Source organism: Perca fluviatilis, chromosome 18, assembly GCF_010015445.1.
Source record: "Perca fluviatilis chromosome 18, GENO_Pfluv_1.0, whole genome shotgun sequence".
Lineage (NCBI taxonomy): Eukaryota > Metazoa > Chordata > Actinopteri > Perciformes > Percidae > Perca > Perca fluviatilis.
In genome coordinates, this window is record NC_053129.1 from 16,583,556 (window position 1) to 16,655,644 (window position 72,089).

Below are 72,089 nucleotides of genomic sequence, written 5' to 3' on the forward strand. Positions count from 1 at the left end.
GAGGGAAAAAGAGGGGGAGACAGAGAGAAAGAAGGGGAGAAAATGATGGCAGGTATAACGCAGAGTGTAATATATAGGCAAGGAGTCATATCCACAGAGGAAACACAATAATGGCTCTGAGCAGTGGGGGACAGAGAAGGGAGTGATAAAAACAGGAGTGGTAGCATGATGATATGAGGTAGAGAGTGAGCACATAGAGACATGCAGCTTTAGCTAAAGTAGCTGGACAGCAGGAATAGGCGGGACACAGAAGCCCCCTCTGCCGCAATCAAGCCTCTGTCACCATCTGGACGCCATTTTAAAACCATCAGCTCAGGCTCCCCATGTAAACAAGGGCACGACCCCAAACATGCTCCCCTCACTAAATGGGCATTTTCTGGCAGCTGCAGACCCAAAAATGGCTGACCTTGTAGGGTGAGGATTGGAGCCAGAATGGCTAACTGACTGTATTACAGAGGAGGGTGTTCTGTTATTCATCACTGCAACATTTGTGACTGTGTACAAAAGATGTTAGGTTGTCATTTATCCAAAATGTGTTAGCAGCAGTGAGTTCAGCGCTCCAACACCCCCAGAATGGCTGACTTTAAGCAAATTGGGATGGTGTGCTGGCTCGAATAAATTTTACATTTGCTCCAATCTGGAGACAAATAGGCAAGATAAAGGGAAGATGTGATGGATTATCAGTACAACTTAATAAATCACAGATTTTTTTTAATGCAGAAGCACGTAGCTACTTATTTGTATGGACATAATAATCATGGAAATTAAGTTAACATTAATTAAAAGTGGAACCTAATCTTAGATTTTTATGCAGCCTGAATCTTAATGTTGGATTCTTTCCATTTAAACAGTAATAACAGTCAGGGCTGCAACTAACAATTAGTTTTTATATGGATTAATCTGATGATGATTTCACGATAATGATGTGGTCCATAAAATGTAAAAAATGGGGGAAAAGTATCATCACAATCACAATTTATCAAAGCCCAAGTTGATGTCATCGAATTGTCTGGTTTTTTTTGTGTTTTTTTTTACTAACAGCTCAAAATCCAGAGATATTTAATGTACAAGAGGACTGGGAAAACTGGCTAATATTCATATTTGAGAAGTTAGAACAAATAACCTAAAAGCTGTTAAAAAGTTGATTAATTTTCACAATCAACTAATTGATTGATTTGACTTATAGCTTCAGCTCCAATGACGGTTAAAAAGGAATTTAGTTTAGTGACATACACTCATCTCACTATGCAAAAATGTAAATTCTTGCTATTACAGGCCAATAAAACAGATCAAACTTTTTCTTTAAAATAAGCATTAGCAATTGTTGCCGTTCCACTAACAGGTTAATTTTAATTGACAATTAGATTAACACAAACAATTAAGGAAACATGGATGGCAGATTATTGAGAATTATGATGTGCTTACATGGGTGAGAAAAAAAAAAAAAAAAAAAAAAAAAAAAAAAAAAAAAAAAAAAAAAAAAAAGGGGGGGGGGAAGAGAGGAGGGGTTTTGGGGGGGGGGGGGGGGGGGGGGGGGGGGGGGAAAAAAAAAAAAAAAAAAAAAAAAAAAAAAAAAAAAAAAAAAAAAAAAAAAAAAAAAAAAAAAAAAAAAAAAAAAAAAAAAAAAAAAAAAAAAAAAAAAAAAAAAAAAAAAAAAAAGAAAAAAAAAAAAAAAAAAAAAATGAAAAAAAAAAAAAAAAAAAACAAAATTATTTTACCCACAAGATAAAAACTATGAGGGAGAAGAACCTGCCACAAACTACACACACACACACACACACACACACACACACACACACACACACACACACACACACACACACACACACACACACACACACACACACACACACACACACACACACACACACACACACAGGATAAGGTGAAATCTATGGACTGACATACATGGCTAAAGACCAGTGTGGGGGAAGGGGTGTGTCGTCAAAAGGTTGATGGTATCTTCGGTTGATCACACATTTTAGCAGTAAATCGTAAAGTGCAACACTTTTCAAAACTTAAAAATAAAAAATCAGTGTTAACAAATTCTACATATTGACTCAAGGTCCACACTACTGTAGATTTTAGCTTTTTTTTAGCTTTTCAACCTAATCACTAATGACAGCTGAAAACTCCATCAGCTGATGAACTGCCACGAGATAAGCTCCGGAAAAAGACTAGTAAGTGGACGTTTTCAAAGTCGAGAATGAACTTGTAACTCAAATACATATTTCATGATAAAATATATATATATATATATATATATATATATATATATATATATATATATATATATATATATATATATATATATATATATATATATATATAAGAAGTCTGAAATAGAATCAGACCTGAAGCATTAAAATAGAGAAGTTGACTATAAAGCTGTGGCACAGGCTTCAACTTTATACATTGAATACAACACTGCCCCCCTCTGGGATAAACCTTTACACTGCAGTATTTATAATGGTACAAAACGGGGAGTAATTGTAACTTGGATTGTAGTTAAATGAGAGTGTTACTTAGGAATTTAGATCCTGTAAATTCATCCAACCATGTACATAAGCTGTCTATTAAAAAAAAAAAAAAAAAAAAAAAATATATATATATATATTACACAATGAAATGCATCCAATTTCTGTGTGTATGCATCCGACAAATAAAAAACATCACCATAACCTAATACAGTTATTGTTCAAATGTCTTGACTCAGGTGAGTTTTGTGACCTTGTTTTACTCGGAATAATGTCACACGATTATATATAATCGCTAATTTTGATGTAACCATTTCCACATATCTAACACTAATATAATAAAAAAATATTGAAGTCATCCATTGGGATAGAGGAGTAAAGGAGAAAGTAAGGAGTAAGAGAAAGGAAATACGAAACCATTGCCAAGAATGTATTTGTTTTTCCTAAGCTTTCACATGTTGTGGTCTTCCTCAGTACATGGTGTTTGCTAAGTTTCAGACTAATTCTGTTTACTGAGTTTACTGTGAAAGATCCATAATGAGAACTCAAGATGCTCTAGAAATAGTTTGTAAGTGGACCTTGAGGGAGGATGTTTTAATGTGACAAAGTAAAGCTGCTTCCAGAGGATACACTTATGCTAAAAGGTTTTTACACCAACATCACCATTCCTTTTTCCCTTCCTAACTTTCTCTCTCTGGTTGTCAGTGTGTTTCCCTTGCTGCTCCTCTTTAAGTGGCTGTGATTGACAGGGGGGCTATATCCATGCAATATCAGCCAGCGCACGTTCCTATTCCCTCCTGGAGCCTTCATCCACCGGCCAAATTAACCTTCCGTGCCAACGGGAGGGGGCCCTGCGTGGGCCAATCAGCAGGTGATTAGGCCGGGGGTGGGAGGGGTGAGGGGTCACCGCGATGGGGCCATCGCAAGCCTGATTGGTTTCAATCAGTAGCCAGCCGCAAGGACAGCTGGGAGCTGAGCCGCAGTGAGCGCTAATCAACGCGTCCCACAGTGAGGCATGAACAGTCACTAACACACACACACACACACACACACACACACACACACAGATTGATGTTGGTGTATACACAGTGACAACACAGACATCACTGTGTGCACACATTCACACAGAGACAAGAAACACACAAATACACACAGCAAGACATGGGAAGCAGAAATGAACAGCCAAGACCACAACAGATAAACAGAAAATCCCATAATGGAAAAGCAGAGGGAAAAGAGAGAGAGAGAGAGAGAGAGAGAGAGAGAGAGAGAGAGAGAGAGAGAGAGAGAGAGAGAGAGAGAGAGAGAGAGAAGCGAGGCAGAGAGACATACTCAGAGCAACCACAGAATCTCACAGTACATTAAATTACTAATTGCATTGGATTCGTTAATTTGACCACTGGCACATCTGATAGGGGCCCGTGACATTGGTTAGCAATAATGCTCTGTCCTACAAACCACAACAACACCTCTTCTATGATGTCTCAAAAGTGGAACAATTCAGATTCTCTCTGCTATGTCTGATGTTATGCTAATTCTTGTTCAAATCTCAGTAAAGCAGAGCATTGACTAATCACTGATCAGATGAGATGAGAGAAGTCACAAAGAGCATATTATAATTCCTCTCCGGTGGGTTGAAAGTGGAGAAGACTGATCTGCTCTGGTTTCTATTTATGACAGTGAGTGTTACTGACTTCTCTGGGTAAGATCATTGAGAGGAATGTCTGAAGAGCTACAGGAGGAGTGTGTTGTACACTGTATTAACATTATGAGACTTGCTTTAGGTGATTTTTCCAAAGCCTTTGGAAATGTAAAATGGTCAGCTTTTTGATGTTTGACCTTTTATGTCACTGTCCCATACAACATGCCACCGTTTTTCTCTTTTCTTTAACCTTCTCTTTTTACCCTACAAGTAAACACAAAAATCAACAGCCCAAAATAAGGAACTGGAGAACAAGGAAGAGAAACATTTTTGAATTGGTTGGCCAGGCCCATGAGTCACGTTTAAATTGTTTACAAAAGATACCAGGGACTCTTCTTTTGAAAACTTAATAGGTAACAGATAATCTGAAACTGAAGTTTTGATTAACTTTTTCCGCCTTCACAAGGTAATTATATCGAAGATGACAAGAGAAAAGAGTAATTTCAAAGAGCTGGCAATGTATTAATCATTTTCAAGGCTAATAACTACCTTTCCCTGACTATGGTTTGTGTGACATGATCTGAACCCCTAGAGAGACACTAGCCTACACTGTATTATCATTATCATCACCATTATTACGTGTGATGCATTGTTATACTAATATAGCCTACTATATTAAGTTTAAAAATGTAAAATGCTGCTTACACAGTAAAGCATCAGTAATAATAAGAATAATATAATTTAACAGTCTGACAGGGTCCATTCTGCCATGTGACCTACTGTAAAGTAGCCTACTTTCAGTTGTGATACGTTTTAGTATAGGCTACAATTTGCTTTTGTAGTAGCCTACTTGTGGTATTGCTATTTTTAATTGAAACATCGTAATACTTCGTTCCGCACTTAAAATATTTTTAACTTAAATATATTGGTCATATGCTACCTCTGTAGGCTACTTGACAAAATAAGCCATTAAATCACATCAAATCAAATTACATAGGCTACAGGACAAGGCAAGCGAATCAAATGATCTTTTGTGCTGGAATTCCGACATTTTTCAATGTTTACTCGCTCTTTATCATATTCCCATCAGTGGACACTCTTTAATTTAGCCTACGCCTAAATCAATCGTAAAAAGAGTAAGAAGTATAGAGGAGAAACAGCAGGATTCCCCTAGGACTGATTACAACCCTGAGCACGAGACAGCCGTCTGATGCTGCAGCGTCTGCGCACACGCGGAACAGGGAGCGGTCATTCGAGTATTTACAGTATAGAAAGAAGTTCCATTCTCGCCGGAATAAAAGACAATCATACAGGTAAGGCAGTCTACATGACACATAGCCTACGCAGGCAAACCGGAAACGCGATTTGTGCCATTTTCAGACAAGTTAATGAGGTTATGTTAGCGGATGTATGATGTTGACATAACGTTAGCCAGCTTGGCACATTTTTGCTTACCTCATTAGCATTAGCAAACTTTTTTAGCTTCCACGTAACTTTTTGTGTAGCTATCTTGTGTACACAAGTTACGTGGAAGCTACCACGTAGCTAACTCTTTGCTTTAGGTGTTCAGTACAACACAATACTCTTTTGTTTGGCTTTAGCTTGAGACTGCTGACATGATAAGTGCCAATAACCGCTAGTGTGTTCAGGCAAACTGTCAACATAATAACAGCTGTTGGGGAAAATATGGGTTTCACTTTGTACTTCGTAGAGAAATGTCTCCAGTCAAACTAAGAGCTGACGGATTACATTGGACTAGTTGTCTGCTGAGCTGTGTTTTTTTCTCACTTTTAACGTCAGGGGTTAAGACAAAAGTCAGCGGTTACAGCATAACTTTACAGTACATTATAACTTTAGCTAAACTGCAGTGCGCCCGCGTGACTCAAAAGAACGAGGTGCACCAGGTGTGGCGCGAGGGCTTTTCTAATGACGAGTGACGAGTGGGATTAACACGGACTCCAGAACTGAAACCTGACAAACCCAAACCTGACACACAACCAGACTGACAATTGGCTTATGTTTGCTTCCGGCCATAACAAAAAAATTATACTGTAGAAAATTAAAAACCACAGTCGTAATTATGATGATACATGTCTTTCAAAATAAAGTAGTATACTGTTGGTTGGACGAAATAAGCAATTTGAAGACGTCACCTGGGCTTTTGGAAACTGTTACCTATATTTGTCAGTATTTTCAGACATTTTATCAACAATTAATCAAAAGAAATATATATAAATATTATATAATCTAATATATTAAATATTTTGATCCCTGTGGGAGCAGCTTTTGCTCTGGGAGGCAGTTTCTTAATATATAGCCTAATACTATATCATCAATCTCCGCAGACAAACTGCTGGTTCCACTACAGTGATGTCTTCTGTGTGGTGGGAGCAGTTGCTGGAAACAAATGGTACCGTCATGGACAACAGAAGCTGCTACAGCTCCAAACAGAGCACCGTTCTCACGGGAATCGGCTTTGGAGGAGTGCCAGTTGTGCTACTGCTCGATTTCTCGGTCTTTCTGGTATGTCTAGTAATCCACTGTGTCTGTCTGGCTGTGATGTGATCAAGTGAGACAAGACTGGAAATCTTTCTGTATCAATATATGTTTTACTTTGTGTCATGAGGTGAAAGCTGATTGGTTCTATTTCCCATGCCACCTACAGGTGTTGCTGATTGTCTTCTCTATTATCAGGAGGATGTTCTGGGACTACGGGCGTCTGGCATTAGTTGCAGATAACGAAGGGTCAGTTCATGATCTCACATACTTCAAATGTCATTGTAGGACAGATTTCAGATGTGAAATACTGACTGTAATAGTGAAATGAATCCATTTTGTCAACTTGTTTCATTCCTTGACAATGAACTTTGTGTGTCAGGTTCACCGAGTCAACACGCCGTCGCTATGGACGCATGTCATCCTTAGTGTCCAGCATGGATGACCTAGAGTATGAATTGGTATGTAAAACAAAATCTTTATCATCAGTTTCAACACCAAAATCAGTATTCATAAAGCATAATAATAGAATAACCAAGATGAGTAATAACTTTATATATCAAACTGGCTTTATCAACACAGCTATTTTAAGCATTCCATTGAATGTACTTTTGTAATAATTTTAAATCAGGCCTAACCATAAAGAACTTAACAAATATTCCTTATTAATATAATTGTCATTGTATGTTGGTGTAATCAAAATATCTCTCTTTCTGTTTAGGGGTGCTGCTCTTGGCTGCCCTACATCCTCAGAATGGAGTGAGTGACTTTTGCTGGACATTGTTTCTACACTTTTGGCTCAGTCAAAACTATGGTTATCATATATACAAGCATGTGTGTGTGTGTGTGTGTGTGTCTGTGTTTCAGTAAGGAAAAAATAAAAGCCAGATGTGGCATGGATGCTGTTCACTACCTGTCCTTCCAGCGTCATCTGATCGCCCTGCTGTTGGTTATAACTGTCACCTCCCTTGCAGTCATACTGCCAGTCAACATGACAGGAGACCTGCTTGGTGCGTTTTGCACTATTCTCTGTCTGTTAATGGCTGAAGATACAGTTAGATTACATATTTTCAAGGTTATTTTATGTACAGATAATGGGTCAGGTGTGTATTTGATGACTGTTTCAAATGTGAATCAACCAATCAAAACTGAGGCGCTGCACAGTCCACTTCATATTGTTGTCCCTAAAGTGTGAACTCTTTGAATTGCTGATTTTGATTAATTGTTTTTGTGACCTCCAGCGTTAGGCTGCTTGTGTTCAAATCTACCTTTCTGGTCATGTTCTTGTCTTTTCTTATTTACATTTATATTGACTGTATATATGTTTCTTTTTTTCAGATAATAATCCACAGAGTTTTGGAAGGACCACTGTTGGGAATCTTTCAACAAAGTAACTACTGTAGAAGTTAAATTGTTTGGATATATAAAATGTCTGTATTGCAAAACAGATTGTGGGTTGCTTATGACAAATTGCTTCTTGGCGTCTACCATTTCTGCTTCTAGAAACGACCTGTTATGGCTGCATACAGTGTTTGCAGTTTTGTACCTGATCCTGACAGTTGTTCTGCTGCGCCGTCACACATCACAAATGAAAGGCATGCGCAGAGAGACGGTGAGTGTCTGACTACTACGCTAGGTAGACAGGTCTGAATGTCTGCAACAAACCTATACATTTCAACTGTTTCCACATTAGTTGTTTTACAGTCTCTATTTACATTGCATTGCACCTGTCTGTGAAAGCCAGATCACAATGTTGAATGATATTAGGTAGAGCTGAGTGTCGCTCACCTACACTGGTACGTGACTGATTTGTCATTCTATCTTTCTGTTTGTAGACCAGAAACACTTTGTTTGTGTGTTCAGTCCCTAAAACAGCAACAGAGGAAGATGTAAAGACCCATTTCACGTAAGTAGACTGAATTGTAAAATTCAATGTTTCCATATTTTGTAAATTCAAATTTTGGTCTTTACACCTTGCTCTTATATTGTATAGAGAGGCGTACCCTTCCTGTCAAGTGTGTGCTGTGACCCTGGGCTATGACGTGGCAAAGCTCATGCACCTTGATAAGGAAAAGTGAGTAATCACAACTAACTAAAAATAAATCATGTTACTAATGCCATCTGTGCCATGGTCTGTAGAGCCGACAACTGTGCACAAGTCCTTGCTGATGATTATCTTTTGGTGTGTGCCACTAATAAATATTTTTCATTTTAACCGTGCATCTAAGAATTTCGTGTCTGCAGCAGCAAACTCACAGAGAGGATTTTCACCTAACTCGGCAGCTCTCGTGAGCTTTGCAGCCTCTTAAAGCTTGTTATCTTAGTTTTATGGACCACAAATGTATGGTTCAGTCTCACTCTAACTGTTTAATATTTAAATAGTTTCAAAGGTTGTATGCATATCTGCATATTAGCTTTATTTTTTCTAATTCAAACCAACTTGTATGCAATTGTTTGTTTTCTTTACCCTCAGGATGCGAGCAGGAAAAAACCTGCGCTACTATGAACATGCCCTAGAGAAAACAGGGACACGTGAGTTGATTAACACCCGTTTGTGTGGTCACCTCTGTTGCTGCTCCCACTCTGAGGTGAGATGGATCAGATGATAAAACAGTTTCATGCATGGTGTCTGACTGCTTTTAGTTGTTATCTTTTTATGTTACAATTTTGGTTAAGAATAGTGAAAGCAAATACTGCACATAGGTGTGTTATGAGTGCAAGGCTTAAAATTGTGTGATAAAATAAGAGGTTTATCGGTTTTATTAATTTAAAGTGGCAGTAAATGAAGTGTGCATGTGTGAACTATTTTACACTAAGATTTAAATGAAGGTAGTTCCAACTAAAGCATTTCCTGTGTGTGTGTGTGTGTGTGTGTGTGTGTGTGTGTGTGTGTGTGTGTGTGTGTGTGTGTGTGTGTGTGTGTGTGTGTGTGTGTGTGTGTGTGTGTGTGTGTGTGTGTGTGTGTGTGTGTGTGTGTGTGTGTGTGTGTGTGTGTGTGTGTGTGTGTTTTCAGGTTGATGCCATAGAGTACTACAGTACTAAAGAAAAAGACCTGCTGGAAGAGGTGAGGAAGCAGACAGAACTTGTGCCACAGCGCCCCCTGGGGATGGCCTTCGTCACCTTGCAGACCGAGGCTATGGCCAAGTAGTGAGTACCAATTTAAAGGTGTCTTTTTCTGTCAGTACTTGCATCTGTATTTATTGTATAGAATATAAGCAGCAGTATTATGTCAGCTGACTGCACTAGGTTTTTTTCTTTTTCTTTGGCCTGATCAGGACCATGATCTTTTGATTTTATTGTCACCACATGACTTTTTAGTGAAATCAGGCCTTTGCGTAGCTGCCACTGTTTAACACTGGTTAATGTGTATCACTAACAACAGTCATTTACTCACTTCAGCATTCTGAGAGACTTCAATGCACTCGAGTGTGGTGGCAAAAGCTGCTGTTGTGGGAGGCTGCCCCAACCTTCATCCAACAGTGGAACTCTGAAAGTAAACAAGTGGAGCGTCAGCTATGCACCCCATCCCAGAAATGTGTATTGGTAAGCTCTGAACCCCTTCACACAGTATGTGCTCCATGCAGATCATATGACTTAGTATTTATAGTACTGGCGCCAATAGGGCTGGGCAATAATTCAATATTCTCATCAACTGACTTAGTCTAATCATATGGTATTATTGTTTAGAAAATTCAAAATGAATGATTTCAACGAAATTCCAATTTAACAAAAAACGTTTTTGAAGTTTTAGTTTTTTTTGTCTGAAGTGAGTCATAACAGTGAACACTCATGAACTGGCGATCATTGTATTGATCGCCAGTTAGATTTTTCTGTTTGTGATCATGCAATATGGCAAAATAGCAAAATTTGATTTAGTTTCCAAAGGAAGAGGAATATAAATCTGTGTGGGAGGAATTTGTGTGTACCCCACGATATGTTTTCTCTACTTTGCACTGCCTCTTTATGTGAATCTGTCGTGTTGCTTCAGTTTCCTATTTACCTCATGCTACAGGGAAAATCTCTCAGTGCGGGGCTTTCACTGGTTCATGCGCTATGTTACGCTCAACTTCTTCCTTTTCGTCCTGCTCACCTTCCTCACGACTCCCACCATCATTATCAACACCATGGATAAGTGGAATGTGACTATGCCCATCTACTATCTCAATGTGAGACACGTGCAGACACACATACTTGTCACAATTCTGCTTTCAAATAAATCCTTCATCACTTGTTTTCTTTTTCACCCTAGAGTCCTGTCATCAGTCAGTTCTTCCCCACTCTCCTGCTGTGGTCCTTTTCTGCGTTGCTGCCTACCATAGTTTACTATTCTACAATAGGAGAGGCACACTGGAGCAGGTATTGAACACACTCACACACAAACACACACACTGGTAGTGCAGGGATTGTTTTTTGTTGGCAGAGGACATGTTTTGATCTAGTGCCATCTGTGTCTCAGGTCCAGTGAGCAGCTGAGCATGATGCGTAAGCTGTACTTCTTCCTGCTCTTCATGGTGCTAATCCTCCCCTCGCTAGGACTCACCAGGTAATTTGCATAACCATCACTTTGAATAAGCAACAATTTGCCCAACATCTAGGTTGATTGTTTCTTTGCAGTAATACTTTAGTTGTAGTTTGCTGTAGCAATCAGATGTACAGTGATAAATTGAGAACTTGAGCATGAACTTGGAAAAATTAGGAGGCACAAGATGTGACTCCATTAACACGTTGTATGTATATACAGTAAAATACCAAATAAAACAGTGAATGTCAATTGGCTGAAAGGGATGCCTCAAAGGTTAATGGATGATGTTTTTGTATAATTGGATTCAGGGAGAACATTGCCTAACATTTTGTTTTTCCCCCATTAGTCTTGCCTTTTTTTTCCGCTGGCTGTTTGATGAACATTTTCTCGCAGATGGGAAACTGAGGTTTGAGTAAGTAATCCCTCTTGTTTTTGCTTCTGCTTTTTTTTTTTCTTCTAATTCTAATCAAAATAATGATAGTAATTACATTATAAAGAAAGACAAATCTGTCAGTTTTACTTTCAACTCGCATCATAACGGTTCAGCTGTATTTAAGTTGCTATTTATAAAACATCCCTTGGTTGCAATGTGTGACCCACTCTTGTTGCAGTCACTCAAGACGACATGTTTTATAATCTAGTTTCTTCTTTTTACAATTTCTTTTAAAGTTTGGTTGTAATTTTAGTTTTTCAAGTTTGTTGAAACTGTTGAAAAATATGAGAGAAACACAAAATAAGAAAATGTTCTTGCATGTTTACAGTTTTTTTCTTTATCAGAGTGGAGTGGATTTTATTAATTCTTGGATTTTATAGTCATCTTTTCTTTCATTTTTTTGGTTTCCATTACACCAGGTGTGTGTTCTTACCTGACCAAGGGGCCTTTTTTGTCAACTATGTGATCACAGCAGCCCTGGTGGGCTCTGGGATGGAGTTGCTGCGGTTGCCAGGATTACTGCTTTACATCATCCGTATGGTGTTTGCTCGCTCTGCTGCTGAAAGGAAATATGTCAAACAGGTTTGTAAAGGCATTGTCCTTTTGAAGGAATGTTACACCTAAAAGTCATTGGTGTGTTTTATATCAATATCTTACATAGCCTGAAACAGAGCACTAGGGAACTAAAATGACCAACTGTGGCTTTTCATTGGCCAGGAGTCCTGCTCATACATTTTTCGAACAATTAAATTGTAAAACTATTTAGTGATTTTCTTCTACACACGTTCTTCTGTATTTAAGGGTCCTTTGTCAACTTTTTTTTTTTTTTTTTATAAAGGGCTACCACTTTTTGGTTGTACTTTCTCCATGAAGGCATGCAGGGAAACTCTTTGGTCAGTTGTTTCAGACTATGCATATGTAAACAAGTGTAAATACGCCTGTAGACAGATGGACACTGTGTAATATATCAAGTGCTCTGGCCAAAGAATGATCAATGCATTTTATGACTATAGAGATTTATACTGTGCTTTACTGTCCTAGAGTCAAGTCAATGAACATTACAGAAGAGAATTATATATATATATATATATATATATATATATATATATATATATATTTTGTTTGTAGTTTGCTTTGTTGTCAGCCTCACCTCAACATTTACAAGTCAACTATTTTTTTTTTTTACTTCTTTTTAAAGAACCAGGCCTATGAGTTTGAATATGGAGCCATGTATGGCTGGTCCCTATGTGTCTTCACTGTAATTATGGCTTACAGCATCATATGTCCTATTATTGTTCCTTTCGGTGAGTAGTTATGCACACAAGCATGCACTCACACACACTCAACATATTGAATCACTTTCAGTATATCATCAGTAGATCTATTTAACATGATCTTGATTGCTTCACACTGTCAGCCTTTGCCAGAGACCTCAGTTTCTCTTACACACGTCTATACATACAACATATTTCCTTTCACTTCCACGGTGGGGTTTTATTGTGTGTGCGTATGCGTGTGTGTGCACGTGCGTGTGTGTGACTTCATCAGGTCTCCTGTACATGATGCTCAAGCACCTGGTGGACAAACACAACCTGTACTTTGCCTACCTGCCTGCTCGCCTAGACCGCCAGGTCCACCTGGGAGCTGTCAATCAAGCTCTGGCCGCGCCCATCATCTGCCTAATATGGCTTTACTTCTTTTCTGTCCTCAGAGCAGGTTAGAAACAAGCATGTGCCAAACCTGGAGAAAGTTAACACAAGTAAAGTGACCTGAGGTTCATTAGTGGCAATTAAGTACCAGTGATGTAAACAAACTAACTATGGATTTAATAATGTGTGTAAATGTAGGTGTTTGCATGTAGCTACATAAGAATCTCTATGCAGCCATTTAATGTGTGTGTGTGTGTGTGTGTGTGTGTGTGTGTGTGTGTGTGTGTGTGTGTGTGTGTGTGTGTGTGTGTGTGTGTGTGTGTGTGTGTGTGTGTGTGTGTGTGTGTGTGTGTGTGTGTGTGTGTGTGTGTGTGTGTGTGTCAGGTTTCTGGAAACCTACATCTCTATTCACACTTGTGGTCCTGTGTATCACCGTCTTCATCTGTGTCAGCTACACCTGCTTTGGCCATTTCAAGTACCTCAGTCCACACAACTATGCGGTGAGCGCTTGCTTTGTGTGGGCACATGCTGTCATTTCTTTGTCATCCTTCCCATTGAGCCTTTATATTGTTTGTATTCTTTTGCAGGTGAAAGAGGAGGATGAGGATAGAGTAGAGGGAGTGGAAGAAAACACCAAGGTACTGTACTTGTTCCATAACAAAGTCCACAGCTTGACTAAAGATCAGATGTATTTAGGGCAGGTCTGATCTTAAGTTAACTTACATTTACAGCTTAGCTGTAATGCTTTTTTGCTGAACTTTTAAGGTCAATGTTTTCATCCTTGCTTTCTGAACAATATGGTAAAGACCTGATTGTTCACAATGAGCTGTTCTTGCAGTGAACTTTGATCCTTATCTAACACATCCTAGTTTCCCTTATTCATTTTCACAAGCTTTTCTCTTTCCATAATCTTCAACATTCTTTTGTATCAACATCATACTTTGGCCAACGCATGCAGTATTACATCATACACATCAGAGAGAAAAAGAATACACAACAATGAATATTGAAAAACACCCTTAAGAGCCCTTTTGTTTGTTTTCAGTACTCATCTCTTTTGTATTGTATAATTACAGGTCTACCTTCCCAGAGTGCTTAATTCCAAATCACCTGCCGTAGCACAACAGGGCTCTAAACATCAGCAGTCTTACGGCTCTACAGAGGGCAGCCCGGTCCACAGCTCCAGCCCGGTGACAGACCGCATGTCAGATGGCTGATTCAGCTTATCTCAACACTGAGTCAAAGCTTTGGAGTCAGGATGCCCACAACTCCTGATCGGAAATCTGCTTCCTTCACAATTATTTCTAGCCTGGTTCACGAAACTCAGATCAAACTGTTAAACTGGGCAGTGCTAATCAGATACCAATCAAGATTCTGTGACATTATTGCCTATTTCCCGCTTAAAATGTTTTTAGAAAAGACATTTTACTGTAATGTTTAGCTGTAATTTGAGAAAGTTTGTGACCAGGCCGCCATTTTTTTGCCTGCTTGAAAACGGACCAAGCACCGCCCCAACTTTCATGTGTCACTCAGCGCTATGTCACACGTTTCGTTGCTCCGATAGGTTGTAGGTCTATCCAATTGCGTCCAGAGGCATTTTGGTCTGCACCCTTATTAACGCCCCTTGGAAATCGAAAATTAACTGAGAGGTTTCATACTAATGCACATTTGTGAATTAGTCTGGCAATGCCAGGCTAAGAAGAAAGGAGAGAAAAATCTCCAGATGGTACTACAGAAGAATGTGCAAAAGATTACAAAGACCTGCACTGTGCCACCCAACACAAGTCCCACTTTCTTACCTTCATTTAAATTGCCTTCTACAGGAAAGAAGGTAAATATGAATGTGCTGAGAAATCTGAATTAGTTACATATGTATAGGTGTATTTTCTGTATGAGACCTCTCAATCACCAAGGTATGTTTAGCCAAAACCTGCCATTTCAAACAAGCCATTATGTTTGTGAAAAAAACAACTTTATAATTTATTCATTGCACATGTTGAAGCTGATTATGCAAGTTTCACCAGAACAAGACAATCAAGCCAAGTCAGCAACACTGATGCCAAAGAGGTGGACAAGCAGAACTTTCTGTTTGTTACTTGTTGTCTAGATTTTGTTCCAGTTTAGATTTCTTCACAGTGCCTTTTTTGATGCCAGATGACAACACCTGCCAAGGGAATAACTTATTGCCTTATGTTCATGATGCACTTTCTGTATCAAGAGAGGCCTGTTTGGTGTTACTAACACAAGAAGTTAATGTTGGCTTTTGTAATATGACAAGAGAACACACATGTATTTCAGTATTGCAGGAGATTTGCACCCACAACTTTTTATTTAAATCACATATGGCAATGGTTAGAGCTATTATTTTCTGTTTTTGTTTCAGATAAGACAATCATGTTGTTCCATTAATGAAGGAACGTTTTAAACAGGTCAACGTTTTTTGTATTTAAGTTACTTTGAAGTTATGTTTTTGCAGCTTTTTTAAATGTGCATTTTAACAAGGAGCTAAATCCTAAAGGCAAATGTGTAACTTTAATAAGAGTGTTGAAGTTTAGCAGATAAAATGTCTTCAGATTGCATGTTAAGAGAAACTCAGACTTTGTAGCTTTGTATTTGGTGATTTAAATGTAAATATGAAACAATCTTACATGCTGTTTTTAAATACAAACGGGAACAACTTTACTGTTATGAGCGTCTCTTGTCATTGGGTGGCACTGTTGAGCTACAGTGCCATAGCTTAACCTCTGAAATATTCATTCAGCTGTGGAAAAAGGACAAATGCACAGTGTTGCATTGAGGATTTCTAACTTATTTTGACATTGGTATGAGCCAGTTTACTGGGCGACAATTCCAGTAGCTCCACCTCCTCACCTGATCTTTCACTATTGTCTGTTCCCTTTCCTTTGGCTTCCTCTTTCCCTGCCCTTTACCCTTTCTCACCACGGTACCTGCCTCAGCTGAGCAAGACCTCTATTGTCATTTGAGGACTTTTAGCAAGCTGTAGTGATTAGCACAGTTGTTAAATATGGTTAATGAGGTGCTAAGCTAACATATATAGGTTATTAGCCGCAGAAAGAAGGGTTTTGACCGTTGGACGAGAATCAGTGTACCTTAATGGAGCCTCACACTAGTTCTTGAAAACTCAGGAACAGTAGCTATTGAAGTGTTCCTTAATAGCTTAACAACAAACGAGTACTTCCTGGCTCAAGTATCTGACACATCCCCTTCCCCGGCTTTATTATTTGCCTATATGTGCACATTTACAGGCCCTACATCTAAATACATAGAAGTCACAATGTACTAAAGACATTCTTAAAACCATCACATTTTAGCTGCTGCTAATAACTTCATATTTAGATACTGGTCACACATTTAAAGATTGTTTATAAAGAGACCTTGACAAATTACATTTAAACTTTTTTCATAGCAATATACATTTTGTACGATCTGAGTGCACAAAGGTTATTGACTCTGCTTTACCACTGTCGGACGAAGATTAAGCATTACAAAACAATCTCACTTGTTCAGTCTTTAGTCTTTCTCAAGGTGTGTGTGTGTTGTGAGCAAGACACTGTTCTTAACAGTGTGCTGAAAGTGATAGGAAAAACTCACAATACAGCCTGATTTTTGATGGAAATCTAATCATCACACAAACCTAAACTGCATGATTTCTATGGAAACAGACTTTGAGACAAATTTGAACAGACATACTGTACCTCAACAAAGTCACATGAGAAAGCTGCACAGGGTCAGGATGCGGGGGCACTAACAACTTGCAGATATCCTCATGCGCGTCCAAAGATGAGCTGGGGAAGAGATGAGTGTTTTATATTAGACACCTGATATATTGTCTGTGGGTTGTGTGTGTATGAAATATGTGTTTAATGCACTTGCTGTTACAGAAGACTATCTACTGTGAGCTCATTGGAACAGGAATAATGTGGATGTTAAGAATGCAGGAGCCTGGGAAGCAGCTCTGTCTACCAGCAGCAGCCAGAACTTGTGTACAGCTTTCCAAAACCCAAATCCAAACTTTGACCCGATGTTAAACACACCACAAATTAACTGGCTCAGCTTCAGCCCACGTGGTTCTGGGCTTCTAGTAATGGGTGTGTGAAAGTCTGATCTTAAGTTTGATCCAATTACATGCAAACTGGGAGCGGTTTGTGGCATCATGTTCAAACATCTCACTCAGATGTTGTCATAGACATAAGAACAATGCTCTACACTCAGACACTTAAAGCGATGCTCCAGTTTAAAAAAAAAACAACTGTCGAAATGCACCAGAGGCTGCATCGTCCTTACCTTCAGTCTCTCGCGTGGTACAAGATCCAAAAATGCTGGATCCTTTCCCATAATGCTTGATAGATTATTTTCTCTCTTTTCCTGTCAAATGACACCAGTCTCTATTGCTGGCTCTTCTGTTAAAAACAAAATGGAGTCCCAAGCCTACTTTGAGATAACCCAGATGACATCATCAGACACATTTGTGTGGTAAATGGTGGTTAATTAAGTATAATATAGGCAATATAAAAATATTAATTATTCATTTATTATCCGAGAATTGTTGAATTGTATGCTTGCCTGTACACAAATTTCACATGTTTGCATATCTTTGTTTTTGATTAAAGAAACAAGGTGTTAATATGTAAGCTTTTTGAGATGCTGGTAGGTGGATTTTATTACCTTCAGATAGAGCCAGGCTAACTGTTTACCCCTGCTTCCAGTATTTGTGCTAAGCTAAGCTAAGAGGTTGCTGGCAGTAGCTTCATATTTAGCACAGACATGAGAGTGATATTAATCTTCTTATCAAACTCTGCGCAAGAAAGCAAATAAGCATATTTTCCATAATGTTGAACTATTCCTTTACAGAGTTCTGACCAAGATGTAAGCAGGAGATTTAACAGTGGAAAAAAATTTACCAAATATTAACGAGACACTTTTTCCTCAAACATATCATTGGCATTTCTGTACTGAAATTTCTTGTTACTTGCTGGCCGACACATACACTGATACAGATATATCTGCAACAAGCTAAAATTGGCCACTATGTAAACCTAGCCAATTTATGTATATGTATATTCGTCTATTCCTAATCCAATCTAAAGTGAAAGTGTGGATACTAGATAGCTTTGGAAAACACAGAGAAGTGAATAAGGGGAGTTTTAAGGAAAGATAATGTTTTGAAATTTGAGGAAAAGAGATAAAACCTATTGATGATAATTACTGGTTTCAAGCGGTTTGTTGGCACCCCAGGTCAATTGAAATATCAGTAATTTAGCCTGTAAGGTATTCCTAGTTTACACAACACGCCCCTTCTCCGGATCAACATATATTTATCCAGTGTTAATCAAAACCCTCTGTGTTTGTGTGTAGGTGTGCAAACCACTGAACTCAGTGCCCTCTATGCATTCCTGGTATTGTTGTCATCTGTGCTTTTGTATACCACAGACACTATTATTTAGTCACTTCACTCCCTTTTTCTCAGTATTCACATAATTCTGCACTCCCAGGCCACTGAACCTAAGAAAGAGTCTGTGTCTGTGTGTGTGTCTGTCTGTGTGTGTGTGTGTGTGTGTGTGTGTGTGTGTGTGTGTGTGTGTGTGTGTGTGTGTGTGTGTGTGTGTGTGTGTGTGTGTGTGTGTGTGTGTGTGTGTGTGTATCAAATAGGAATTAAACCCATTTAGAGTTCTAAGGTTTTGAGGTCAGGTTTCCTTCATGTCACCACTAAGATTGATGGATGTGACCTCTGACTGCTCCGATTTGTATATAAACATAGCACTGGCCAATCAAAGCATCGCGTGGGATGGTGCCAGCCAATAAGAGTGTCTGGCAGCATCGTGCTCTGTGGCACTCCCGTCTTTTGTCCGTCAGGATTAGTGCCGTGGCAACGCTGGTCGCCTGGGAGGTTAGTTTCCCAGAACAGCGGGACCAGGACAGAAACAGGCTGCTTCACTCCAAGTATTACTTCCTTCCCGGCCAATTGGGAAACAGAACTGGAGTGGTGTGTCTGTGTGGGTCACTCTGTGGCTTCCAAGTCCAAAACTTCCACCTAGACTGCCAACTCTAATGAGGTGACATCCTGAGCCACAAGCTCAAAGTGTGTTTGTCTGTGTGAGTGGCTGGGTTGGTGAGGGGCTGTCCTTGTATGTTCTCTTCTGTGTGGGGTACTCTGTATGAAAAGTCACCCCACTCTCCCTCCCTTTTCTGTTGGAGGACTACATTAGCCAGAAGGGCGGAGGGCCTGACAGCTGAAATCACCGCTGCTGATGAAACATGTGACTCCAGACCGAGACCCTTTTGTTTGGACAATTACAGCCAACACACAGAGCTCTGGAAATGCAGTGTGGCATGGGAATAGGCATGCATGGGAATGAATGGACATTAGGAGTTATTAAAACCTGCTTGTGTTCTTTAGAGAAACTGCCTGCGATGGGTTCTTGAAGTTACAACCCTTAAAATGTTCATGAAATTAAACCCCATTTTTGTTACTATTTATGGTCGGCTTTTTCTCTGCAATAGGCATTCAATGTATTTGCATTCTGTGATTACCTTTTTAGACAGTAGTTTTCATTGTTGGTGGCTGAGTCCGCCATTCCAATGCTGAATTGAAATTGCCTTCACACGATCAAGGGATTCAAAGGAAATAATGCATGCTTTACATTAAATTGGCTGGTTGGATGCAGCCGCAGTAGGAAATGTTGGATTTGCATTAGCAGTAACTTTATACAGCTCTGATACAGCATTAGGTGAGTGAGCAGTAAACAGTGAGGTCGATATCGATGAGATAAAATTACAAACAGTAATGCTGGATTGCATGGCTCATTTCCTATGAATCACCTGTCCGTGTGAAGGCACTTTAAAGAGAGGTGATTACAAATTATTTCATGTAATTCTTTATGGTTATACCTTTCAGTGGTGTGGACATGAGGGTTAGAATGAAGAGGGCACTAAAACAGTCATCCAGCATGAATGAATGCACAGCCCTGTTTTTCAGGAACCCAGAAACAAATGAATACAGAGGAAGCCAGTATTGTCAAGCAAGGTGAGGGACCAAAATAGGATCACAAACCACAAGATTAGCCCATCACTGGCAGACTGTCAAAAATCATTTGCTGGACAGTAGCCAATCATGTTTTTCTAAGTGTAACTTAAGCCAGCTTCACACTGCTTATACTGGCTGACACTGCTGGATCTGAGCCAGGATAAACCAAACAACCGATGTTCGTTTGGTGTCTTGCAGGATTTGCTCCATACACTGCTCAGAGGAACCAGTGATTTCAGTGCTCAGGATGCCTGTAGATATAGACCAGGAAGTTACATCACCACAATGAGCAAAGTTTCGATAAGAAGAGATCCATTGGTAAACAAGAAGCTGCAGCAGGTGGAAGATACAAAAAAACCTCTTTGGTCAAATGCTGCACAATCACATTAAATGATTGGTAGACAGCTGATTGATCAGATATGACTGAAATACTCTCACTTTCCAGCTCAAAATCCTTGCATGCCCAAAGGAAGACAGCCTGCCATAAGGGAGTTCATGTCCTGAGGCAGTAAGTTACCTTGAACTATGAACATAGGAGCACTTGACAAATGTACCTCTACAATATGCAATATCTATTTAAACATGTATTTGTAACCTATTCAGGTGAACACTAACATGCTGTGTCTTTTCCCTAAAATGCAGACAAAAACACACAGCATAATGCAAGATGATTTCCGAGCACTATTCACTCCTATTCCAAAGTGCCCTACAGTCACAATAGAGGGATCTAAGCATGCATCCTGCCAGCTGTGCAAAGAGCTTAACTGATTCTGTTTTACAGAAACCAAACTGCCAGACTCTTAAGTCCTCCCATTCCTCTGCATGCTTCCCTGGCCCTGGGCTTTATGGGTGAAAGTGAGAGAGAGGGCTTGAAGCCTGCACAAAGTGCCCACAATCAGCACTCTGGTAACATTCTATACTGTATTGTTGAGTATCTGTCTCATGTGTTTAATATTCCACTTTTGTGGCAGAGCCTTTTCACAGTAGGAGATTGATGATGGCTATGCTTGTATGCATTAACTTGTATCCTCACTGTCACTGTCAATGCTATTAGATAGGCTACACCTGAAATTTCCTGCTGTCCTGAGGTTAAGATTCTGATATTATTAAGTGTTAGGTCAGCGGTAGATACTTTTACTTTAGTTTTACTTTTATAAGTGAAATGAATAGTTTTGTACCAGTAGATTTAGATTTTTTTTATTAGCAGTATAGTGTATGGGATGAGTCAGGAAGCTGCCATCGTTTTCTCATCTAGCAACAAATTAAACTAATTGCAGCCATAATAATATTTATACATAAATGCTCTGTCGGTTTCCCTGGGGACTGCTTCTTTCTGCACGCACTCACTTGAAAAGATGGGGCATGACGTCAGACCTACCAGACTCGCGCGTGGTCTGGTTTGTATATAAACACTACATGCAAACACACCCAAAATGACACGGGTAACAATTTATGTTTTGTTTCGGTTTTAACTGTTATATTCACACACTAAATAAAAAGTTATTTGCAAAAGAAGAAAAAAAGGAACACAAACTGGCGCGTTGCTATGACAACCAGCGCAACAATGGTTGTTGTCATTAGCAACCAAACAAGCGTTTGGACCTGAAGGCTTTGGTTAACTAGCTAGCTGTTAGGTTGGCAAGTAGTTTAATACACCAGCTACGTTACGGTAACTAGCTAATATCTACGCTACAGAGTCGTTTATTAGCTACGTAAACAATGGACTCGAATTCGTTATACTATTCTTTGGAACTCGTTGCCGGTAGCGGAAGTACTTTAAACGTTGAGCAAAGAACCGCACTGCAGACTTCCTTGGTGATCCTGAAGAAAAACTACAAGTTCCATCGAGTCTTGTTTTGGGGCAAAATATTGGGTTTAAAGGAGGATTATTTTATCGCTCAGGGGAGAGGAGAAGATGAACTGCAGGATAAAAAGAATCTCTATAGGTAATATCGCCTCAACTGTGATTGTGTTTCATTATTTGTAGCTACTTTAGGTCTGCCCTCGGCGGTGTAAAATACCTGTTTGTGTGTCCTTTGGTTTGCTATCTCCAGCTTCAACTGCATGGACTGGTTCCTGCTCCCTCCTGCCACCGAATCTATGATGGAGAAAGTGTCCAAAATCAAGAGTCGCTTCATAGGAGACCCCTCATTTGTGTATGAGCACATTGAGATCCGCAGGCAAGGAGAGAGGGATGACGCTACAGAGGAGGTAGTGGTAAGTATGATCAATACTGTATAGTTGTAAATTGAACATAGTGAAAATGTTGAGCTGTCAGATGAAACTTTAGACATAGTTTCATTATTATATTCAGTAGTACTGTATCAGAGCAATGGGCAAGTTTATAAATATAAATCCAGGCATATATAGCTACTGTTATCCAAAGAAAAATATTTTAGTATGCAGTATAACTAAACCTAAAACAAGGATGGATGTGACCAAAATTGATCATACAAAAAAAGATCAACTATCTCTGCAACAAACAAAGTGTTTTTCTTCATGAAGAATTAGTGCAGAAGAGAAATGAATCTCTCCATTTCTGGCTGATATCAACACTATCTACAACACTACAGCCCTCAAATTCCAATTTAGTAACGGACTGTTCTTGGTTTGAGATTAAGGTCAATGAGGAGAGCCGGCTGGCAGTGACAGTTCATCAGATCGATGATGAAGTGTCCGTGGTACCACGTGGAGCCTTCGTCAAGAGTCCACATGGTCTTGTCCAGATGAACCGCAGCTTTGGTGGTAAATATATCACTCCCACATGGTGTGTGTCTGTGTCTCATTGTGGAGCGTTAAAGGTCCCATAACATGGTGCTCTTTGGATGCTTTTATATAGACCTTAGTGGTCCCCTAATACTGTATCTGAAGTCTCTTTCCCGAAATTCAGCCTTGATGCAGAATTACAGCCACTAGAGCCAGTCCCACAATGAGCTTTCCTTAGTATGTGCCATTTATGTGTCTGTAGCTATTGAAGAGGAGAGGGGGTGGCCTTGACCAACTGCCACTTTGCTCGTTTGAAAGCCATGATGTCTCTCTCTCATGGGTGGGCCAAATTCTCTGAGCAGGCAAAGCAGAGAAAGGGGAGGTAACCCTTTCTCTTATGACCTCATAAGGAGCAAGATTCCAGATCGGCCCATCTGAGCTTTCATTTTCTCAAAGGCAGAGCAGGATACCCAGGGCTCGGTTTACACCTATCGCCATTTCTAGCCACTGGGGGACCATAGGCAGGCTGGGGGAACTCATATTAATGTTAAAAAAAATTCATAAAGTGAAATGTTCATGCCATGGGACATTTAACATCCTCTGCGGCATGTGAATGACCCTAAGGCGTTTGATAAAATTTGGTATTTATATTTAAGTGGACGAAACATTTTAGGAAAAACACTTCTCAAAATGACGTGGTTACCTTGCCACCCCTGCTTTGTGAAACATAAAATACATAGGCATGTCTGTGTATATTCTGACATCATTTGACTGTAAAATTGCATCATCTTTGCTGCGATTCATTTGAATTACTTGCCAATGTGCATTGTTCCTCAGGTCTGTCTCACTCAGAAGCAGGGAAGCTTGACAACTTCCTTCACTTCAGCGAAGCAAAGAACCTGAAGAAGAAATCCATCCTGGAAATGGGTGATTTGAACCCAGCCATCGACTTCCTGGATGTACTGAGTGATGACATTCCTAAAGGTGAAACCACAGAGTTCAGTCAAACAGATATATCTTACAAGATTTGTTATTTTATGATCACTGGGCTTTAAGAGGGTTTGTAAAGAAAACTACAGTCGATGAAGCCAGTGCAGGAAAAAGGCCATCCTATGATCTGGACCACAAACACAACTATTTCGAAAATTGGCAAGTGTTGCTGAGGCCTTTGCAATGCCAGTGGTACAACATTAGTTTTTTTTCTCATTGAATGTGTTCCAACTGCCATGCTACATTACAACTAAATGAGGTGTGATTTTAGCACAAATCATTATGGTGATTCAACTAACTGGAAGTCCAAGTAAAAGCTGAATCACTCTAACAGTTGCGCAAGCTTCAACTGAAAAAATATATTCATACAACTTCTGGTGTCAACCTACCTGCCATGATGAAACTGATTTTCTAAGAATGTGTTGGAGGAACCTTTGCATACAGTGGTCTGATAACCAGATGGCTACAGTCATATAGTATTTAAAAATTGCTCTTGGATCTGGATTCAGTGCCCACCCACTGTGTGAGTCTGCCCTCAAGTTTGGAAAGGAAAATTACAGAGAATTTTACTAACATCATAAAAACCAGGACAGAAACCAGTACAAGGGAGGAGGACCATCTAGAACCAAACAGATGTTAAATGATTAATGGGATTGCTCACATCTGTAGGAAATCAAACTAAAACAATGTGAGTATTAATATCAGTGTTTTAGCAAGTTTTAACTAATTTATGACAAATTACTGCTGCCAATTAGTATGGAGAGTTGAGTTTATTTATTTTGCATTTTTCAACATTCAAAAGTGAAGTGCAGTATGACAATGAACTGAGACTTGATTTCTTGAGAATGGTAACTTCCCTGTATTCTGCATTGCCTTTAATTTGTTTTTGTGTAGTTGAAAGCAGGAAATGATTTTGAGTCTTTCAGGTTTGTTAATTCAAATCCTGTTGGGAAGCTCAGACATGTGAGCTGTTGAACAATACTACATATATTGGAAAAATCAAACCAAGAGGCAAAGAATAAGCAAGTAGTTATACTGTGTAAAGAATGTAAATGAAATCCTGTTAAGAAAGTTTTGAGGGGAGTTGCTTACAGTAGATAAATGCACTCCAGGCCATAGTGGACATTGATAAAGTGGATGTACAAGTGTATGCGTGTGAAAAGACAAAAATGTTTAGCACCCATGACCATAACATGCAACAGATGTCTGATTTAAGAGGGCTTCCACATGTGTATATGTTTGTGTGTGTTCTTTGAGTTGATGCGGATGTCAGCAGTGTCATCACTGCAGCAGACATTACACAGCTGTCTCAATGCCACACTCACTGCAGCCGTCACAACGGCAGAGTGCATGCATTTGCTGAAAAGGAGAACGAGTTAACATTTTTTTTAAACGGGACTCTGGGGGAAATGTGGTACGATGTATCTCCACCAAAAGACAGGTGCTTTTCTCTGAGACCCTAAGCTGGGCTCCCTCTCTTTTCCACAACAATCCTGGAAACTGTTCCCACCTCCTGATTTATGGCTTTAGGTTTCTCCTCCTGCAGCAGTAGTTATAACCTGGACACCAAACATGTTTATACTTTTAGCTGAATCATACTAAAGAAGTTCAAAAGGCAAAAAAAAAAATTGATCCAAGTCATCTCCCTTTTGTGTAAAAGCATTAATCACAGGGCTTTTTATGTTTACATAGTAGCCGATGCAGCTATTGTTCTCAATTCCCTGGGTTCATGGTCACACCCAAACATATTGAGAAACAGGTTAAAATAAATATCAAGAGCACAAAGGGTTGGTTTATTGGAGTATCCCTTGGTTGCCTCTAGCATGTGAATAGTATAATCTTCTTGGACCGATTTAAAGGTTACTGAAGCCTCTATTTAAAATTCCGCTCAACATGGCGTGGCAGCCTTCTGCATTTCACATCAATTGTTTACAGCAAGCCTTCGTTTGTGTGTAGGATCGTGGAGTCTTCAGCTTGAATGTGCCAGCAAAGTGTGCGTGCTTCGCAGCCTGTTGTGGCTTGGCCTGAGCTTCTACCATGTGCCAATGACACCTCAGCATGGATACATGTATATCGGTGATGGGATCAAGAATTTGGACCTTCCCTTCATGCTATAAAAAAACAAAAAAAAACAAAAGAGAGACATTTCCTGTTTCAAGCTACAAACTCATGTGTCTCTGTTGTTCACATCAACCCTCAACATGTATTCTATGTAACACATTGCTTTTTGTTAGTCTTATCTTTAAATGAATAAACTAAAAGAGGTACATGCAGTTTGTGTCTACAAGCTTGTTGTTCCATTCAGTTCTCACATAAAAAAGCTATTCCTATACAGTAAACACATGAGAGGCAGAGTAAACACACACAATTTATTTGCACATCTGTGTTGCGGTCCCAGTTGTTGCTCACATTAAGTTGTCAGAGAGTTCACTTCAAGGGCTTTTTTTATAAACCAGCAGAGACAGAATAGATGGTTCTGGGTGGGGCTGAGCATGCCTTATCAAAAGGATGACAGCTTAATAAACAAAAAGGTAGAATAAATACAGATGGATGAAGCTTTTAGGCCTTTTCCCAGGGCAGTATGACAAAATGTAATCCACTTGAAACTCATCGGATAAAAATGCGCCCACCCACTTCTGTCAAGCTGCTGCACTGATTCATCAGGCTTTCTGTCCTTCAGTGTTTTGTGTAAAGGGGCTTGACACCATAACGCAGGTTGTCCTTGAGTACTGGGTGGCCAACAGCCATGCGCTTCTTACACCACTTTAGTCCGGTTTTATATATTGGTTTCACAGAGTCAATGGACCAGCGAGTCAGGTATCTGCACAACAGAAAATCATTGCTAGTTTAATTTGCACTTCGACTGACAATTTGGTAGAGAATGGTGAGAAACACACGTAAGCAGACACGCATGCAAACATTACCTGTTAAGTTGGGGTTTGGGCCTCTTTGGGACATGGCCCTCCGGAAGTTTGGGTTTGTGGTCAGGGAGCAGACCTTGAACACAGAGGAAAACAAAAGTCATATTTACATACTTTATTTAAATTAGTCATCAAAACAGCTAATCATCAGTAAAGCAGGCCCAAAACAAGGGTACAACAGAATAATTTGCTGGATTCTATTGATGCTTAAGACCCAAACTATTCGACTAGGAACTAGCACAGTTAAAGTCATTAGCACTTTTACCAGCAGCATTGTCTGGTTTCTCTTTAAAAATCAACAGTGCAGAAACTATTGTTCAATTAATCAGCATTGAAGTCATTTCTCAAGCAAACATGCCCAACATTTGTTGATTCTCAAATGTGAGGATTGCAGCCCCGAAGAAACAGCATAACGTCAGGCATGCACAACATAGTATGTAAATGCCTTTATTTGCTTATCTACGACACTGTATTTGAAATCTGCAGAAATCTTGCAATCATTTTAAATTAGTAACGTATGGTTCCCAGTGTCAAACAGATAATGAATATGAGGGTAATTTGAGTTTGGACCGGTCAAAGATTTAAACACACAAACAAACAAAAAGGCAGGCATTAACACTGACCTGCTCTGTGAGCCATCTGAACACACATGGCAATCTTACGATGTTCCTCTGGACAGAGACCAGTGATTCTCCTAGGCAACAAGCCTCCATCTGACCTGATGAACTGACTGAGCAACAAGACATCCTGGAGGGAGTCGAACAAAAAAACAAAATGAGAAAGAAAACCAGACACAATAAACAGCTGATACATTTTCCACATTGTCGGGGATTATTTGATCATTACATGCCTGTGGACGGACTTACAGTGTAGTTGTATTTGTGCTGCAGGTTCCATCTGTAGATAGGACACTTGGCTGTGGGGTTTGGAGGCTGTGGTCCTGCTGCAATATTCAGTATTTCTCCCTCAATCTGACAGACAGTTAGCGTAATATTACATTATGGTAGGTTCCTTGTCAGGTTGACTGAATATTTATGTATGCAGTATGAGACACGACTCGCTCTCCCCATATCCTATCTAACGGTTGGTCATAGAGGTGTAGGTCAAAAGTTAGTTGAGTCTCCTAACATTGGACAAAGCCTCTCCTTTGGAAAACACAGCTCTGTGTTACAGTGATGTCATCTTGATCCTCAAATAACACCTTTGAAATGTCAATGTTGAGTCAAATTGTACAACAATATAAGATCACCGCGAGTATATTACTCCAAACTGAAAGGCCCTGCCAACTACTGTAGAAGAAAAAAAACAACCACATACATATCATCAACATCTTTTATTTTTATGATAGATCACTGTTGCATTGTATGTATTGCACAGTGCTCTTTTAATTTGAACATCCATACTATAATAGAGCAGAAGAGTTTTCTGCATCTGGCTTTAAATTTGTTTCTTTATTATATAGCCTGATGTAATATAATAGCGATCAAGGATTTGAGAAATACATTATATAGGTCATGTGTATTTCTGCTCACCACTAGTTCCCAATTCATTCGAATGCCGCAATTAGTACAGTTTGATGCTTGTGTGTTTTGACAGTGCTTTAAACATCAAAACTCTGTGTGCGTATCACAAATAAAAACGGACAAGGGCTTTATCTAACAACCAAAAACATCATCAGTTTCACATTACAGCCTGGTTTTACTTACTGTTGTTGTTTTACCCTCCTGCTTCTCCACCACTGTAACACAGACATTGTACGATGTTAAGACTTTAAACAGTTATATAAATACATTTCTTTGCTTTCTACTGCTTTCCTAATCTTTGATACACAAGTGTGGTCCCAAGTTATAAAAACATGAGTTACAATTAGATTGACAGCCAGTAGAGATCATTCAGCTTGATTCTCCAACTTTAACTATACAGTAATCCTGACTGAAAATGTGGTTAGGTGAAGCTACAGTAAGTACTTTTTACATATTTGTTGAGTTATTAAATGCCACATATAGTCATATTGAAATACTTAAGATAGTCTACATAAACCAACAATTTTAAGGATGTTTAGGGTTAGGAGTAAAAGGAATAAAACGACACACTCTTACTTTTAATGTGTGTATTTCAATGTGACTCTCTTCGCCCTTGTTCATAGCGACACAGATCACAACACACTGAATGAAAAGATGTCAAGGGGAAAGACTGCCTCAATGGACGCATGGCTTTTGGTAACAGCTACTTAACAAAAACTAACCCTTTCCCCATGTGTTGTTGCATTAGCAAGTCAGTATTTCCTTAGAGGTGCGTCTTAATACATCCATGGTTGTATGCAGGTCTTTAAATAAGTGTGCTGATGCATCTAGCTAGCTAATCACTGCGTTAACATGCTAGCTAACGTTAGCTCTTCTAACACTGCTGGACTAAAATCTTCACGTTTGAAGATAAGTCTCACCTTGTCGGATCCCTCTGCTCTGAATGGTTAAAGTCGGTAGCTGGAAAACATTTATCCTCCGTTGAACCTTCACGTTGGTACCAGTGGCACCTAATTTCAAGCCCGCAATTGAGGTCCACACAGACCTCAACATACTGCGAGCTGCCATGTTTAATTCCTGACCTTTACTTTCCTGTCTGGTAATCTCGCGAGAATGAAAACAGCGACACTCACGGTGAAGGCTACTTATTACATCGATGGTGGTGAAGTCCAATAAAAGACAAATTCCAACAGAAACATATCTGTGTCTGACATGTGGTTGTGTTTAATGAACTGGCTTGATAAACAATAGTTGCATGGCCAACAGGAAATTCCATTTCAAAAACAGATAAATATAATAATAGGTTTTATGATCCTTTATCAAGGACAGCACATTATGAGCCTACATTATCTAGCCTAAATCTAATTAATCTACAATAAACCCCAAAACAAATTGCAGCACAATATCAAATAAAATTAAACACAAGGGGGAAAAGCAATGAACATATGGCATGTTGGAAAGTATCTAGCCTATCTAAGACAAGGGAGAAATCCCAGGAAAAGGTGATAGTGACATCTAGATCATAGAGCTTAAAAGCCCAGAGAGAGATCACTGGAAAGCTAGAATGTATTTGTCTATATGGAAGATTTAAACATAACGTGCCAGTGCAGGGGAAAATGAATCCTTCAGTCTTTACGATAAACTGCAGCATGAATCTGTGGATCCTAGAGATACTTTCATCATTGTGTTGCTTGCGTTTAGGTGCTCAGAGTTCATAACAAAGATAGGCCACTGCTCTTACCTCTATTTATACCATCAGATGCTCATCAGATGAAAGTATGAGAGGCACCTAAAGGAGCAGTGTAGGAACATGCCAAGCTTTTGTTGCAGAATCTGGAAGATACAGGCAGATTCTTCATGCCCAGATAAAGAGACTCAGAGAAGATAAAGAGTTTGATGTTTGATAGCGTTATCATGAGAACAGTATGCCATTTTTCAGTTATGTTTTTGTTTGCTGTATTTCAGGATTTATCTCATGGCCTCATCTGTGTGCATAAAGAAAGCATTAAGAAAGCCAATACAGGCTGCAACAATAGATCTACTTACAGAAGTCCTTTCTTAGATACAGTAAAATACGTTGTTTGTTGTGGAACTTATTCTTGTGCAAGTTAGAGCTATGATAACTTAGCAGCGTAGCCATCATGAGACATAGCCTCCTTTTGCAGGATCTCCTACAACTGTAAATATGATAAAGACTCTTTGGTTACAATTATTGTCTTTGTACAAACAGGTTTCCAGGGTAAGTCTAAATTTTTCAAACAAAACTATAAAAATATTAATATGAAACACTCCCACAGTTGACCATGAGCTTTAAGATGCATGCAACAGTCTCTTTATTAATATGCAGTTTTGCTCATGGGTTCTTCCTCTTAGAGAGGTCAATTGATGATAGAAGGAAAAGATGACATCTTTTACTGCCGTTAGCATATAGCTACTATAGCAGTGGACACTAATAGAGTATAGCAGCACTTAATAAGAAATCCCAGATAAAGGCTTTTAAACCAAATACTTCATAAGTATTCATAAGTATCATTTCAGGAGTAATGTGACCTGGAATTGAGGAGAATTGATCAACATTGGCAGCCAAGATGACAATTTAACACTGCAGTAGCTTAAAAAAGAGACAAAAAAACACTCCAGTCCTGCCTACCTGGAGCAAATGACCAATCAGGCCAGAGAAGGCCAGCTAAGTGTTGCATAAAACTCAGCTGAGAGTAAAACAAACTGTTGAAACCTGAACATTCAGAACAATTGGAAATGTGAACATTTTAGCTCACAGGGATTTCTCTAAAATACGTTTACCTCATTATTTAGCCATTATGTTGGCCACGTTTAACATTAAAATCTGACATTATAAAATTGTAGATATTACTGAAAATACGGAAAAGCATAATATGTCCACTTTAAGTAACTTTAGTTTCACAAAAAAAACAACTCATGACACCTTTAAGATTTTGAAATCTCGTTAAATTTGGAATTGCATTTTTGATACTGCAGTATGCTCTTTGGAGACAGTGGACATCTTAGTTGTTTATTTTCTGATATTGCACACATTAATCGGGATACATATGACCACATCAAGTGAAGATTCCAGCAGCTGTAATGCATAGAATGAGAACAACTTTGTCATTACACACTAAACAATTAAGTTGTTCTCGTAACAATTTTCCAAGCATATTCACCATCATGGTTGTTTGGTTTCATGGCAAAAAAAAAAGGGAACAATTGCTCGAATGCCATCTTGGAGCCTAAAAGAGCTGCACACTGAAATGCAAATTAACTTCTGTGTTCATCTCATCTACGGAGCAGAGAGTAGATGGATAGAGATTACCGTCACCCTGCCGCCACAAAGGAAGCATTGTCTCAGTGATCAGGTCCCTTCGTCAAGGACACTTAAGCAGTCACATTCCTTGAGAGAAGCCCAAAAAATGGCATTTAAAGTGTCTGACCACCTCCTCACAGGCTTTGATATTCAAATGAAACATGGCCCTGTACAAACAGGCGCCTCAGCTGAGGAAGAGGGGGGAGAGTATATCAGATAGGATTTCCCTCAGATGAAAAGAACTCGTCTGACATTTTCACAGCGAGAGCTGAGGGACGCTGAAGCAATGTTGGTTCGATGTCATGGAGGGAAGTTATTGCTGTGTGGAAAAGGTTAGAGTTTTCACCCCCGCTTCCTTGGACAAACTGCTGAAACGCAGCATGGAACAAGCAGAAGAGCTGAGACTGGAGCGAAGATCAGTGGGCACGGTCACATCACACAAAAACAAATCTAACCCACCCCACCGCATTCCCCTTTTATTGTCACACTGGTCAGTTTGTTTTGCCTTTAATGTTTTGGTGAAGGCTGAAGGGCCCCTGGTGATAGCTTCTGCTGAAGAGTCTAAACACAAAAGACCTCCAAGGGGCTCATAACAGCAACACCGTGGGATCTCAGAAGTTGAGGTGGTACCTTTATTCAAAATCACTGCAATACACAACCTGACTGTCGTGGCCTTCCAATGCCTGTCTGTGCTGAGTGTTTCCCTAAGATGAAGATTTCTCTCAGTGAGAGCCAACACTTTTCGACAGAATCTCTCATTCCCATGCAGATGGAATGTGTGGATTTGCTGCCATACAAATTGATGGGCACAGTCTGGTATGCAATTAAGGCATAGCTATCACTAAGAGGCTTTCCTGGGTGATTAACTTGTAAGGGCTGTTGCATCCAAGGAAGTCAACTGAACACAATTAGCCTATTTCAAGGGAATGAGTTTGGTTAAAGGCCCCCACTGCTTGTAAGATGAGGTGAGGGAAAAGAAGGTTGCCAAAGCAGACAACTGGAAACAAGAGACCCAGGTTTCATCGACCAGGGGAGTGGTCTAGTCTACAGTGACATCCCATGTGCGTTTATCACTCTGATGTTGGGTAAAGCTTTCTTAAAGTGACATGAATCTTCATCCATCCAAGTATCAACGAGCCCCCCCCCCCTTCTGTTTCTCAGCCCCTCTCACTCACTACTCTTCACTTATTTGGGTGTACGTGCTAAATGGCACTGGCTTCTTCAACAAACCCGCTGCTCTTTGAAGAGGCTCTTATCCCCGTTTCTTCCTCCGCATGCCCTCTGAGAGCCAGCTTCCATCCTTTCTCTCACACACAAACTCAGCCTGCCCGTAAATCCACGTACACACAAATACATGCTCCCCCTGGATCTGTCTTTCTCATATACACACTTTATGTTTGACGAGCAGGCCTTCGAGTCAGCACAATTTTCATGCAGGTTGTATTACATTTGCACTACAATACAAACAATAGCTCCTTGGCTCCTGAGTGATGCTCTTCAAATATTTGGAAATATTTTGTACCATTTGCGTTTTTCTTTTCCTTCAGCTGAGTTGTGTTTGTGACCCCCCCAGTGGCTAGCAACAAATAAGTCAATTAAAGCAGGAGGATCAATACCTTGTACTGAAAACAAAACTCTGACCTGCATGGAGTTTTTTCCGTTCCATCTGTTTTTGTTATACCTGTAGGAATAGCAACACAAAAAATGGAACCTGTGATTCATTTACTCTCTGAAGGATGTTTTAATGTGACACATGGCCATTTCATGCTGTGCTGATTTGTGCAGTACTGCCCAGATTAGTTTCCCACCATGGATGCCTCTGCTCTTAACTTCCTCCTTGTGTTGCCATGACACCTGCAGCGGCATTCTTACATAGACCAGATGGTTTCCACTCAACTGCAGTCGCTTTTACTGAAAGGCTGTCTACAAGTAGGTCTAGGCATGACTTATGAGGTGACCATTTTTATTAAAGGAGCTTCTATTTTGTGGCCGGCTTGGCTCAGTGGGTAAAGCAGGCACACTTATACCTAGAGGTTTATACCTCAACGCAGGGGTCAAGGGTTCAAATCCGACCTGTGACAGTTTACTGCATGTCTTTCTTGCCTAGCTGTCCTGTCAAAATTAAAGTAAAAAAAAGGAGCTTCCATTTTGTTTTTCTTTGTTTGCTGGACTTACTCCTGTTTGATATCGTCCTTACAACATGTACAAATTTGACTCCTCAGGTTGATATATTAAATTCAGACTTGGTAGCACAACGAGCTATAAACACAACATTGACATAATATCACCTTATTAAGTTGATATGGTGTTATAAAGTCGTTAGGAAAACGGTGGCGTATTTACATATCGAGCAGGCATGTAGCAACATTAGCTTTAATTTGGAGTCGACTAACGTCAAATATTCACTCTCCTTTTAGCTCTGTTTTGGTCTCCACTAACTCCTTAGGGAAACATCTGGTTCTTTACATGTGAAATGCTCCACTACAGTATGCTCACCAGCTAAACAATGCTATCTGTTGTTTGGTGCTAGGCGGAAAGGGTACAGTGGGTTTATGAGAGCTAAAAAAAAAAGCTGCCCGTTGTGACTGAATACGATACTGATCTGAGCCGGGAGAGTAAATCAAAACAAAAAGCTGTGGGTTGTAAAAAAACCAAAACAATGAGCTGAAAGATGCTAAAAAGCTTTGAACAGAAACTGTTTATTTTTTATTTTTATGAGTGTCCATCACTATGAGCGACCACTTTGAGCAGAGCTGAAGAGCAGCTTTATTAGTTATATTTTCTAGACAGTTCTGGCTGCCTTTTCAAAACACATGTTTCTTTGTGAAATGTGTCGCCATGGTGCAAACAGTTCAATTAGTTTTGTTGACATTGCCATCTGACGTCACTCTGGTCCTACTTATTTCCCCACTGTGCATTTCCTCACAGTAATGCTTATCTCAGTGTGGCCTCAATACGTGCCATTCTTTCCCTCTTTGTATGGGTGAGAAATTCATGCCATTCACAAAATTCAACTCCATTGAGAAATCTTGTTGAGTTCTACATCACATAACTTAATAACATACTTATTTCAGCCAAATGTGAACTGGTTAAACTGCGCTGCTGACAATCTGTATAAACCACAATACTCTATGGGGTTTGTAGCATGTTTCAAAGTTGATCTTTTATTGAAATAATGGTGGACATTTTAATACTGAATTCCCCAGTGGATAGTAACACTTTAGTTGTCACAAGGTTAAAAGTTGTGTGAGGCAACCTTCAAGTTCAACATGATGTTTTCTCTCACAGAAGACAGAAAGTGAGAATAGCAGATATCTGCCTGCTCCATACCCCTCCTTTATGTGAACCACACCTGGCTTGTAAAGAAGCCTGGTGTTACATAAGGTCACTTCAGCATTTGCTTCACCCTCATTAGTCTGTCTCCTTTTCTCTGACTGAAACTGGGTGAATGTATTGAATGGTATAGAATGCACAGAGTTATAGGCAGATGGAGGCCAGCAGGGGACAGTGGTGATTCTCAGGTGCAGCTTCACTCCACTGACACTGTTTGACTGCCTCGCCTCCCACCTTCTGTAGACCTGCAGCAGCCAGCCAGCCAGCCAGTCAGTGAGACCTTGAGGAATAAAAACAAAACAAAAAAACAACACATTCAACAGGATGTTATCAAGGACACTAGACTCAGTGGTTTCACAACTTATCAAGTAGGTTCAGTTATTACATCTAACTAAGCAGACAAGGCACTAGTGACATCTATACCTTTAAATAAACTGATCTTGTTCCACAAATTTAAAAGGAACATTATAAATGAAGGAATTAAATATCTCCAATCTGGAAGTGGAATAAAAGAGAAAGTTAATTACTTTTCTGTCACAGCAGTGCGTTTTCAGACCTACAAAACCCCTTGTTCCATCATCGAGACATGTTATGTGGGCTCCCTGATGGGGTACATGATCTTTGTCCCTTGCTCTCTTCCTTTCCCAGTTGGGGGTCATTCATGGAAACAACTTGAGACTGTCTTTTTTTTCTTTTTTTTACTACCCTTTTTTGTTGTATTTTTAACACCATGTCCAATACATCTCATTTCCTGAAAGAGAATGTAAAAACCTTACTCTGTGTGTGTGTGTGTGTGTGTGTGTGTGTGCGTGTGTGCGTGCGTGTGCGTGTGTGTGTGTGTGTGTGTGCGTGTGTGCGTGCGTGTGCATGTGTGTGTGCGTGTGTGTGTGTCCAGTCTGCCTTTGCCACGTTGAGAAGAAGTAGTACAGTGAACGGCAGCAGTCAAGAGTTTCTCCAGTCTTTATGCATCAGGCTTAATTAGGAGACATTTTCTCAACATAAAGAGACATAATGTAACAAAAGAGTGGACGCTGAAAAGAAGCAAACCTGAAGTCCTTCCATCTTCCATTCACTCGTATGTATAAGGACTGGGCAGTCAAACACAAGGCAAACTCTCCAGTAAAATTCCATGGCTGGCAAACACAGGACTGAGAACAGTCAGAAAGGAAGAGTTACTTTTTCCAAGAGTTGCTTTGTCATCAAGTGGAAGCGCACTCACATGCATAATTCTTTCCATTCACACTGAATAATAAAGGAAAACTACATGTTTTATGCTCATAACTGCCATTTGTATGCTTTATGGTTATGACTTGTGCCATCTTTCAGTTTTCAGTATGAATCAGATTACCTTTACGTTGAGTCTTGCTTTAAGGTTGGACTGTGTAATGTTTGCGGACATTGTGTCAGCAAGTACAAATTAAAAAGTTAACTGCAAATTACAACATTGTTGTATGGACTTTTCCAGGGCAGCTGTATTTTGTATTTCACTCTTTACCTTCTAGAATAGTAAACAAACTCACAAGGCTACCGAAAATTAGCCTACTGACGCCATTTGGTTGTCACGTGGAGAGGTACAGTAGGCCTACTTGTTTTAGTTTTGTGATATAAAACATTATAGGATATCCCTATAATGTAGTGTAACAGTATACACAAGTAAAAAAGAGTCAGCGAACTGACTCAATATCTAGCTAAAGTTTGCTAACATTAGCCATCATGAAATACTGGCCATATAACACCAGGTAAGGCTGTAACAGCAAAAACCCTGACTGAATTGAGAGCAGGTGTGTTTTATTATTTATGAATTCAACTTTTCAATTGTAAGAAAATGGTTCTTTGCTTAAAGATTACATAATCTCGCTTTTATGGTTGAAAAAAACCTACTTAAAGGCCTAATCTGATAAGACGCTACGCTCAGATAAATGCATTGCAGACAGTGACTCAAAAAAGTTTTTGAGTGTGTCACCATTTTGTTATCTTTACTACATGCAGTAAACTGATATTACACCATATTCAGCTGGCTTAGACTGCCTTGAAGTGAAAATGAGGGGATCACTCATTTTTGACTTTTAGCGGCACCACCCTTATCTTCTTAGGTGTTATAGATGAGCTTTGGATGGAGGTGTTTACAAGTTTCCAAACTGTCCTCCAGATGTTTCCAATTCATGAAATCTGGCTATTTTACCACAGCTGTATGTATGTTATTATTGTCGGATTGCTCTCCGGGTTTTTCTACTGGCGCTGGTTCCGCAGACCAAATCGTCCATGACACCTCAGCGTATTGCCACTTTGGTTCTTCTGCTCTATTTGAGACATAGCAATGGTGTCTCTGCTTTAGTATTGAGTACTTACAAAAAAAAAAAAATGTAATAATTATCATTGATTATCTGCTAAATTCTCTCTGTTGGTAATGAAAAAAAGCCAAACCAAGGAAATACATACATTTCCTTTTTTTTTACATGCTTGTATTTATTTGGTCTTAGAAAAGTGCTCAGTGTTAAAATTCTGGCTGACTTACAAATATTACATTCATTCTCACAAAGGAAAGACAAGCAAGAACTTGGAAAAGAAACAAGTCAATGTTATGATTAATAAATCCCCTACAGCTCACAAGTATCGCCGCAATGATAAAACATCTTTGGGATCTCACTCAGCACTTAAGATCTGTAAATACACACAGCAGACTTGCATCAGAGATCTTAGAAGAAGGTGTCAACTGTGTAAAACATTGTAAAAATCTAATTAGATCAGATTGGGTCATGCATTTCACCCTTAACCCATGCTGTTGGCTGCTGAGATTCTGAAGAGCAGACTTCCTTTCCCCCTGCTGAAATACTTGTGGGATGTTCTCTCTTTGTTGTGGTAAGCAAAATGATTCCAAACACCTGGAGCTCACAAGGAACCTTCATGGGGTGTGTTGGCGGAAAGAAAGAAAAGGATTAAAGAGGAGAGGGAACAGCGAGGAAACACAGAAAGTACCGGGAAGAACAAACACAAAGTCCTCTCAGGTGATTTAAGTCTATTCATGTTTGATAAACACCCTGTTGTCAGAGTATCCCCATATGCTCGTACAGGAAATAAATACGCACAAAAGCATCAAAGCCTCTGGTCCCTCATGTCCCCTACATTTGATCAATGTCTCATGCTCTTTCATGTTTTTGACCCCACAGCTGTTTGAGAGATAGGAGACCTCTACCTGGATTTGGTAGTGTGTAATCTTTTCACTATAAGTTCGGGCTGTCAAAATGAACGCGTTACTAACGACTGAACGTAAATTCCTTTCAACGGCACTCATTTTTTTGACGCACGATTAACGCACGTGCGTGGGTTTGGGCCTCGGGCCGCTTCGTCTTTTGGGAAATCAGGAAGCGATGCAGCAGTAACATTGTCGATGGCTAATCAAAAATAAACTAACAGATTTATCTGGGTTTGAAGTTTGGTTGAAACATTTGGGATAGTGTAAGAACACAACTCAAACAAATATATAACATAGGTATGGTTGTTTTTAGACATTTTAATGCAGAAATGTTACATATTGTACCTTTAAGTGAGTGTCTTATAATATGATCTTAATATGGTGGTATCACTATTGGAAAACTGGACTGAATCACATTCAGAAAACTATATCAAGATTAAGAGTCTACAGCCACGGCTCTTAAGCACGACGATGCTTTCAGGTAACCAACCGGGCTCACTCACAGTTCTTCACAGCGTAGCTGCTTATTCTGTTTCTGGGTTTAAACAATAGCCTGCTACCAGAATTTAATCTCAGGCTGACTTCCTGTTCTCTCTTTAGGAAGACTTTTCCTAAAATATTGCTCTGTGGTTGCATCTGGATCATGCAGAGCTTCACTCCCTACTATGAACAAAGTGTTTCCATTTTTAAACAGAGATAGCTCACCTCCAGAGAGACATTTTATTTCGACAGACTTATATATCTAAAAACAAAAAGCATATATGATTTTTTTCAGCAGTGATGGGCTTCCATTGCTGTATGACTTGTTTTCATCCTCATGGAGCACATGCCAATGGTTTAACTGACTTCACAGTAGTGCACATACATGTACAGTACTGTTTTTCATGACACTGATTGAGGTTCTCTTTTGCATTGACCACTCCACCTGTTAGAAGTTAAGTTAAAATCTATGTGTTGTTTTTGTAAGTGTTCTGTATGATTCAATTACTACTGGAGCTCATCTACTGCTGATCCTCAGGAAATCTGCAGATATTTGATCTGAGGAAGATCTCTTAAGATCGCTTAAGTTCAAAAAGAGCATGTGTTTATGCTGAACTCTGAGCCAAAAATCAAATGAAAGCTGGACCAAAGCCGTACCACTAATAGGTTTAAAGACAGTAACTAGACACTTGTATGTACATAAAGACAGTATGCACATAAAGTCTGGGAAACAGCTAGCCCGGCTCCTTCCAAAGGTAAAAAACATTCACCTATCAGCACCTCTGAAGATCAGTAACTAACACGTTATAGTTCATTGAAGAAGTTAACGGATGCCAGCCAAGAAATAGTCTGGCACATAACCGCACCATTAAGTGCTTTAACACTTGTACGGATGAAACAAACTAGATATAACGTGTTAATTAGTGACCTTTAGAGGTACTGGTACAGTTTTTGTTTTCTTTTGACGCAGTCAGGCTAGCTGTTACCTCCTGTTTCCAGTCTTTATGCTAAGCTAAGATAACTGGCTGCTGGCTCCAGATACATAATTACGATACAACCATGAGAGTGGTATCAATCTTCTCCAAAAATGCCCCGAAATAGCTAAATATTCTACATAGAGTACAGACTACATAGAGTGTTATATATAGATCGTTATTATAAAGAGTGAATTATTATTTACATATACTTGGTCCAGGAGACTGTAACCAGCACAAAATAATCGTCCACAGCAATTTGACAGTATTTCATTTTATTATTTATCTTGAACAATCAACAATGTTGCAAAAAGAAAAGAAAAAAATGAAAACCACAAAATAAAACACAAACAATCAGAATTTAACAAAATCCAAAAAAATAACAATTAAAAAAGGATTAGTTCGAGAAGGAGTAGGCGGAAGCAAATAGCTTATTTGGTCCTGCTCCTATTTCACAAAATCATATTATTACAAAGCAAATAGATATGCAATTACAGCATACAATTTTTCAGGTCTTACAATAAATTACAACAATATACAACAATACCTTTACATTACAATTCCATTCCTGTGTTTCGGTCTATTCTTTTCTGTATTGGTCAAGTAATGATTTCTTTAATCTATTTTTGAACTGAATGATATTATGGCTCTGGTTGATGTCATTGTTCAGTCCATTCCATAAGGTCACCCCACAAACTGAAACAGTATGATCACGACCTGGACCTCATATATATATGCTAGTCCAAAAATCTCCCTCCCTGCAGCAGAAATGTGGCTCTGATTATTGGAGATATATGTTGAATTAGTTGCAGGGTAAAGCAGGGTAAAGCTAGGGACACACAGTAATGTAAAACAGATATACCATATATTTAACACAATAGGCCACACTTAGAAGGAAGACATACCTTTGTCATCATCCAGAAAATCATTTTAAACTCTTGTGCTCTTGGCTGTTCAAATCCAGATAGCAGACAACAGTCTCTGAGGACACAGACAGTATTACCTGCCTGCTGAATGAGATTCTTTTCCCTGAAGTAATATCTGCTTAGCCCGAGGCAACGGAGCGTTCCCTGACAGGAGGTAGGCTATAGAGTTTGCATGCCACTAGTAATAGGATAGTCCAACATCATTAAACTCATGCACTGTCAAAATATTTGCAACTCTATTACAGGTAAGTCAAGGCTCCACAGTATCTTTGGTGGGATGTAATGTTTTTACAAACATTTGTTTCATTTCCCAACTGCACCAGATCCTGTGCTTTTCCTATTCCAGCAGGTCTCCAAATATAGTATATCAGTGGTAAATATGGCATTGTATTCATTCTAAAGCTATCAATATTTATTTATTTAAAATACAAATATAAATTGTCACTCCTCAAGCTTGTCTTTTGTATTTTAATTTGCAAGAACTAATGTTTAAATAGATGGGGTTGATAGAGGTTTTTGTTTGTACTCACTGACAAACATGACCACTCTTTGATCGTTTTATTTTATGAAGCCCTCTGAGGCATACATTATTACATTGGTCTATAAATAAAAAGTACTTTAACAGACCTTACTTCAGCAGGGTTTTGTCTTTCTGTTAGTGTTAATGAATATGAGCCCAGATATAAAACATCTGCCTCTGTTTTTGGGTACATTCAGTCCCACTACAATATCTGACTGCATTTGATTTCTTAAAGGATAATGACTGTTTATTTAAACCTGTTGTATTTACCATTAATGTGGCTAATGTGGCTGTATGGGTCATGCTAACTTGGCATGTGTTGCTTCTGTTGTAGAGATTCGGGGCAAGCTGCACAAGCGACTAATTGGCTCAGCCTTTTTGTCTAATTGCATAGGGATCTACAACCAGGGCAACTTGCATATTGGTTTGTGTACATGTGAGGCTGTGTTTGTGCTAGAGACAAGAATTAGCAAACAAATGTTTGTAGGTGTCTGAATTGCAAGAATAAAATGAGAAAATGGTGAGACAGACACTGAAACGAAGTCTGCAGGAGGATCATGTTGATAGGCCCTGCAAATTCATTTGTTGTAGTTACACAGCTGGGATCACTCACATCCTCAGACACATCTATTTTTCAAGTTTGGCATCAACAGGTCCCACTTTCAGCTTTTCCTCCTGTTGCCTCTATGCCTCCGTTCTTCGTGTCTCCTCTTCCTTTGGGTTAAGAAAAGGAACATGTCTATATATGGTGATAATCCATCATTGCATTTAACTTTGTGAGCTTCCTAAGAAGACAGTATAACGACAGTGAAAGTCAGCATCACACATGTAAACAAACCGGCATGTGCGGATGTGTAATAAGGTAAGTCAGCAAGTTGCTCCGGATGTAGATCCCTATGCCGTTAGCCATAATGGCCGTTCCATGTGGCTGCTTTCTGTCCTTATTTTCATTCAGACTTGGAGAAGTAAGAAGTATTGGAGCTGTACAAGGCTTATGCAGCTTGCCCCAATATACGTTGTTTTGTGTGAGTACTCGTTTACCCAATTCTTTGATGTGGCGAGTGCAAAGTTAGCACAAGCCAGAGCGCCACAATAGCCACATTTACGGGAAATACGCCAGGTTGAAATAAGCCGGAATTTTCCTTGAATATGTCTCTACATGGTTCTGCAGAGGATTCAATAGAAAACTGTCTATCCTCTAACCTGACCATATACAGTATATGAAATTGGTCTCTGAACATTTCTCCAGGAATCCCGCCAGATTGCAATCACATTGACTGCCGATCAAACCAAAGACCCCAGGGGTCTGTCTTTTACAAGGAGTGTTTGTTAGCAATGCTTTTGTATTATCTTCAAATAATTTTTTTTCAGACACACTGAAACAGAACAGCTTACTTTATCATTTACAAGTTTTGCAATAGCCAAAATCCTTGTAATATGTTTATATAGCTCATACAATGGCCCATTGGAAGCACTACAACCGCAGTAATCTTTCGTCCCACTCAGGGGTATAATATCCTTACCTCATTCTTGAGATTTTGCTGAATCCCAGCAGTGAGCTAAACGATAATGAAAATCACAATAACCCAAATCCCCATTGACTATTTAAGACGTGCACGCAAGAATGTGTATGTTGTATCCATATGAAATAGGTTTGGGACACAGTAAAAGTTTAGAGGGACCCCAGGGCAGGTGTCCAGGGGCTCAGCCTTCACCACCAGTCTTTTAACATGGAAATTAAATTACCTTTGTCATCAATGGCATTGTTAAAGACATGTACCCAGAGCAAGAGCCGTGCAGTGTTCCCAACAGAGATCCTGTGTTAGTCTTTACATCCTGGCAGGGGATCCTAGTAGATCTGCTCCAAGCAGAGAATACCTCTGTGGACTGAGGCCCTCCTGGAAATTAAATTATCTCTTTTTCATAGAAGCATGGTGGTCACTTTAAAAAAAACATAAAGAATAATATTAGTTTTTAGATTGCTAAAGATAATGCTGATGAGTAGACACACACACCCTTTGGCTGTTGCAAACACTAGTTTGCTTAATTAAATGTACTGAAAGGATATTTTGTCTGTATGGTATAGAACGGAAAATATACTTTTCATGGCTGTTGCTCTAGCTTCATACCTGTTGCACAGCAGTGACTGCTTGGCCCCCTTTAATTAAAGAACTCTGTTCTTGTCCCAAAACACATGTACAGTATAATAACTGTGCATTCATGCGTCAAGTCTGTATTTTGTGTCTTGATTTGCATTTTCAAAAGTGATAAGTCACTCTATCTGTAAAGTGTACTGAGATAACCTCTGTTATGTTTTGACACTATAAATGAAACTGAAATTAATTGGAGAATTGTTTGGTTTTTGAGGAAACAAAGTACTTAACTGTAGCGCCATCTTTTCATGTTTTTAGCCACACTAGTAGCTTGGCTCTGGGAATGGAAATTTCAGTTAGTCTTTCAGTCCACCACTTTGTATCAGACTGAAATTTCTCAACGACTATAGGCTGGATTGTCATGACATTTTGTACAGACATTAAAACATTGGTGTTCCCGTGACTTTTTCCCTATAGCGCCACCTTCATTGACATCTTTGGTTTTAAGTGAAATAGCTTGACAACTGTGGACTGCCTATGATTCCACACAGATGATGAAAATGTCTTGCTAAACATCAGCATGTTAGCATTGTTACTGTAAGCATGTTAATATGGAGATGAAAGTACAGCCATACAGAGCCGCTACCATGGCTGTAGACTCTTGTTTCCAAGCTACCTTTCAGTAGCCTGAAAATCAGACTGATGTCATTTCGTTTCACTACATTATCTCATAATTTTATTCATGCTAGTTGTTACCCATTCAGGCATATCTGTCCACCTGAAATCTTTTTCAATGTTTTGTAATATGCTAATTTAACAATTGTTTTTTTGTGTGAGCTTGGAACAACCTGCGTCAATTACTTTCATGCTAGTCGCCATGTTTCTGTCAATTTTTCTGGAACCATTTTTCTGGCTCTGGCACAGAACGATAACACTCTCATTTGAAATCTTGCTTACATAGCTCTGGTTGTCTGATTGGTGATTTCTCCAACCAGACAAACAGCGGTCAAAGATCACAACTACTGACCCATTTGAATTTCTGACAAAATTGCAGATCTGAGCAGCAATTTAGAGGTCTGGAACCAGACTTGGATAAACAGTGAACACTCTTCAATCAAAACAACATTTGTTGTAACTTGGCTTGAACTTTCTTTAGACATCCAACAACTTACTAGGAAATTGGCTTGTCAAACAAAACATTGGAGTTCTGGAGAAGATTGTAGTTCAATAGATATTTGATCCAACATAACAAAGTTGTCTTAAACTGACTTATAACATACTCTAACATCAATTTCTTTTTATTTACTTTTCACACACAGCTCTTGGAAGGCCTCTCTGTCTGTGTGTTTAGTGGTCAGGAAGTATTACAAATTGTATGAGCGATATATCCTCATCTCCTGGCCAGGAAGTATTAGTGCAGTCATTTGCTTTCATTATCATGGAGTCATTCTGGGATGTCAGAACCACATCAAAGCAACACATCTAGTTACATTGAAGCTACAAAGGCATTTCAATTTTTATGCCCAGACATTTAAGCCAGTTAAATTGTGAACATGACCGGATAATGTATCAGTTGCCCTGTTTGAAGCAAATTGACCATTTTTCTATGATTGTTGGTACATTTTCCAGCCTTTCCAATAACCTTACTAATTGTTACACTGGGGGTTGCTGTAAGCCAATGCTGTGTCTGAAAAAAAAGAAGACGCCGAAAACGAAAAAAAAGAACGCCACATAAGTCATGTCTTCAGCAGAATGAGAAAAATGTTCTTTCATGTCGTTCCTTGACTGTGTCAGAAGCAGTGCCGTGGAGTGTTTCAGCTGTTTGTTTGTGTTGCTTAGGGGTCCCAGATTCCGCTTTGGCTGAAAACTCTTGACAATGACATATACGAGGAGGATTCTTCAAAGTCACCGCTCTCTCCTGTCTTTGTGCTCTCCATGCCTTTCATTCTTTTCCTCTCAAATATCCTTGTACAAATGACAGAGAGGATGGATGACCCTTAACCAGCGAAGCTACAGAGGTATCCAGTTGTCTTCCTGCTCCATCTGTTAATCAACACATCACAACAAATACAGACACAACATGATGGAACGTAACCCACGCAGTGACGTCCGAACAACCTCAACAAACATGACCAGAACAAGATTAATGAAGCAAAGTTTTCCAAACAGACTCAAAATGGGATTTCTTTTCAAAAAGAATGATCTCTAATTAACAGTTGTTATTAAACAGGATAAAGTCAACAGTGTAGTTCATAAATAAAATGAAGAAACCGACAGGAACATCTCAGATGAGATCATTTATCTGATGCCCTCTGGAAGAAATAAATGATTTGCTTTCAGTCTGAGCAGCAAAGGTTAAGAATTCTCTGGTGCAGCACACTACGAAAAGTTTTTTTAACCCGTACTGCACAGTTTATTGTAGTTTTCAACAATGTCTGGCTGGCTGCCTCTTGGCGATTCTGCCCACACTGTATTTATTTCCTGTCAGATGCTCGTCCTAATAATTCTGTCATTCCCTGTGGTCCCACCAACCAGACAGCAGAGACCCCCATCTCTCTCACCTCTGACCCCCTGCCTCAACGCTGCAGGCAGTGACAGCCTCTTTCCCCTCCTCACTCACTCCACTATATTCTCCCTCTCCCACGGCTCCACTATTTCTTTCTTTTCAGCGATATTTTCCCATCTTGTTGCTGCACCTTCTTCATCCACACCCTCCTCTCTCTGTTGACTCGTACATCTGGGAAAGGTTAAGAGCATAGAAATGCTGGCTTTGTGTCAATTTAGGTTGAGATGTTTCATAAAGTGAATGCAAAAACTCTATTCTCATCCTTGTTCATATAAGATATGGGAAGACTTGTTAACCTGGTAAGTACTACCTCTCAAAAATGTCACTTCTATTTGGAGGAAACAGTAGTTATGTAGACTACAGATAAGAATGCACGGTTAGGGGGACTTCCGGGTCATGCTACAGATGGCGGCTTGAGACTTGTGCTCCCTGACGGTTTTGATTTAAAAACCCTGAAAACACTGTAGATAATAGTAAAGCGAGAATTAGTGAACATGAGCAAAAACAGGGTTAACCCAAAAGGCAAGAAACCACAACCATTGAATGAAGATACCGAAGAATTGGTACAACAACACATTGCTAGCCGAAGCAACTCGCCGGCCCCAGGAGAAGACGAGGGAACGGATGTTAGCTTGCGAAGTATATTGAGCGAGCTGAAGGACTTCAGACGGGATAACAAACAACATCTTACAGAGATCAAACATGAGCTAAGTAGAACAAATAATAGACTGGAGGAAGCAGAAGGGCGGATTGACGGAACTGAAACAACGGTAATGGCAGCCACGGCACTATTGAAAAGGCTATCCCAACGCCAGGGTAACATGGAAGCTAAACTAATTGACCAGGAAGGTCGGGCTCGTAGAGAAAACATCAGAATCTATGGCGTCGCTAAAGAAGAGGAGGGGGATAACATGATTGACTTCGTGCAAAAATTACTGAGAGAATCAATGGATCTACCACCAGGTATGGACCTCAGAACCGAAAGAGCACACAGAACACTTGCTCCTAAGCCCATTGGCCCAGAGGCAAAACCCCGGTCCATCATAGTCAAGTTTGCGAGTTACAAAGTCAAAGAGGAGGTGATCCGTAAAGCCTGGCAGAAGAAAGAACTTCTCTATTAGACTGTCCGTTTCTACGTGGACCATGATTACCCGTCCACGGTCCTCAAGAAACGAATGGAATATGCGGAGGCAAAGAAAATATTGAAGGGAAAACAAATTAAGTTTCAAACACCGTACCCAGCAAGGCTACGTGTTTTCTACAATGATGGCACACGCCTGTACCAGACCGCCGAGGAAGCCACAGAAGATATGGCTAAACAAGGATTTCCAATTACCGTCGTACTGGCTCAAACCAACCCAGACAGCCGTGAGATCCGACTCCTATCCTCATGGAAAATGGCAGAAGAACGTGGCGCCGGACTTGGAGCTCCAAACTCTACCGATAATTAACGCAACACGTATCCTGGCTATCCAGAGGTTAATCGGGATTTACAGAAAAGTCTCCTTAGGAGAAACTCAAACTAATTGTGAATACAGATAAGTGAAGGATTTGTTTTCTTTTCATATGAACACGGTACACAGGGCAAATCTGTGTTATGGAATAGCCTAGTATAGTAAAATGGTTAAAGCCTAGGTTAGGTTGATTTTTTGAAATTAGACTTTTTTTTTTTTATTCTTTGTAACATAGTCGGGTCACAAGGATAAATCAGTCATGACTGAAATGGTTACGCAGCCATCTCAAAGGGCCCTCCTTGCCCAAAGCAAGAGAGACCTAACCCTTTCTGGGTGCTCTAATACCACCAAGAGCCCCCCAAAGGTACACCTTGAAGAAGCCTGACTTTTGGAAGTAAGAAACTGTAAAGCTTCAATTTCAACTGTTTTGTTAATGTACTTGTTCTGTTTTGCTTATCTCTCCATGTTCAGGAGAGTTATAGGGATATATATTTTTTTGACTGCTTTTTACCACACTGGGAGAATACCTATATGTTCGAAACTAATGAGAATCCATGGCTAGGATAGATAACAAACTAAAAGTGATTTCTTATAACGTCAATGGGGCTTTAAACCCAATTAAGAGAAGTAAGATCCTAAGTAAAATGAAGAAGGAGAATGCACAAATAGTGCTACTGCAAGAGACACACCTTGGTTCTTCTGAACATGAAAAGTTGAAAAGAATGGGTTTCTCTAAAGTTTATTACTCATCTTACAAATTTGGTCATAGACGAGGAGTGGCCATCCTGATTTCTCAAAAAGTCCAATTTGAACTACTCACAGAAACAAAAGATAAGGAAGGGAGATACATATAAGTTACTGGGAAAATAGAAGGAGTTGAAATATCTTTCTTGAATGTATATGCCCCACCAGGTAGTGACTTCACTTTTTATAGAAACATTTTTGACTTAATGACAGGAGCATAAAGCATAAATAAACAACAATTCACAACCAAAATGAAAGAAGAAATTGTAAGAACTTTGGGAGAAAATGATAATGGAGAGGTAGGTCCGGATATTCTATGGGACACAATGAAAGCTGTTCTTAGAGGAGAAATTATTTCTTACTATGCACGCAAAAAGAAAGAGCGACAACTAAGATTATCAAAACTAAATAAGGAACTAAAAGAGCTTGAGGCTAAACATAAAGGAGACTCAAACTCAGACCTTCCTCCAAGGCTCAAGAAAATTTGAAATGAAATAAATGTTATGTACACACAAGAAATACAAAAAAAAAATGATTTATGCAAAACAAAGATACTATGAGAGTGGTCCAAAATTTGCAAAGCTCTTAGCAAGGAAACTGCAAAAGCAACAGGCGGATAGCACAAGCTATAAAATTAAAGATCCAACCTCAAAAGCTACTGTATATAAACAAAATGAGATACAAATGGCTTTCCAAAACTATTACAAACATCTATACACACAGCCACAGCCGCTAAAAGAAGAAAATCAAATTATAGGATTTCTGGAGTCCCTTAAGTTACCTGTACTATCAACCATTCAAAGCAATAAACTAATAGCTGAAATAACTGAGGAGGAGCTCAATAATGCAATTTCCAGGCTAAAGGCAAACAAATCACCTGGCCCAGATGGGTTCCCCTCTGAATGGTACAAAGCTTTCCGATCAGAGCTGACACCTAGCCTGCTTAAAACCTTTAATATGGCTCTAAAAGAAGGGAAAACCCCACCATCCTGGAGAGAAGCAACCATCATAGGTTATACCCAAAGAGGGAAAAGATAGACTGGACTGCGGCTCATATAGGCCGATCTCGGTACTCAACACAGACTACAAACTATATACTTCAATTCTTGAAGTATATAGAAAGTTGAAAAGATTCTCCCAGAGATCATACACGCTGACCAAACAGGATTTATCTTGCAGAGACAAACTCATGAAAATATTAGACGGTCACTACATGTACTGAATCATATCCGAGAAAATAAAAAAGCACTATTAGTTAGCCTAGACGCTGAAAAAGCCTTTGATTCAGTGAGCTGGACATACCTATATAGGGTTCTTGAGAGATTCGGATTTCATACAAAGTTTGTTAAAGCAATCAGCAATCTATACAGGAACCCTTGTGCACAAATTAAAATAAACGGATACTTATCAGACAGTATTAATCTAGAGCGAGGTACGAGGCAAGGCTGCGGATTATCCCCACTTCTCTTTGCGCTCTACATAGAGCCCCTTGCTCAATGGATTAGACAGACTGACAGCATAAGAGGCCTATCTATAAATGGGGACCAGCACAAGACTGCATTGTTTGCAGATGATGTTTTGATATACTTAGGGGAACCTTCTAATTCACTTCTTGAACTATTCAAGCTCCTGGACATTTTTGGAAAATATGCTGGATACAAACTCAATATTCAGAAAACACAGCTCCTCACACTGAACTATGCACCTCCCAGTCAACTAAAAGATAAATTCAACCTGAAATGGGACCAGAATACACTGAAATATGTAGGTATATCGATCCCCAAGGATATCTCATCATTGGCAAAGATCAATTATGACCCTCTCTTGTCAAAAATAAAATCAGATATACAGAGATGGAACACCAATCCATTCCTGAATCTCATCCAAAGGGTTGAATCTGTGAAAATAAACATTCTCCCAAGACTGTTGTTTTTGTTCCAGTCTCTTCCTTTAGAAATATCCACCAAGCAATTCTCAAAGTGGAATAAAAGGATTTCCAGATTCATTTGGCAAGGTAAAAAACCTAGAGTTAGATACAAAACCTAACAATTGTCAAAGGAGGAAGGAGATATGGCAGTACCACACCTGATAAATTATTTTTTCTCAGCCCAGATTAGACCTCTGTTAAATTTGTGTAATCAAATGTATTATGCCAGATGGCTTTATGACTAAAAACACACACTCCACAGATTACATAAAAAATAGATGGGAGAAGGAAGGTAACTTGAGCATTTCAATGTAAGAGTGGTCTAGCTGCTGTGAATTTCAGTGGAAATGTACTAATTCCAATATGTGGAGAGAGTTTGGATGGAAATGTTTAATTTGATTTTTTATCACCCCAAAGCAGAAAATACATATTTCGAAAGACAATTCTAAATGTTGGAGACTCTGTGGGAATCAGGAAGCCGATCACTGGCATGTGTTCTGGGAGTGTCCAGCAATAGTACAATTCTGGTCTGAGATACACAGAACAATGTAGAATATATTGCAAATGAATATACCCTTCTAGTTTAGTACCCTTATATTAGGAAATACAGATTTTCATCTTAATATGAATGTCCACTTTAACATGTATTTGTTTGGTATCATGATATCAGCTGGTAGGAAAACGATTACCAGACACTGGTTACAACCTGACCCTCCCACAACAGAGGAATGGACAGAGATAATCCATAACATATATTTGATGGAAAGAATCACATTCTCACATCGGCTACAAACGAACAAATTTGTTAAAATATGGACTGAATGGACCTCATATAAACAACAGACACAACCACTGGGAGGGTCATCATACTAATGCCTTTTTTATAAAACAGAGGTGTACCTAACCGATCTCTATATGTATATGTATGTATGTATATATATATATACACCAATCGGGCTGCTTCGTAGGGCAAGATCTCTTCTCCAAGATCTCTGTGTCTTTTGTGCAGTGGTGAAGTGTACTTAAAGATTCAAAAGTAACAGTACTCACTATGCAAAATGGCCCCTCTCCGAGTGTTAAATTATGGAGCCTTCAGGGTGCTGAAAGATATTTTTTTATCTTATGCACACAAGATAATAATTTGTACAAACAAGTTATTATCATGTGCAACAATAAATAATTTTTCAGCACATGGGCTCCCCTGTTAGTTTTGTTGTTGGGCAATTTACAACTTTGTCTTTCTTATAAGTAGATAATGACCTCACATAAATCCCAGCAGAGCTTTGTAGGTCTTATCAGCAACATAACTGAAAACACCTGTGAGGTTATGTGGGGCTTTAAACTTAGTTGTTTTGTACAGATAAAATGTGTTAAATATTGAGCTTTAGAAGTGCTGGTTCCCTATAAAGATGTTGATAACTTCGGATGAAGCCAGTCTTTATGCTAAGCTAACTTGTCCATCTCCTAGCTCGACCTTCATATTTAATGTACAAATATGAGAGTGGTATCAATCTTCTCACCCAACGCTCTGCAAGAAAGAAAGTAAGTGTATTTTCCAAAATGTTGAACTATTTGTTTAAGAGAAGTTACTTCAGGTGGAATATAAATACTTGACTACAAGAGAGTGACTGATACTGTGAACTTTAAGCTTGAAGTAATTTGATTTTAGTTGTAAAGATTAAAAGGAGGAAAAAAGGAATTTGATAACAAGCTTATCAGCACATCGGTGTGTTGTTGGCTTGAGTCTTAAAGGGATAATTCGGATATTTTGAAGTGGAGTTGTCTGAGGTACTTATACATAGTCAGTGTATTACTACAGTGGAGGGCGGCCGGCACTTCCCCAGTTTGAAGAAACAGATCACATGGAAGCAAAGCAAGATACTGCTGTTGTAGGAGTTGACATAGTTTAGCCACCAAAAAAGCCTATAAAGGTTTAACTATATTTAGATTTTTTTTTAGCGCTTTACCTTCAGGAAGCCCTCATATAACCCCACTTCAAAAATGTCCAAACTAAATATCCGAACTATCCCTTTAAGGATGGAGTGGATGAGCTGTGAAGAAGAGAATTCGGAGAGGATCAGATCAAACGTCATGAAAGTTAAGGGTTAAGAGGTGTGGCGAGGACCTCTAGGTGAGACTTACCTGGTTGAAAATGGAGGACCACCTTAGACGAAATGAAGACAAAGTGATACTTAGCAGTCTATCCTGAGGCTGCCGAGCACATCTGGTCATAGTGCTGTTAAAAGGAACCTGTTAAATCCATTATCATTGCAGAGTAGCTTAAATTACAGCCACAGAACAAGAAAAAACAGCTGTAAGAGTGATAACCTGTGAGAAAACTCCCACTAACACACACTGACACAGGCCGGCAGGTTTACAGGGTGAGAGATTGACTACCAGCTGTAAAACACAATCAGGGAGGGTGTGTTGCTATGTCAGTCAGAGTGTAATGCAATCCGAATGTCACAAGACATGAGGGGGGAGGTGGACATTGTCCTTCTGAAGGCACCTTTCAATGAAGAAAAACTTTCTGTGTAAGAATGTGGTGATAGGAGCAGGATTGGCCGAGTATGTTTGGGTATATTCTGTTATTCTGGATGTGAGGCTGCTTACATCCTGGAGAAAAGAAAATCTCTGAGCTTGCATTGAGCAAAAGTTCCCTCCTTGGGGATGTGGTTTCCAGGAGAAATCATGGGGCCCAACTCGAGGCCAACACTGAGACCGTACTCTTGAGGGGGCCCTTTGGTAGTTGAAGGATGGAGTGATGACAGTGGGACCTTGTTTGTGTATAAAAAGGAAACAAAGTGAAACAGCTCTGAACATGTCAGCCCCTGTGGTTGTCACTTTAGAAAGAAATGTGTTTTGACCCGGCACAACTACAAGCCCGGTAACCCCCCCCCCAACAACACTGAGGCTTGTGTGCACACACACAGTTAATTTGCTGCTTTCAATCTCGGGTTTGCTTGCTTAAGTTTGTTTATTTTTATTTATCATAGTTAGGTTAAATGCAGGCAGGATCACCCGACGCACAGAGGACTTTTCCCTCCACAGACGCACGTCGGTAAATTAGGGAATGTATTTGCGCTCCTGGGGGCGGTTCAGCGAAAAGAGAAGGCGTGTTCCGGCGCAAACGTTACGTGGTCCTATTTTGCAGTTTCAGAAAACAATTCCGCCACTGACCAGGAAAAACCTGGTCTAAAGTCAGTGGCGCTAGTCTAAAGTCAGTAGCGCGTTATTCAGATGCTATTTTAGGGGCGCATGCTTGGCCATAATGTAGCGTGTGCACAACGCACATACACTTCTCTCATCTAAATGGATGCAGCAGTTCCCATTTTTGCAAACCATACATAATTACAAAGGAAAATATTACTGAAAATGCGCTTCAGGTGTTTGGATAGATCAAAAGTGCCTCCTGCAGGAGTACAGTACAGTACAGTCCTCAAAAAGTCGCAGCATTCTTTGTGGCTTGTTGTGATTTACACATTTCAATGAATCATGGATGTGTTGATGACATAAATGAGGAAATATTAGAGGACTTAAGGAGACGTGATGTTGAACTACGGCGGGATCTGGTCCGGGAGTAATGCGCGATGTGCTCCTGGTGAAGCGGGTGGACGGAGACGGAGTGGGGGGAAGAGGAAGGGGCACAACAGGTGCAGGTGGTGCGTTTGGAGGCCCACGCTCCATGGCTGCAGCAATCCTCTCCAGACTTGAGGAGATGCGCCCAAGGGGCCGCAGCAACATCGCCACCCGGCCAAGACGGGCATTTGTTACTTTGCCGCATCTCGCATTGGCAGCTCCCGCTGGCGTGCGCCAGGCAAATCCGCCGTCATAATAGCAATCCGCCATGGAACGCCTGTTCTTAAAGGGAATGTGAGATGACGCTCTGATTGGTTTATTGCACGTTACGCCCAAACCACACCTAGCTACTTCAGACCAACCCATTTTAGATTTGCGTCGGGCGCAAGAGTCATTTATCCCGCCGGTATAATAGCAACAGCGCCCGAGATCCGCCCACAAAGATACTTGCGTTTTGCGTTTCATAATTGCGTTTCAGATCGTTAAAATAGGGGCCTAAGTCTATATGAGCTTAGGAGAACCTCGTGCCTCGTTCAATTACATCGTATAATGTTTCTGCCTTTTTTATTCTATTTTCTGTATTTGCACATGCTGTTTTATTGGATATATTGTTAGTGTTCTGTGTTATTTTGGAAAATATGCTTAGTCGCTTATTTGCCGAGAGTAACATGAGAATATCAATTCCACTCTCATGTCTACATATACATATACAGTTAATCGGAAGCTTAAGCTAGTAGCCAGCTATCTTAGCTTAGCATAAAGTAAAAAAAAAAATAATAATCTTTTGTGCAGATGTATCTAATGCTATATAACATGTTAATTAGTGAGCTTTGAAGGTTTGGCAAGAGTGGTATAAAGCTTCCCATCTAAGTCTCTGCAAGAAAGCAAATGCAATTTTATTATTAGAATTTTAATAATTACAGCGATAAAATCAGAGTGATTATGATATATATATATATATATATATATATATATATATATATATATATATATTCGAAAGTCAGCATGTATACCTTTTCTGTTTGAATAAGAATGTGATACATTTGGATCAGTCCCAGTCCAGTAAACCATCCGTGCTGATAAAATCAAATGACCTAGTTCATGTCCCTCTGTGATCAAACAGTGTGTGTGCTACATTCCCTACAGTGTGTTCTTCTACATCTACCAGACATCCCAGCACTCTCATGATTCCATAAATGCACAAACATTTAGTTAATTTGGCACCAGTGGGAAGGAATTCCCCCATCACCTTGCAGAGTCGGTCCCTCGACTCATCTTTTGACCACACATCCATAGTGTTTTATTTTGATGATTGGCAGTGTGATGGCGTGCTTGTCATGGTCCGACAAGGTTAGGACTGTGTGTGACCAATGGGGTTTTGGCAGATACACCGTGTCGGGGAGGAATGGCGGGGCACGAAAATGTCACACTGCTCGGACAGCACTATTATATCAGTCCATTCCTGTCCCGCATGCTTCAGGGGAACACACTGTGTCCACGTGCACTGTAACAGTGTGTGTTGATGGCAGCGTCACCTGCGTGTGGTGAGGGTGCTGGCCAGTTGGGGCAGACAGCTGCACCGCATGTCACTTTAATTTTATATCAAATAGGACGGCCAAATATAGGCATGAAGCTAGGGTTTGCCACTGCTACGTAATGTGTTGAGGAATTAGTTTCTGATATTTACTGAACAAATTTAACGAATGGAGATTACAGAGCTGTAGATGTTTCTCACCACTGGTCAATGAAAAGGGGTTCAAGTGGCAGCAATTTTAAGTTCTGGCTAAAGCATTAACTCTCATTACCTCAGATACTGCAAAGATACGCGCGCACACGCACGCACACACACACACACACACACACACACACACACCAACCAAAGAGGGTGCTCACAGTGTACTTGTTCAACTCTCCAGCATTTCATTTGATCTGTGCTTGGCAGAACAAGGGCTTCCCCCAACAGACCCATCACAACATCAAAAGGATGGTTTGTATGTGTGGATATCACAATCTTATACGCAGCGCTTTCCAAAATATTTTACAGGATATTTTCCAAATGAGTTGCCATTTTAGCCCCCTTGTGCGTTTAAGGTACAAACCTGTGCTGGCATGGGAACTCACCCCTCCTCCTCCTCCTTCTTTCCTTCAGTGGAAGACGGCGAGGGCCGAGCCAGAGCTGCATTTGTTTCGTACTAATCCTCCTTATGAGAGAGACGGCTCTTATAGCAGGCACTTTGATCCCCCCAACAGAGAAAGACAAAAAAACACTTAAGCTACTTCCTTCTTCGTCTCTTGGCTCATCCCTCGCATCGCTGCTCAGAAGATCTGAAATGCCAGAGGATGAGGTCAGTGAGGTTGTGCAGGGCAGCAAGCTGCAGATGTAAGAGCTCTAAGGTGGACATATATCTACACATGAACACACACAGACCTCAGTAGTCAGACACTTGATGTGTTTGTGTCTTGTGTACCACATAAAGCTTAACACTAAATAAAAAACAGCTGTGTTGAAACTAGTGTCAACACACACGCATCTGTGTGTCGGATTTAGTGCATGAGGCGGTGAGTACGTGACTTGTTTCATTTAACCATGTTTGCTGTTGTAAATAACAAAAAAATACCGTGCATTCTTATACACATTTGGGTCTACTATCTGTATGTGTTATGCAGAGACTTTGTAATTGTAATTTAAAAAGTGTGTATGCTGTATCTGCTGCAGCACATGGTAATGATGATTAACACAATCATGTGGCCAGAGCCAGAACCTGCTGACAAGAAAATGATCGCGTGTGTGTGTCTGTTGATGTGTTTGTTTTCCAACTGCAGTGACATGGAGGACCTTTGCAGCGACCCTTGAACTGAAAAGTATACGGATACAGACATCCTAAACACTCTATTCAAGCTCCAGGTGTCCAACACACACATCTACACGCAACCACAAAGAGAGACAAATTTTGCAGTCAACCAGGCAATGATGTGTACATCCACTGAGGTCTGGAAATACTCAATTTTAAACCATTTATTATTCTCACAACAATTTCACACACTCTCCAATTCCCATTTGCAGTCTCACTTTCTCGCCCACACACACACACACACACACACACACACACACACACACACACACACACACACACACACACACACACACACACACACACACACACACACACACTGTTTGAAGGTTAAGGAGTACAGCTGGGAGCTGCTGCCAGACCCCCCTCCTGTGTCACTCTCAGTAATCAATCTGTCAGTATGGTAATTAACCCACAAAGTTAAGTAAGCATGACTACTGAACTGCCCCACTCCATCTAACATTCCTCTCCTCCTCCCTCTGTCTCTCGCTCATACTCCCCCTCACTCGGTGATGGGTGGAGGTTGCTCATTTGCTGATTCTGAGGACCCATGATGCCTTCTAGTGTGAGCGTAAAAACTAGGCCTTTTATTTACACCATTAGATTAAGAGAGAAGTCACAGATAAATAAAGCTCTGTTGAGCTCTGTATTCCAGTAAGTTCACAGCTAGCTTTCTCGAGAATAATTCCAGCTTATTATAGGTTATTATCAAGGCATCATTGCACATTTAGGACTGTGTAATGATGTGTGATTTTGATTATTTTGAGAGAGAACAGATGGTCCAAATATGTTTCACTTCTTGACCAGGGAATTAGTTAAATGACTTTTATTGTGAAAGACAGGATACAAAAACGAGGGATCCAACATTGAAGGTTGCAGGCTTCTTACGGGATATACTTCAAATCCCCAGACAAGGTTGGCATTGCTGGTCGGGGAGCATTTAGAGAAAGAAACACTTTTTCTCAAGCACAACTGGTGAGTTGTCCTTGAAAGAGGAGTTAGATTCATTCCTACAGCACAGCTGTTCATTCAAAGCTCCTGCTCAGTAAAAATCAGTAATACTCACACAGGAACGTGGAACTGTAGATTTGTAGAAAAAATTAAAAATTAAAAAAATAAAACAAAGAAGCATGTATCAGTTAACTTCCCTGGAAGAAGTAACGTAAGAAAAGGGACACACAGAGAGTTTGGAACTTGGCCTCTAACAGTCAAATATAGTCCCATATGGAAAAATGGACTGTATTCATAGAGAGGTGTGATTGTTCTTGGACTCAGGTAAAACTAGACCACACACTCGTGGGTCCTCACACCAACATCAGGACATTTTGGCAAAATGCTCTAAATAACATTGATGTGTTACAAAATCTGTTGCCAAATTACTTTATCTTATTCCAAAAAAGAATATTTTGGCCCACATATGCTAACGACAGACATAATGCTGGTTAATAGGGAACAGACTTCACAACTATTCAGTGGGTTGGCATGAAATTCGATGCGTACATTAATGGACTCCAGAGAAATAGTCCTAATGACTTTGGTGATCCCCTGATATTTCCTCTAGCGCCACCAGCAGTTTGACAGTTTTGGTTCAGAGTGAAATGTGTGAACTATTGGATGGATTATGTGCATACAGGATGAACTGTAATAACTTTTGTGACTGAGTGCAAGCAGCAGGTCCCAATTTCAATTTGTCTCATACTTTCCTTTATGACCAAATACCTGCAGAGCTAATGAAATGTTAACACAAGCTTTGTCAGCATTCGTAAATGCTACATTGAAATTGTGGACACGGTAAACATTATACCTGCTAAATCAGCATGTTAGCATTATCATTATGAGCATGTTGGCGTTAGCATGTAGCTGAAAACACCACTGTTTCTTAGAACACCCCCACAGAACTGTTTTTTTTTTTTTTTTTTTTTTTTTTTTTTTAGAAAAAAAAAAAAAAAAAAAAAAAAAGAAAAAAAAAAGGGGAGGAAAAAAAAAAAAAAAAAAACCCAAAAAAAGTTTTTTTTTAACCCTTTCACCAATAACTAAGCCCAAGTCTTGTTTTTCTAAGGTGTGTATGAACAGTATTCGATACACTCCAGTCTGACCCATGTCACAGGCCATTTCAGGATAACCAGAAAGCCCATAGCTCTCACTGAAGTATTCAGTCTGACACTAATAGCTTTGTCTATATAAATAACTGTATCCTCAAGTAACAAAAAAGGCCCCAAAATTCCCTTTCCGTCTCTCTGTGCTTGACTTGGATCCAAGAAGCCGTGGTGGCTTGTAGCCAGTGCCACACGGCTACTTGAGAAGAGTGATGAAAAGACTTACTGTAATTGGAAAATGGCTTTTGCTGGCGTTTCCTGTGGACGGCAGTCAGTAGAGTATTTCCCTCTACTACTGGGACTCTGTTTGTGAGTTTACCATGGAAACTGATCAAGTGTCTCTAATTTGATACCTTCCCTTGTTTGATTTTTGGCTTTTTGTAAAGCTGCTGCCTCTCACAGACGGCGGTGAAGAGGAGCAGGAAGTTCACATGTAGATGTGAGAGGAAGAGTCAGGAGGCAGATTCTTCGATAAACACTCTGTGAGTGTCTGTGTGCAGTTTTCAATGTGTTTAGGTACATTGGCTGCTCAGAATATATATATACCACTAGTTTTTCTAAACCATTATCTGTATTGCGTCCTGCAGACTATTAGAGCAGGGGGCTGTCTTTGAACTGTCTTTAGTGATCCCTACTGACCTGAGTTTCACAAGTTATGCTCCTTAGATCCTCAGCCAGGCTAACAGACAAGCAGATTATCCAAAAAAACACCCACTACTGTAGTGGTGAGAATTTCCAAATGCCATCAAAGCAAACCTTTACGGAATACCAGTGAAGAAAAAGTAGAAATAATTGTTATCCGATTTTAAATTGGAAATAAGTATTAAGGCCATACTTGGAGGAAAGATTTTGTTGGAGTGAAGGGGGGATTTATCAGCATAGCATCCAAAAAGCACGTACGCACATCCACTGTCCATTTTGGACTACACAGATGCAAGCCAGCGAAGTGTGCAAGTACAACGTGCAAGCATAGTCCACATCTAACAGTAACAAAGTATTGCTACTTTCCTGCTCCTTTTAGGAGGCATCACATTCTCATGCGTGCTTGTTGATACTGTAGAATACACACAGATACATCTGCACATTCCTCTCCCACACACTAGACTGCACCTGTGATGGGACATTAAGATGTGACTTGGGAGTCTAGAATAGTGACTCATGATCATTGCTTCTCTGTAAAATTACAGCAGTGTTATTGTGTCAAAATCTTTTTGGCCCTGACAAAAGGATATTCTGGGATTTTCTCAGTGATGAAACAAATGTAGGACTTTAATCTTGACCAATTCTATAGAGAGAAAAAAGTCTAGTGTGTTGTTCTGATGCAATAATCCATTTTGTGAGTTTAATTTGCACCAAGGGGAAATCTAATAAGCAGTTGGGCAAGTATTTATAGCAGTATAGTAGTTTTGTTCATCTTTATTTTTTAAATAAATGATTTTTGGGGGTTTTGTATGTTTCCACTGAAGATCAGGATTTGAAAATGTGAAGTTTATTTTGATACAGTTTGATGCAGTAAAACAGGAAACAGCTCACTGACTGAGGCAGAGAAAACCCTACACAGAATCACTGAGGGAGAAACGTATATACGAAATGAAAAGTTGTTTGGAAGAAGTAACTTTTATTCTTTTACAAACACTGAATAAGTACTATGTAGTAAATGGGTTTAGACTAAAATATAAACATTTACAGTTCATGTCTTCCTGGATAATTTTGGTAAGCCTTCCGATATTGCACATACAGCATTCTCAGTTCTTTTGAAGATTGAACGACTCCAGAGTATGGATGTTTTGAAATGCAAAATCGGCTTCTTTTTTCTGTAAGCTGAAGGGAATCGCCTGTACGATACTGTTATATTTATTTTCATCTGCTTCATCAACAATAAGCAGTTTCCATGTGTTTTCATCTCTTTCAACAAATAACCCTCTGCAGCGGCTGCAGGTCTCGTCAGACCTCCAATGTCCATTCCTCTTTCTTGCAAAAAAGCACTGAAAGCTTTTAAACAAATCCTCCAGTGGAGAAGAAAAAAAGGAATATTTCATTGGCTTTGAACACTTGGGGGAGGGGCGTGATGTCTGCTTAAATGTGCCATCACATTAGAAGTATTACCGCTACAATAAGCCACACGTGTTGCACGGTGCTTGCACAGTTGTCGCTTTACCCACCACTTTTTCCATCATTGTCAGGTAACACTAAATCTTTAATGCTCCCATACAGACCGAGACTGACTGACAGCTTGTACCAGCTGAAGTTTGCACTACACCCCAATAACTTTCTTTGAAGTTTTATTCTGCACAGGCCTTTTCGACTAAAATCTGTGAGGCTAAAATGAACCTAACAATACATACATGCCCCGAACCATGACTAGCAGACCAACAGGTTTGGATTTTTTACTTGAACTTTTCCATCCCTAACGTTATAGCCTGAGTTTAGTTGACTCCATTAATGGGACTAGAACTTTGTTGCAAATTTTGTAAATTGTTTGTTTCATTTTTGAAAATCCTCCTGTGACACCTCATGCCCGCCAGCTCGGTCCCTCACAGTACACAAGGTGGTTGACGACATAATTTGCGTATTACATCATTACTGCTCCACCTCCATTTTATGAATGAATATAAGGTGTTACAGGTAGACAACTTCCCAATTCACAAGATGAATGTTTATGGATTGTGACACTCGCCTGATGAGTGTTTAACCGCTGCAACAGGTGCCAGTCGTCATATAGTGTTTGACAGAGGTGTGTGTGAACTGTGTGTAACAAATGCACAACTACAACATTTACTGCCAGAGAACATTTTGGGAAACATGAGCCAAATAACTAAACACCACAAGCCTGACTTTCCCTATTGGCTTGTTGTAACTACAAAAGCAAGAGCTAGAATTGCAAGTTTCTTCTATATATTTTTACCTTATACTACCCTTACAGTAATGGAGTTATTTTTGGAAACGTTAAACACTTGCGAGTTGGCATGCTTTCAGACAACTTCCACTTTCCACTCACCCAGAGTGAACAGAAGACGAGGGCGTCCAAGATAACCTCACGGTTTCGGTACCGTTACTAAAAACACAGCAAACGGAGCAGAGAGGAGACATATGGGAGTAACACAAGCTCTCTGTTTGTGTTACTGGGCCGGCGTCCCCCTCCAGCTGGTTTTGTAGATGACTTTGTCACTGCTACATTATTTATGTTTCATATTTGAAACTTACACAAACAGGGAGCAGGAATTTTTGTGGTCAATGTAACCTAACATTGCTCAATGACAGTTAAGGGGTAATTAGCCTCTGCGCTTAAGAGAAACAAGAGGAAAATATGCCAGATTCGTTTTTTAAATCTCTGAAACCATGAGGCTGACCAGAGTTGCCAGTGTAGCAAACCACATCTGTAAACTGTCATATTTGAAATTAGTTTTTAACCCATTTTGTCACTCCATTGAAGCTTTCTCATGACAACAAAATAGGCAAGTGAGAGCATTTTTAAAAAGACAAAACGTAAAAAGAGAGAAAAAAGGCCGTCAGGTATAAACACACGTGAATGAGAGAAACAGGGACAGAAAGAGAGCGAGTGAGCTTCATCCACTTTACCCAGCTTTGATCTCCTAATGGGGTGCTGGCCTCGTTCCAGGTGGGATGTGTCGCCAGGGGCAACGGGACAAGAGGAGGCTGATAAGGCCAGGGCCAGCTCCGGGCTTTAGGGGCCGCTCAGACAAAACACCCTCCACATTGGCTTCCTTACTGTACAGTGCTCACTGTACTTGACCAAATGAATCAGCGAGGAAGGTTTAAAGCCCAGAATAAAATAATTCCAGGTGTTTATGTGACACATTAGAAAGATAAATTTACAAGTGCTGCTGGATACTCCTTTTCTGGCTGTATGCTTCATCTGGAAGATGTTGGAGGCTGACAATGAAATGACCTTTAGGACTGAAAAGCCCAGCGTAAATCTTAAAAGGCTTAAACAGCTTTGGGTGATTTAAGAGATCCAGCGAGCAATGGCTAACCAGTGGTCGGTCAGTGAGCAAGTAGCAGATTACAAAGGGTTTTATTCTCTTAATTTTACACTTCAACTCTCTCAACTCTCTCCTGGACCCTCCTCTCTTTCTCCATCCCCTCTTTGAACCCCCCTGCCTATTTCCTGACCTCCTTCCCTCATCGGTTTGTGCGATCACTCCCTCCATCGGGAGTCTGGGCTTTCTTTGATATTCTGCAGGATTAGCTCAGAGCTGTCTGTCTGCTTGTCTGGGTGTCTTTGATATAGGGTCTTTTCCACTCCCTTTTACCTGAACACACACACAAACACACACAAAGCGAAGCCCTCAGTGGATTCACTTTGAGTGGCTTATCGTTTTGGGAAGATACTACTACTCACTGCTTAAGGGGGGGGGGAGTCGGTTCCTCCCATAAATTATGAGATTATTTACATATTTCAAGAATTCTTAGGTTGTATATCAATGGAAAGTGGTTCTGAAGTATTAAGCATCAGATTTGTGAAAACTGCTTCTCTATATCTTAGTAATAGTTACAAATGGTTCTTTATTTAAACGTGATACCACAAAAACTCCAAGAGTTTAAATACAGTATGTGGATTAATACATTTCGATGAAAAAAGGTTGACCTTTACGATGCCAGGAGCACAGTCTTGACTTTGAGGAAAAGCAACAGGTGTTACTAATAACGTTAACGATGGCGCCGTTGGTAGCCGAGTGGTTAGTTGTCTAACACTAACTATACTTTACCATAGTTCATTTTCCATAACCACAATCATTCCTTAACCTTAATAGCATAGCTACCATAGAGAGTTAGTATTTAAAAAAAAAAAAAGCAGTTGAAAGGAATAAGGGATTTAGCAGAATTGTCTGATATGGCGATATGGTTGAATGGATATCCTCTGGGGACCATGAATATCCATTTAGAAAATGTTATTAGCAGTCCATCCAATAGTTGAATCAAGATATTTCACTCTGGAGTACAAAGTAATGGAACGACTAACGGCAGCGCCATCCCTGAAAATCATAACCATATGAAAGTGACGGTCAACTTCCCCCCCCCACCCCCCCACACAGCCACCATTGCCTTTTTCTATCGTTTTATCTTAGTTACCCTCTCCTTCCCTAAAATGTTATTCTGCAAAATATTATTTTGATAAAGATTCCACAGAACACAGAGTAATAACAGTGCAGGACGTTACAGAGAAGGGTTAATGGGCCGCATGTTAAAGCTCATGGGAAACGTATCGCCAGCACGACAGGAGGCTTTCCTCACACTGATGGAGAGGGGGATGAGAAGAGGACCGGTGGTAGTGGGGGGGAGGGGGAGGGATGGGGGAGGTAGAGCAAGGTTCACTAGTTCCCAAACTCCTGCAGAGCTTCAGTAGCCTTCATTGCCACCCTGAAACTCCTCTCACCCCTCCTGTCTCCCCTCCTTCTTCCCCTTCACTGCCCTCAAGTTTCTGTCTCAAGCTTTCGCCTCTCCTTTGTCTGTCCCCCCGCTAAACGCTCTCAACTACTGGCCTTTAACACCTCCTCCAGGCCTCTTTATGTTGTGTTATCATCCTCTCCTAACCCTCTCCTTCTTCTCATCTCCTCACAGCTTTTTTCCATTTCACAGCTTTTGTCGTAACATAACAATCAAAATAATCTTCCATAGGTCCTCACGTGTGTCTGTTTGCGTGTGGGGGTTCTCTCCGTTACATCTCTGGCTTTTTACTGTATGCAGAAAATTACATTAGATCTGAGACCTTGCTTTATGACTGAAGGTCAATATTGACTTTTTACAAAACCAGCAAGGTGGGAGAGAGACAGAAAGAGGCAGAGAGAGAGGTTTTTTGTTTGTGTGCCCTTCGCCTTTACGTTATTGAAACTGGCATGTGCTCAAAGTCAACATAGTTAGACATTTTCCTCCCTTCAGAAGAAGCTTTTTGCTGCCAATTGTTTATGTACAGAACAAAAAAAAAGACTTCCACAGACCTCCAGCTACAGTAGATCATCCGTTACAGAAAACACGAAGACTAAACTAATTCAGAGACCTCCAGTTGGTTATATTTAAGGATGGATGAGTCATGACTCATCAATCATATGACCTTATCAACAATATCAACATTTTCTTTTAAGATACCTTTTTAAGTAAAAATTAGTAAGCGTTGCAATATCTGGCACGGATTACAAGCTGATTGATGGGAAACATAAGCTGAAAACAAGACAGCAACAAATTCTAAACAACTTCTAAATGTATTCTCCTTGAAGCTGCTGGGGGAGGGGAGCTAAGGCCTGAGAAAGAAAACTAATCAAATGGAGAAATCTGTCTCTTGAGGCCCACTGTGCCTTGTGCATGCACAAATCACACACAAACACAAACACACACACTCGGGCCATATGCTCTCGATGTTGTCAGGCCTGTCGTCTGTCTACATCACGTACGAGTTTTGGCATGCAGCCTTCCTCCGGGTGACAAAAAGCGCAGTCTTTTGTGTGTCAACAACTATTCCCCACATCCCTACCTGGCCCCAGCAGGCCTGTTTAGGTGCAGGCAAGCAAAACCACACACACACACACACATGCTCCACTAAGTTTTCTAAGCAATTTTTTTTGCACTTCCTCCTCTCCTTGCTCACATTGTGTGAATGTGATTATTCTCTCTCATTCAGAATGACATGTTTTGTGAAGTTGCTAAAATATCCCTTTAGTGTGAACTTCCTAAGAGGCCAAAGTAACCTAATGATTATTTGTAAAAGTTCCTACCACTGCAAGCAGTACTGAGATAGAGCCAGCACAGTTCTTGTAATCCAGATAAATAATTACAATCACATAATTTAATAATCACCCTTTCACACCGTACATCATTTATGTAAATGTATAACTTCTGAACTTTCAAAATACAAGTGTGATTTGGAAAAAACGTTTAAAAAAATTGGTGCACCTTAGAAATTTCGCCCTGAGTGACACCTCTCATAACTTTAACTTGATGGCACGGTCACAACAAATTGGCGGTACGCGGACGTTCGGGCAGAGCCTACGCGTACACCTTCTGATGACGGTCGCACTCTTGTGTACGCGTACAGTATAATTTCGGCTTAGGACAAACACCAAGATAATTTTGTTAACATATCATGATTTCATCACAGTGAATTCACCTTGAATAATGTATAATGATCTTTGTGTAAGAACACTATTTTTACATAGTTTTTATTAATGCCTTTGCCCAGGTCCGATTTGACAAAATGATTTACGGTAAGTAGACGGCGCTACAGAGCACACATTCTGACAGGTCACAGATTTTGGCGAAACACTGGAAAAAGCCTGTATCATTGAGTATGCAGGTAAAAGGTAGCAGTCGAGTCCCACCCAGTCAAGCTTTCAACAGATGGAGATAATTACGGGATTGTAAATGATTCAAAACCCTCCCCAAATTGCCCCCTCAAGTATTTAATATGTCTATTTCATTCATAAAATAACTTTAGATTGCACGATGTGGTTGTACGTCAGTAGCCAACATTAAATTACGTCCCCTTCCATTTACCGCAGACGTTTAATTCCTTTTAGTCCGTGTTTGTGTTGGCATACTATTTTCTTTTCCCTTGTCCCCCAGTACCTGTGTATAGCGTTCTTGGGTTTCATTAAAATGCGGTATATAAATCAAAGTTATTATTACGTTGGTTGCTACAACAAACTCTTAATGCTGCGGCTCGTGACACAGTGACAGTTAGGGCTTGGCAATATATCAATATTATATCGATATTGTGATATGAGACTAGATATCGTCTTAGATTTTGGATATCGTTATATCGTGATGTGACATAAATGTTGTCTTTTCCTGGTTTTAAAGGCTGCATTACAGTAAAGTGATGTATTTTTCTGAACTTACTAGACTGTTCTAGCTGTTCTATTATTTGCCTTTTCCCCACTTAGACATTATGTCCACATTACTGATGATTATTTATCTAAAATCTAAGTTAAAAGTAAACTAAGTTACCGTGTGTATCACTTCAAATGCAACGATGCATCTGTAACGTAATCTCTCATTGTAAATTAATGAGTTTCTGTCTGAGCAAAACATTAATCACAACTATATGACCTCCCTAACGCTAACTAAGTAATACAGAGGGTGATACAGCACCGTAAAGAAAAGACCTTTATGACAGCAAGTGTGGTAAAAACTCTACCGCTTTTGTCCAAAGGGGCCGCTGGAATCAACACAAACTGAAAATTACATATAGCCACTGTAACTGTCACTTTCTGTGTCCTTACTTTTGCTATTTAAGCAGATAAACCATCCAGGTAGATTTCAGGGTTGCAATATCAGCAGTTGTGGCATTGTTTTTCGCGTGGCTAACTGGTGTAACATTGGGGATTTCGATGTGGTCTGCTGTTTATTGTTTTGGTTAAAGTAAGAGCTCCCAGTGGTGGTTAAAGTTTACTTAGAATTTTACAGGAAACCATGGCCTAACAACCCAGCCTGGCATTTCACACACACTTGCGTGGTTACACTTAAAGAGGTCAAGATAAGAGGAATGTTTGTGGCTCACCTCAGATGTTACCATGATGGTACAATATTGTGTGTTTTTCTAAGTGTGTGTGCGTGTGTGTGCTGTAAGTGGTAAAGTTAACATCCTTGTGTGCTGAATTACCCCAGGAGAGGAAAAACAGACATCCATCAAGCTCACCGGGCTGCCTGTTGGTTTGGTTGTGTTTGAGTACTTCCTAAACCACTGATTGAATATTTGAGGTCTGAGGCTGAGGTGACCGCAGTTTCCGCCTGCGTTGTTTACCTGCCCAAAATATATGTTTTCTTTTGCCGAACAGGAAGATCTAATCTTGACAATGAGTGGAGCATTTTCAAAGTTGGTGGCCAGAGGATGTTTTGGTACCACAGATGCTTTTTGGACAAATTCCATTGGAATCACCAAATCAATGTCAGATGATGTTGTTTGAATCTGGCTCTTAATAAGAAAACATTTCAAAACTAATACATATGTGTTTGACACTGCCTTTGTTCACCTTTTTGATTGATGAAAACTGACGTATTAACGGTCAGTGTTTTGGTTGACAGTGTTTACTGAAGGGATCCCTTCCTTACATCAGCAGGTCATCCGCAGGTCAGCGTAGTGCGGGGTCAGAAAGTAGTCCGTTCTCCTGCTGTGTCCTCAGCCATGTGTAGAATGTGGGTCATCTTCAAAGAAGCTGAAGTATTAGCCTTCGACACAAAGCATCAGCATCCTCCACGGTAGGATGAACTTCAGTTGGAAAAGTAACGTGGGAAGAGCGATGAAGAGGGTCAATGGTTTATAACTACATCTTAAACTACAAGCTCACTCTCTTAAAACAGGTCAGCCTCAGTGTGTGTGTGTGTGTGTGTGTGTGTGTGTGTGCGTGCGTGTTTTATTTTAACTAACACTGATATTGGGTTTTGACCATGAATTCTGTGCATGTTTTTTATTCCAGTTTACCATTATTTATCATTTTGCAGTCTGGGATTCAACTAAAACACATTCTCTCCTGTAGGTACCCACTTCCCACTCCAAACTTTACACATACTTGACAATATGTTTTGGTTACAAAGATTATGTATTTCTCAAGGCCTTTTTTCCAAATGTCACTTGAACTTCTGATATAATGAGCTGCTGTGACTAATTTAACTTTATTTTGACTATGTGACTTTGTGTCAGTGATACAACACCACTGCTCACTGGAGAGGTCAGGGCAGTACATTGTTATTGTTGAAATTGCAACTGTCCCTGGGTGTTGATACATGTCATGGATTAATTGATTGTTAATTCTTAATTATTCTCTGCAATAATGCTTTGAAGTACCAGTACTCATTCACTTCCACACCCACATTTGTCATGTTCTGTATTTAACACAAATAGATCAAGCAGCTAGCTTTAGTTTGGGGGTATGAATTGCATCGGCAGTACATTAGCCTACTCTCCATCATTAGTCCCAATAACATTAAGCGGTTTCACACACCATTTTCTTTTTATTTTTACTTTTACTTATTGTTCAGCGAAATAAAACAAAAAAGGACCTCTTCTTGCTATCAGGAGGTCGCCATGTGTTCTGGTATATATATGTGAAACATGTCTGCGTACACAGACCCACCACGATTGTAGTAAGCTATGTATAGGAGTGAGTGCAGTCCGAGTGCTGTCCAAGTGTCTGTCCGTATCTGCATTGGAGTACAATCAAGGCTTCAGTGAACCCATCCCAAATCGCTATCAACCATCCCAGCTAACTCCTTGTAAGATAGCAAACTGACCCCAAAAATGTCAAAGTAATGGAGCGTTACTGGGATTAGTAACAGTGATGTAATTCCTGAATTTTAAATTGTTGCTATTACTGATTAAAGTAATCACATTACTTGCTGTAACATGTTACTAAATAATTAGTAACTGCCCAACACAGCACATATGAAGCTGCATCAGTCCTGGATGTGAACAAATTCCTGTGGCATCCTCTCAACATACAGTGACTAAACATGGACAAATTCCCAGTTCGGTGGTGTCTCAAGCTAGTGATATCATTCATGATTGTATGCTTTAATAAAACCACAGTTTGGCTCATACATTTCTCAGTCTCTCTGCATGAATGTATTTGGAGCCCACACTTCTTCCTTTTCTCCATCTCCAAGAAGTGTCTCTATTCTGTTGCTTTAAATGTAAAGTAAGTGTTTGGTTCAGGGCCAATTGCTTTTCCCTCTTTCCAGTTTTGTAATGAGAGTGGGTTCACTTGTTTCTGCTGCTTTATCTGACTCAGACACATGCGTCACCGTGTTAGCACACAAGCCAGTTAGTATCTACTCCAAAGTGTCTACCGAGCTCTGCAGCTAGCTCATCATATGGCCTCCCGAGGTTTATAGATTGCAGTGTTATATCGTTAAGTCTGCGAGCAGACCACACAGAGCAAGCAAGGGTGTCTGTGTCCTCATTAATACTCTGCCTGGGCAAACCAGAGACGGCCAATATACACAGCAGATAAGACAGTTATCAGCTCGCTCAGATTTACAGCTGCTTAGCCCCAGGGAGCGAGAGGACCAGGGGGGAGAGAGACCATGAGTTTAATGTCCGGCAGGTAAATGGGCAAACTGAGGACAATCTGTGATTTAACAAGGACATTGAGAGAAATAATTGGTGTGTTTGACTGATAGACAGCAGTGATATCGGCTGTATAGACGGTGAGTGAGAGCGAAAGGCCAGAGGTGATACAGGGAGGGTGGTAAATGAGATGGATGAAGTAGAAGAGATGTACGATGAGGGAAATGGGAGAGGTAGAAATGTCAAAAGGGAAAATGTAATGTTTTCATAAAGGACATGTTTAAATGTCAAAACCATGTCACATGAATGTGATGCTACTGTTGCAACAATGAAAAACCCATATTCCACATCATCATTCAGCTAAGCACATCATCAGAACAGCAAAAACATTGCACACGGGAAGCCGCAACTTTCTGAGAAACTACAACTCTCACTCATTAGCAAACAACAGATTTGCGCCAAATGTCAGCGTTTCTTGTCAACACCAGATATTAGCCTCCCAATAACCCCAACTTGATCTCTCACCTTGTTCACATAAATTACCCTCCCTCAAGAACAGGGGTCAACTTTGTCTGATCCACTCCACTTTCTCTGCACGTCTCTCTTCTCTCTTTGAGTTACATCTAACATATTAAAACCCCGGGCATTCTGCTCTGGAAAAACACAGCGTCTTAATTTCTTTGAGTAAATTTTAAGTGCCGTAGGCTCGTTTGGCGTGTTCAGTGTCAGGTTTTGCAGACTCCCCAGTGTGCAGGCCCACCTAGTGTGACACTGCACCTCGTAAAGAAATCAAGCCAGAGTTTTGGGAAAGGTTCTTCTCCCCGAGTGAGTGTTGGGTTTCACTACCAGTCTGTGGATTCAGTCACAGCGAAACAAGCAGTGCTAACAAAGACAAGCCAATTTAGCCACCTGAAAGAGGATACACACACACACACACACACTCATACTGCAAAGTTCCTCTGCTTTTAATCACACATTCTCTGTGCAAACTGTATGCATTAGCACTCTCTCCCATTTCATTTTCTTTAGATTAACATCTGCCTCATCAAACATGTTTGAGGGTATGTTTTTTTTAGCTCAATCTGGCCGTTTTTAAGGTTGAAAAGTTCTTATGGTGAGTATGAAAGCAACTTTTCCTGAACTGGATTTTGAACATAATTTCTGTTGAACGTTGCCAATTAAACAAAGGAAGCGTGTTATAATGCAGACGTTGTCTTTTACTTGGTTCAATCTCTTACATACAAATATGTACACACGTATATTCACACACATTTATTTGCACTCAAATATGGTTTGTTTAGACATTGAGATCAGGAGAATAACCTCTTCCATGAGTCATTCTGTTGATGCTGTGAAGTAAAATTCAACCAAATTGATGGGTCAAACACACACACACACACACACACACACACACACACACACACACACACACACACACACACACACACACACACACACACACACACTTCCCAGCAAGTTGCCCTGGAGGGCTTTTTTAGTTATAGTCCTGCCACTTGTGAGAAAACCTCAATAGTCACCAACATGAGCACAGACCACACCGGTTCTTTGGAATAGTATTTTGTTTAAACTTTGTTAACACCTGAGTAGGAAAACCAAAGGACGTGAGTTGTCTATATTATCAGGTTGAATGAATGCACTAGCAACGTATCCCAAAAGAACAAACATACCAAGAAAATGTTATCTTCTCTTTGACCTCTTTTTTCTTCTTTGAAACCCAAAAACAAGACAATATTTCACCCTATGTGTCCTGTCCTCAGGGCATCACAAGAGGTTTGAGTGGTGATCATATTTCTTTAGGTGCCTCTCTCAGCAAGCGTTCCATTGAAGAGGCCTTGAGCAATGCCTACCAGCTATAGCAGCACTTTTCTTAAGGTGATCCTCACCTCTGACACGAAGAACGCCTAAACATGTCAACTTTAGCACTCCACAAGTAGCCTAGATCAATATGCATATACAGAGTGTTACAATATGATTGCTATTAGTAATTTAACAAACTTTCTGTAGCTGTTCTAGACAAACATAGGGCACATTATAATATATACTAGAAGAACAGAAATTGGTTAAATGTGGAATAAAGAGACAAAAACAATGCACAGGGTTAAAAGCACTCACCTATTCCTGTAACCACAGAGATCCGGGTTCTGGGTGCTGCTGGTTTGTCCAGATACACTGATTGAATACAATATAGTGTTCATTCGCAGGCGGGAAGCCAGTGAGGGATCGTGTCGCTCTATTGACACCTGTTGGGTGGAAATGTAATGAAGTTTTCTCTTATGTCCATTTTATGTCTAATTTTTCTTTCAACAATATTGGAATTCAACAATACTGGATAATGTAACTACACTAAATTTATGCTATGGCCAAAAGTCTTCATTTCTTCAACTTTGATTCTGAGTAGTCATGTCGACTCGCTTTTGGTACCAGTTACTTGTCTTGGTTTTGTTTTCCACTGCAGATAGCAGCCCCTCAATGTAGGCAGGATTCTTAGCTGATCGTCATACCGAAGAAGAGTGAAACTGTTGTGACAACAGAGGAACGTCTGTAGGCTACTTCAACAATTGACCACAGCATGGTTTTTCGGGTTG

General features: G+C 39.9%; 3 protein-coding genes and 1 long non-coding RNA gene across 7 annotated transcripts; 2 read left to right on the forward strand and 2 right to left on the reverse strand.

Annotated features, from left to right (window-relative positions):
* The first annotated feature begins 5,294 nt into the window (after positions 1 to 5,294).
* tmem63a (transmembrane protein 63A) lies at positions 5,295 to 15,907 on the forward strand. 3 transcript variants are annotated; one of them, XM_039781922.1, is made up of 23 exons: positions 5,295 to 5,432; positions 6,465 to 6,642; positions 6,785 to 6,864; positions 6,998 to 7,076; positions 7,337 to 7,374; positions 7,483 to 7,625; positions 7,954 to 8,005; positions 8,119 to 8,227; positions 8,451 to 8,521; positions 8,609 to 8,689; positions 9,089 to 9,203; positions 9,629 to 9,762; positions 10,015 to 10,158; positions 10,628 to 10,781; positions 10,865 to 10,971; positions 11,072 to 11,158; positions 11,484 to 11,549; positions 11,990 to 12,152; positions 12,769 to 12,874; positions 13,119 to 13,286; positions 13,604 to 13,719; positions 13,807 to 13,857; positions 14,296 to 14,436. In XM_039781922.1, the coding sequence occupies exons 2-23, from the start codon at positions 6,490 to 6,492 to the stop codon at positions 14,434 to 14,436; spliced, it is 2,358 nt and encodes a 785-aa protein (XP_039637856.1). In that variant the 5' UTR covers positions 5,295 to 5,432; positions 6,465 to 6,489. The 3 variants fall into 3 exon arrangements, with proteins under 3 accessions (XP_039637856.1, XP_039637857.1, XP_039637858.1); XM_039781923.1 differs by lacking the exon at positions 5,295 to 5,432 and adding an exon at positions 5,638 to 6,302; XM_039781924.1 differs by lacking the exon at positions 5,295 to 5,432 and having other exon boundaries at positions 6,490 to 6,642; positions 14,296 to 15,907.
* Positions 13,216 to 22,362, reverse strand: LOC120546751. The gene is made up of 3 exons (XR_005636931.1): positions 22,286 to 22,362; positions 16,936 to 17,025; positions 13,216 to 13,310 (listed from the first exon to the last, which is right to left on the reverse strand). It is a non-coding gene; the product is annotated as an uncharacterized LOC120546751 (long non-coding RNA).
* Positions 21,831 to 26,171, forward strand: rsph9 (radial spoke head component 9). 2 transcript variants are annotated; one of them, XM_039781926.1, is made up of 5 exons: positions 21,831 to 22,210; positions 22,319 to 22,481; positions 22,886 to 23,009; positions 23,808 to 23,954; positions 25,917 to 26,171. In XM_039781926.1, the coding sequence occupies exons 1-5, from the start codon at positions 21,984 to 21,986 to the stop codon at positions 26,075 to 26,077; spliced, it is 822 nt and encodes a 273-aa protein (XP_039637860.1). In that variant the 5' UTR covers positions 21,831 to 21,983; the 3' UTR covers positions 26,078 to 26,171. The 2 variants fall into 2 exon arrangements, with proteins under 2 accessions (XP_039637860.1, XP_039637859.1); XM_039781925.1 differs by having other exon boundaries at positions 21,984 to 22,210; positions 22,880 to 23,009.
* Positions 26,172 to 26,308: 137 nt separating this feature from the next.
* Positions 26,309 to 29,515, reverse strand: mrps18a (mitochondrial ribosomal protein S18A). Its single transcript, XM_039781928.1, has 6 exons — positions 29,325 to 29,515; positions 28,588 to 28,619; positions 27,748 to 27,852; positions 27,505 to 27,628; positions 26,885 to 26,957; positions 26,309 to 26,781 (listed from the first exon to the last, which is right to left on the reverse strand). The coding sequence occupies exons 1-6, from the start codon at positions 29,470 to 29,472 to the stop codon at positions 26,637 to 26,639; spliced, it is 627 nt and encodes a 208-aa protein (XP_039637862.1). The 5' UTR covers positions 29,473 to 29,515; the 3' UTR covers positions 26,309 to 26,636.
* Between the last annotated feature and the right edge of the window lie 42,574 nt (positions 29,516 to 72,089).

Coding starts and splice junctions, on each gene's coding strand:
- mrps18a (XM_039781928.1), bottom strand. CDS start 29,472: ATGGCAGCTCGCAGTATGTTGAGGTCTGTGTGGACCTCAATTGCGGGC. Junction 27,853..28,587: donor AGGAGGGTAAAACAACAACA/GTAAGTAAAACC, acceptor ACTGTCTGTCAG/ATTGAGGGAGAAATACTGAA. Junction 26,958..27,504: donor TCAGATGGCTCACAGAGCAG/GTCAGTGTTAAT, acceptor TCTGTGTTCAAG/GTCTGCTCCCTGACCACAAA.
- tmem63a (XM_039781922.1), top strand. CDS start 6,490: ATGTCTTCTGTGTGGTGGGAGCAGTTGCTGGAAACAAATGGTACCGTC. Junction 7,626..7,953: donor CATGACAGGAGACCTGCTTG/GTGCGTTTTGCA, acceptor TCTTTTTTTCAG/ATAATAATCCACAGAGTTTT. Junction 8,228..8,450: donor AAGGCATGCGCAGAGAGACG/GTGAGTGTCTGA, acceptor TTCTGTTTGTAG/ACCAGAAACACTTTGTTTGT.
- rsph9 (XM_039781925.1), top strand. CDS start 21,984: ATGGACTCGAATTCGTTATACTATTCTTTGGAACTCGTTGCCGGTAGC. Junction 23,010..23,807: donor GATGAACCGCAGCTTTGGTG/GTAAATATATCA, acceptor ATTGTTCCTCAG/GTCTGTCTCACTCAGAAGCA. Junction 23,955..25,916: donor GAGTGATGACATTCCTAAAG/GTGAAACCACAG, acceptor GTTTGTGTGTAG/GATCGTGGAGTCTTCAGCTT.